The sequence below is a fragment of the Panthera pardus genome, unplaced genomic scaffold, assembly GCF_024362965.1.
Source record: "Panthera pardus isolate Hobbes unplaced genomic scaffold, ASM2436296v1 HiC_scaffold_10, whole genome shotgun sequence".
Lineage (NCBI taxonomy): Eukaryota > Metazoa > Chordata > Mammalia > Carnivora > Felidae > Panthera > Panthera pardus.
The window spans coordinates 6,477,341-6,528,835 of NW_026526655.1; the positions used below are offsets into that span (position 1 = coordinate 6,477,341).

The following is a 51,495-nucleotide window of genomic DNA, read 5'->3' on the forward strand; positions in this document are numbered from 1 at the left end:
GGCAGTGGAATAAATATAAAACAGTCCAGCTTTCGGTGGCTTGGGAATTCTAGTGGAATTGTACTGAAATCATTTCCCTTGTCACTTTTTTTTTTCTTTTTCTAAAGGAAAGAACAACACGTCTTTCAAGATGGAAGAGAAAAGTGATTTTGTATTAGAAAAATTCAAAGCTGGAGAAGTATATAGCCAACTTCTTTTAGACTTTTGTCCCTCTTCTCCTTTACTCTACGTGTGTGAGTTTTTTGTTTTTGTTTTAATCCTCAAGAATATGTGAGACTTGGATTCACTTCCCTGCCCTTCAAAGCAAATTTCCGTGAAATTGGTCCCATTGAAATGACTCTGAGTTCTCGGTATCGAAATTATTTGAATAAAGTTGCTCAATTAAAAGTTTTCGTGTGATCCTTTATAGGCCTGTTTTTCTCATGTGTTCTTTTTAAACTGGAGACATGTCCTGAGAATGCTCTTTATTCCCTGTAGGTAGAGAGCAGCGTTTGCCCCGATACCTGTGTGAGCCCTGGAGACGATGGCCCTCGCGGAAAGAGCTGCCACGGTTTAGGTTCAGAACCAGGGACCTGCTCTCTCCCGTATTAGGAGGGAGCAAGTTGAAAGTAACTCACCCATGACAGGCCATTCCTAACCTCTTCATGTCTTTAGCCGAAAACGTGCTGTTCTCAGACAGTCTCGGGATTCTTGCCGCCACAGGGCTCCCCTCGTGGCTCGTGGTTCTCGTTGCCACTGCTTATAATAGGGTACCACGGTGACTTTTTAAATAAAATATTTCACACATTCAGAAAACAGTGACAGCCAGTGTGCCAGCCCACGTATTGCCGTGTGTTGTGGATTTCTTGCTTTAACTACAGAGTCAGAGGGGCGCCTGGGTGGCTCAGTCAGTGAAGCGTCCCACTTCGGCTCAGGTCATGATCTCATGGTCCGTGAGTTCGAGCCCCGCGTCAGGCTCTGTGCTGACAGCTCGGAGCCTGGAGCCTGCTTCGGATTCTGTGTCTCCCTCTCTCTCTGCCCCTTCCCCCCCACACTCTCCCTCTCTGTCTCTGAAAAATGAATAAGCCTTAAAAAATTTTTTTTAAATAGAAAGTCAGAAATGTTAAATTTTGCACACCTTTCCTTCCCATCCCCTTCTCCTGATACTGATATGTGCCCCTTTCCGCCTACACCTTCATGCTGGGACCACATTACCCGAGCGTAGGAATTAGCTCAGGCCGCCTTAACAGAATCCCACTGACCAGGGACCTTACACAGCAGAAACTTACTTCCCACGGTTCTGGAGGCTGGGAGTCAGAGATCCGGGACCCGGACAGTCTGCTCTGCTGAGGGCCCTCGGCCCGGTGTCTCTTCTTAAAAGGGCACTAATCCCTTCGTGCAGGCCCCACCCTGGTGACCTCCTCTAAACCGAATCACCTCCCGGAGGCCCCACCTCGGATTCCATCACACTGGGGTTAGGACCTCCATATGTGGATTTGGGGGTTCACGTTCGGTCCAGAGCCGTGGGAACCAGAAGGGCTGTGCCGCTCGCAGCGGAGAACATTCCGAGAGCCTTACCCCTCACGGGCAGCTCACTCTTCTCAGCACAGGCTGGCAAGGGGCTGCTGGCCCAGGCACGAACAAGGCTGGGGTGGCCCCTGCAGTTCCAGACCTTTCCCTTGTGTTCCTAAGAAGAGCACAACCCGGTCTCTGCTCTTTGTCGAGAAAAAATACCCTTAGCCAAAACGTGCCTTGCCCGTACCACCGCCCCCTCCAAGCCCCGCCCCCCCACGCCTCCCGCCTCATCCCTAGTAGGCCTGTGCTGTTGTCTCTGGCCAGGCCAGGCCCGGCTGCCGCAGAGACTGGGAAACGGGGGGTTTGATTATCATCTACAGGAAGAAGGCAAGGGGGAAGAGATTGGGCATGGGTCTTAGCTAATTATTACTATTTTTTTTTTGAGAGAGAGAGAATCTCAAGCAGGTTCCATGCCCAGCACAGAGCCCGACACGGGGCTCGATCTCACGAACCATGAGATCACGACCTAAGCCGAAGTCAAGAGTTGGACGCTTAATCGACTGAGCCACCCGGGTGCCAGGGGTCTTAGCTAATTTATGGGATCCGCCAATGAAGGACCCCATAGGCTATATGTGGGGTGGTCTGTGTCTTCAACGTGCACACAGTTTAGTACTGCTCACATTCTGCAACTTGGTTTCACGAGAGGTGTTTGCACTTGACGGGAGGTGATGGGCGCAGGTGTCTCATATCTCAAGAGTTCAGGTGGCTGGTTTCCCCCCCACCCCGTCCTGCTGGATGTCTAAGGACACACGCACAGCCGTGATGCGTGCGTGCGTGGGCTCACCTGTGGCTTACGTCTAGAGGTCGTGGACAGGTGTTTTCAGCTTCCCTAATTATTGCCAAATCGCTTTCCCAAACGGTTATTTCAGTTTGCGCTCTGGCGATAGGAGAGGTCCCACCTCCCACATTATTGCCACCAGTCAGTGCCACTCGGGGGGTGTGAGACGTATCGCAGTTTGCATTTCAGGGGTCCTGGCTTTTCAAGCGACCCCTCAGGCCTCTCTTGTTAACTGGCTTTGTTTCTTACCGATGTAGGATATGTTCTGGATGCCCGTCCAATTATATGAACCAATCTCGTTTATATAAACTGCAAGTGATTTGTCATTTAACACAAATCTGTGATTTGTCATTTAACTTTATGGCATTTTATTGCCCAGAAGTTACATGTTAACAGAATCGGATAGCTTAATCCTTTATTTTTTTCTGGCCTTTGCTGTTACCTTTTAAAGAAAACCTACTCTCAGGATAAAAAATACTCTATCGGTGGGGCACTGGCTGGTACAGTCAGTGGAGCATGTGACTCTTGATCTCAGGGTTGTGAGTTCGAGCCCCACATTGGGTGTAGAGTTTACTTAAAAATAAAATCCTTTGGGGGCGCCTGGGTGGCTCAGTCGGTTAGGCGTCCGACTTCAGCTCAGGTCATGATCTCGCGGTTCGTGAGTTCAAGCCCTGCATCAGGCTCTGTGCTGACAGCTCGGAGCCTGGAGCCTGCTTCCGATTCTGTGTCTCCTCTCTCTGCTCCTCCCCCACTCACACTCTGTCTCTCTCAAAAATAAAACATTAAAAAAAAATTTTTTTTAAGAAAATATTTTTAAAAAACACTCTATTAAAAAAAAAAAAACACCACTCTATTGTCTTGCGTCTTTGCTTTCCAAATTTAGGCCTATAAGCCGTCTGGAAATGTTCTGCACAGGCATGAAGGGGATTGAAGACTGTTGTCCACACCTGTGGCCCTTTCCTCCGTGCCTGTAGTGAATGGCTTGTCTGTTCCCGCCTGTGTCTGAAAATACCCTCACTATCCCACGGGAGCCACAAAACAGTGGGGAAACCAGTGGGGTCCCGGGAAGCCTGTGGCGCAGTGACGATGATGCTTTGCGCTGTCCAGCAGCCCCCTCCCACCGAGGGGCCCGGGGTGGCGACTGCCTTTGAGAGTCCCGCCGTTACCTGCTCAGGAGGCAACCACAGACTACTCTGTTGACGGCCTAAGTGCAGGGAACCTTCCCTGCCCGCCTCCCCTGTCCCCTGCCTGTTGCTTGGACATGACCTTCATTTATTTCCCCTTCTTGCCCCTCAACCGGGTTCTGTTCCAGGCTTTGCCGGGTCCCTGCCCCAGCCTGTCCCATCCGGCCCCACGATGGGAAGAGTGAGGACAGGCCTGGTGTTGTGTCGCTTCCTGGAGACATCCCCCATCGTCCCCAGGCTGGTGGGCACTCCCCCCTCCCACCCACCCCTGCGCCACTGGGGCACTTCCACCCTCCTTCTTCGGATGTGTATCACAGTCCCCGGCAGAGATGCCTCTTTTCCCTTCAAGGGTGGGGTCCTGGGGGGCAGGGGCCAGACGGCCGCCTGCCTCCCCTCACTTCCCGGCACAGCGACTGGCAGGGGACACACCATCAGCGTGGGGGGCACAAACGTGGATTCAGACCCTCACACGATCCGGGGAAAGCGGAAGTAAAACGACCCCATTGGAAGTAAATCCTCCCTTTGCCCCACTGCCTGGGCTCGGGGACGTTGTCAGCTTCCAAGTCAGGAATCCGTACTCCAAACGGCAATGGAGGCTTATTTTCCAAGGGAAGGAAAGAAAGGGACACCGATTATTTTAGAACGATGCTTTTCGTACAAACTAAATTAAAAAGTGGCTTGCACGGCTGTGGTTCGGCACTCTGAAGAGGCAGCCTGCGCTTTGCGTTCGGACCATCTAGCAAATTCCTTCGGGAGAAGCCAAAAGCTGGTGCTGACAGCAAGTATCCAAGACTTTGAGGGTCTCCAGGGCTGCCCTCCGGACCCCAGGATCCAAGTCCAACTGCAGCTCCTGGAGAGCTGAGAGTGGGCACAAACAGGAGAGTCGGGACCCCGCTCGGCCGTGCCCTCTGCCACGGGCAGTGGAGCTGGTAGGAGGTCCCAAAGCTGCTTGTGCGGCTAGGGGCTCACACAGGCTGCAGAAGCAGAACCCTTTGTACTTGAAATCAGAAGACGGCAGGGGAGCTGCGTCTACACACACACACACACACACACACCCCATCTCAGCCTTCTGTTACTTCTCTGGGACAGAAAGATCGCCCACAGAACTCGCATGCGGTGTAGACCAGTTGAGAGATTCAGGGTGGAAACATCTCGTAGACATTCGTGATGGGGAGGCAGGCAGAAGGCCCAACGAACGAGCGAAAGGCCTCCCGGGTCAAATCGTTTTCTTCCAGAAAGCCCCCTGCAGGCTCGTCCATCTCTGTGCACCCTGATTGCACACCCCCGTCCCTCAACCCCGCCAAAACGCCAAAAACAAAAACAAAAAAAAGAAAAGAAAAGAAAAAAACAAAAAGACAACAAAGGGTGTGCTGGCTCTTCCCCAGGCGCTTTCTCTAAATTCCCCGAATGAGGTCGAGGACTCCGTAGAATTGGGTCTTCTCTACTTACAATTCCGTAGTGCCGGAAAGTCCAGTTTCTTCAGGTGATGTGCAGGCATCTGCTGCATAATAATCCCTAAAACGAGAGCCAGCGAGATGCTCATCACACAAATATTAGGCCAGTGGGAGATTCCGTTTGACCTTAGGAGGTATCTGTTTAGGATTCCGCTGAAGATGCCTAGCTGAGAATCAGGCAGGTGTGCAGCTGGGTGTGACAGGACACGTGCCGGGGGGCTTCCGCCTGAGTCTGGCCCCTCCTCGGCCACCTCCCGCTCCAGGCCTGGGTGTGGCCCTCAAGGTCCCTCCTGCATCCGGAGACACCTGCTCGCTCACCTGCCAGGTCGCACGCAGCAGTTCTGATCCTGGGCAAGTTACTATTAACGTAGGTCATCGTTTCTAGCAAGAAGCTATAGAGAACAGCAGGCTTTTTCTGAGTCTGCAAATAGACACAGGATGGACAGAGCCATGGAGGATGAGGCCTTAGAGATGGGCTGCTCACAGAGCGGGTTCCCATCTGTCTGATGCGGGAGGGTCTGCCCAGAGAGGGCAAGTGCACATCCCAGCATCGCACAGCGAATTATTAGCTGGGCAACTTAGGGACTTTCAGCCCCCTGTTACCTTCTGTCTGACCCAGAGAGGAGATCACATTGGTCTTTAGACTCTGTGGCTGTCCCATACCATAGCCACTGGCCACACGTGGCCCTTGAGCACTTGAAACGTGACTGGTCTGAATTAAGTGCCAGGTGCCTCCTGCATTTTGAAGACCGTACCCCCAAACTGGAACATACCCCGTTAATAATTGGCACATCGATTGCATGTTGACATGACAATGGTTTGGATCTATGGGGTCAGATAAAATCTATGATTGTTTGGTTTCCCCTCTTTCTCTTCTCTTAACATGGCTACTAGAAAACATGGGGGCATGCGGCTTGCGTTCTCTCTCTGTCGGACCGCGCTGGCCTTGACGCTTCACGCCCGGAAGGTGAGCACATGGTCACGGGAGAGAGGTCTATGGCAGCCGTGACCCAGAGCCCCAGGCCCCGGGCGGCCCTCCGACAGGCCCACGCCCTCAGCCTCCTCACCGGGATGGAGCACAGCATCATCTGGAAAACAGTCATCTCCTCGGCCGCACTGGTGTTACTTCGGCCCGGGCTGTTCTCCAGGGCCTTCCAGCCCCAGAAGTGCACACACTGAAACATGGTGGTCTTGCAGGCCTGGAGGGGCACAGGGCGGGGGATGGCAGGGAGGGCGCCAGGCAGACCGAGGGGGTTCCCACGGTCTAGGGGTAGGGGTGGGGATGGCAGGGCTGGCGTTCCGTCGAGAAGCCAGGGGCCAGCCCTGGGGAAGTGTACCTGCGACCGGAGCCCCGCCAGCTACGCAGCCCTCTTGTCCCTCAGTCAGCAACCTCCGTGCCCTCAGCAGCCCTGCCCAGGACCTGCCCCTCTGGGAGATTGGGGTCAGGGGCCTGGCAGGGACAGATAGGACCGGGGTGAGCTTTCTCATTCCCAGACCTTCCCTGAGCACTGCAGCAACCGGGCCCCCCGGCCTCCGGCCTCCGGCCTCCGGCAGGGTTAGTTCACGGGAGGATAGGCTAGGAGACTGGGCAGGGGAGTGTGGAGAGGGGTTGGGGTACCTATTCGCCAGGGACATGCGTGGCAACCGTGTGCCTCCCCAGCCCCCACCCCTCTTTGCCGTTCTTTCATTAAACCCTCTCGGCCGCCTTCCCAGGCGTTCCTTCCCTGAGGCTCACCCCGCGGGACAGCTGCTGATACAAGGTGAAAGAACAGCGGGAGCCACTGATGGATTTGTGAGGAGAGAGTCTCTGAGGGCTGAGAACTCATGGGCTGGGTCACCAGAGTCCCCGAGGCCGAGCAGGAGTCAGGAGTGCCCCACAGGATGCCCCTCAGCAACCCATAGGTGCCGCCAGCCCACCCCACCCCGCGTGGACACCCGCAACGCTCACCAGGGCGGGACCCCCGGGCCCCCGGAACTGGAGACTGAGGCAGTAGTGGAGCGTGAGCTGCTGAGTGCCCCACAGCTCTCGGGGAGGGGACAGAACTGCCCCTAATCTCAGCCCCCTCTCCCTGGCCCCCTGCCCCAGTCCACACAGGAAGACGTGTGGAGAGAGAAGGCAGAGGTCAGGGTCACGGGCCTGCACGGGGTGAGGGGAGGCGGTCGGACAGGCAGGAGCTGTGGGTCTCCCCTGCCCTCCCCACGCCCGAACTGGCGGAAGAACCGGGCCCCCCGAGAGGGAGGGGAAACGGGCCACTGAGGAGGGATTTAAGGCAAGTCTGGAGCGTGAGCGGGTCATAACACCCAAGGGTGATGATGGCAAGCTGTGGAATCCGCTGGAAGGAAAAGGAGGCTGGGCAGAGGGTGCCTGCAGGCCGTGACTGGGGGAGAAGACCGCCGGGCCGTGTTCCCCACAGCGCCGAGATGCCTCAGTAGGCCGGTTGGCGGGTCAGCCGCCGGACCCCCTCCCCAGCCCCGCGTGAGGAACGGGGCCCACCAAGAGGGACGTGGGCAGAGGCTGAGCCCGCAGACCCGCCTACGTTCTCCTTCGGGGACCAGAGGTCCCCACACTCTGGGCCACAAAGAGGAGGGCGCGTCTCACCTGGGCTGCCTCGGAGCAGGGGTCCCGGCAGTGCAGCATGAGGGGAATCCAGGCTTTTTTCACTTCCTCCTTGAAGAAGTGTTTCTTAGAGATCCTGACCAGCTTTGCCAGCTTCCCAAACAGGACGAAGGCTTTTAAACGCAGCAGCTCACTCTCCTGTGGTCGACATGTACAGACGAGTCCTGAAATTCAGGACACAAGAAGCCCAACGAAACCCCAGCCACCTGCCTCTCCGTGGACCCTTTGGGCTGCCTCGGCCCCCGCAAAGGCTTCTGGATCATTCCCTCAGGATGGAGGCCCTCCGCCCGCCACCACCCAGGTGCCCAGAGAGCTTCTGCAGGCTGCGAGGCATTAGGAGGAGAGGCTCACACCCTACACGCAGGGGAGGGGTCCCACGAGTCCTAGAACAAGAGGTTTTGTTTTCCTTTTGTGGGACCCCAGGATCGGCTAACAGATGCATGGGCACCAAGTCAGACCTGAGGCCCCTCCTGTCCCAGAGCACGTCTTTTGTCCTTTCTTACGGGGATAAGAGGTGCTCGCCCGTGTGTGTGGGCACGTGGGAAGCCCCCAGCGAGGGCCGGGACCGAGTAAGGCCACGATCTAGACTCACGTTGTCGAAGAAGGCCCTGCACCGCTCGGAGATGATGCCGAACGAGGACCCCACGTCGCCCTCCCGGAGCTCAGCCAGGATCTTGGCCAGGGCCTCCATGCCCTCGGAGGTCACGCTGGTGACCACGGGCTCCCGCAGGGAGCCCAGGAACTTCTCCAGTAACAGCTTCCGGTACTGCCTCACCTGGGGTGCGGGTGGGGGAGGGGGCCACGGGGAGCTTCAGTCCCCACCTGGTTCACCTCCCCCATCGGCCAGAACATGCCAGCCCCGGGCCCTCAGCCCCCCCCCAGGCCCTGCACCCTGGGCCCCTGAGCTCAGAGTCGGGCGCAGGACCTTCTTGGGGGCACCCAGGGCCATGTTGCCCAGGGCACGCAGGGAGAGCACCCTCAAGGCCTCGTCCTCCTGGTCCACGCCCTTCTCCAGCATCAACACCGTGGGCTTCAGCAGCTTCTCCTGGTACAGAACTGGGTCGCCCATGAACTAGAAGAGAGAACTTTCTACAGTCACCGCCCATATAGGCCCCTTTCTCAGCCTCGGGATGGGACGTGTGATTAGACCCAGTGCACAGAATGGTCTCTGCGAAGAGGAGAGGATTCGGAGCCCCAGCTCCCCCGGACCAGCTCTGGGCTCCTCCGCCGGCCGGCTGGGGCCCCCGGCAAGTCACTTAACTCCTCTGAGCCTCCGTGGCCTCGCCTGTAAGAAGGGGCTGACACCAGTACCTGCCTCACAGGATGGTCGGGAGGCTTCATGGAGAAATACACGGGAAAAACCTCGTACGTTGTGACCTTACGTTCATTCAGTTACCCTGACAAAGCAGCCACCGTGTCCAAGAGCCGTGCCTGCTGGGCCTGGACAGGAGTGCACGAGGAGCGTGAACTTCACTCATCCGGGACTCCGAGAGTCACAAGGGGCCCAGCGCTCAAAATGCCAGGACTCCGGCCAACGGGGACCCCTCTGACGTGTGTGTGCACACGCACACGTACGCACACATGAATGTGTTTTCGATAAACCTAAAGGGGCGCCTGGGTGGTTTAGTCGGTTTAGCGTCCAACTGCGGCTCAGGTCATGATCTCAGGGTTCGTGAGGTCAAGCCCCACGTCGGGCTCCGTGCTGACGGCTCGGAGCCCGGAGCCTGCTTCGGGTTCTGTGTCTCCCTCTCGCTCTGCCCCTCCCCCACCTCTCAAAAATAAACACTAAAAAATTTTTTAAAAATAAACCTAAAGAAAACGAAACACCGAATTGGTGACTCCAAAATGGGAAATGTGCTATCCAGCCTTTTACAGAAAAAGGTTGCCAGTGCTGCCCTAGGTGATGTTGGGCTCCTAAAAGCATGTTGGGCATCATGCAGCCAACACAATTTCTCCTAAAAGTTTTCTGGCCAATTCCCTCAGGCCCCCGAAAGTGCCCCAACTGCACAGAAGGGGAACTGGGCCCCAGCGGCCATCCCACCCTTCCCCGGTCTTCCTGCCTGGCAAAGCCCCGCTGACCCCTCGAGACCTTCCTGCGAGGCCTCCCCCAGCACCATCGACCCTGGCGAGAGCCGAGGTGCCCTCATCCGGGCCCCTGGGTGTTGCCGGCGCTCAGCACAGCACGCCTCACTTAGATGCGCACCCCGGACCGTGTGACGAACCGGTGAACGAACACATCCCCTGCGGGGTGGGGCAGTCTCCGCCCCCTGACTCAGATGCCCCTCAGAGCCTGGGCTCTTGCCCCAGAGAGGAGCTGGGGGGGCACCCCCCAGCCCCCACCCCAGCCCACCCAGCCCTCCGCGCCCTGAGCCTCACTTCCACGCAGACCGCCGTGCTGCTGATGCGACAGCTGAGGACATCCGAGTCCATGCCCCTGAGCACCAGCTCTGACAGCCGCTGCCTGTAGCCCTCCATGTTCCGCATGCAGAACCTGCAGGGGGGACAGGGCCAGGGGGCCGGGAGGGCTGCTCGGCCGCTGCCCTGTGGAGCTGGTCCCACTGCCCGGCACGGGGAGCCCGGATGCCCACCTGGCCAGCAGGCCCGCGCCCTGCAGGAACGTGGAGCTAGTCTCCAGGAGGCTCCACACGCCCTGCTCCTCTAGCGTGCGGACCAGCTGCTCGCTGCTGAGTCTTCTGAACAGAAGCTGCATGGACTTGATCGTGATCCTGGAGGAAGGCGGGGTTACGTCTCGACAAAGCTTCCCCCGGGCGCCCCCAGGCACTGAACCCGGCTCAGAGAAGAGGGCGTCCCCCTGTCCGCCGGGCCGAGCTCAAGGGGCTAAGGGCGATCACGTGGCAGAGTGGGTCCTCGAACAGCGAAAACCACACCGTGCCGGACTCGTGTGAGGGAGGGTTGTGGGATCTGCTTCCGGAAGCTTCTCCCCATCAGGAGAGGACAACGAGGCCTCTTGGTGGAGGTGACTCTTGGGATCCGTGACTTCCCAGAGGCGGCGTCCAGCTCGGGCCCACGGCTTTGCCCGCCATACCCACCCACCCCCGCCCTCGAGAGCACCTCTGCAGATTGATCTCCTCGGGCAGGGTCCCCATGTGGACGAGTCTCCACGTCTTGAGGACGGGCGACACAGCCTCTGGCCCCTGGCTGCCGCTGAGCTGCAGCAGGAGGGTGTAGATGAGGTCGGGGAAGAGGTCCAGGACCCTGTCGTCCATATCCATCTTCTGGATGAGGAGGTGAATGGTGCACAGGGTCTGCAGAGACAAGGGCTGAGGCGTCAGGGCTCCTACTCTGAGCCCCCACGGAGCCCCGGGTCCCGCCCCTGTGACTCACCATCAGAGGGTCCACCGCGGCCAGGCGCCAGATGTCAGCTTTGGAGGTGGCATTGGCCCTGGGGGTGAACCTCGCCTGCAGCCGGCCCATCAGCCCATGGAGCATCGTTCGGGCAAAGGGCACGTTCTCGGCCACGGCCAGCCACACCTCCGTCAGGTGGCTAACCAAAGACAAGAGACGAGGACTGTGGGTCTCCCGCCTCGTACCCTGGCAGCTAAGAGCCCCTTTGGACCCTCAGGCGAGCCCCTGAGTAGGGGTTAGACTCCGGAGGCTGAACATCAGGGAGGTGGAGTGAGCTGCCTAAAGGTTGCATAACTAGAACCCAGGTCCGTGACTCCACACGCTGCTATCTTTCTCTGCCACGCCCTCCCCCTCGCCCCGGGAAACTGCGGCCCCACCACTAGGTGACCTTAGAGGCACCTGCCAGGCCTCCTCTCCGATGATTTTATAGGTACGTCCAGCAACAGCTGCCAAGGACCCAATCTGTCGGGTCCTAAGCAGCTTGCAGATAGCACGGTGCGTCCTGCTCCCAACACGCCTTTGAGGACGATGTTTTCATCTCTGTAGCACACAGAAGGGGGCAGGAGGCCTGCAGAGGCCAAGTAGCCTGCCAGACTGCATTTGAAGCAGCTCCCGGCCCCCCAAGCCCAAGCCTGTGGCTCTGCCGAGAAGGGAAGGTCCCCAGGATAGTGTTAACGGGTCAGGTGTGCACAGGTTCAGGGGAGCGAGGGCCTGGGGGGGCTCTAAAAGGGCTAAAGCGGCAAGTCCGCCAAGATCCAACGGAACGAGGAGAGGCGGACACGGCCCGTGTGAATCCACAAAGCCAATCACACGCGTGCGGGAGGTGGACTTGGGAGGGCACACGACCCGGTGCCCGGTGGCGGGAACAGAACGGAGGCGTGGGCACGTGGGCTCATCAGCAACCACTTCTCATAAAGGAGACATCGGGGTGTAAGGAGACAAGAAAGCAGGACCTCAGCCTGCGACGGCAAGAAACAACCGCGTGAGCCTGAGGGACGACCTGGGTTCCGGAAAATCTCAGCCTGGCCGCCACCCCGTGAGACCCTGAACACAGTCCCCAGCTCTGCCATCCCCAGATTCTTGACCGTGGAAACTGAGATAATAACAGGGGTTGTTCTGAGCTTCCAAGGTGGGGACAGTTTGTTACACAGCAATAGCTCACCAGTATAGTGAAAGCCAGCGTGACCCGGGCCGCCGAGATCGCCAGCCCGACGGAGGCCACACAGGGGCCTGCACTGCACGCCCCCCGCACTCGGCACTGCTCCGAAAGCCACAGCCCCCATCAAATCAAGCAATCCGCACTGCCCTCCGCCCACAGCACAACCAGGCCTGCCTTTCGCCCGGGCCAGCCCTTGAGGTTCTGGATCTGAGGCCTCTCTGTTCATGTGACAGCTTGCTGGGTGACACCTGTCCCCTCTCCCTCCACCAACGGTCTCCAGGCCTGTCTTTGCTCTGTAGCCTTGGCTGCTCTGGGGGCAGCGCCCACCCCTTTCTGGGTTGTGCCCAGGGAACCCCGGTACCATCGCAAACACACGCCCCCGGTCGGGTGAGACGCTGCCAGCTGCCTGTGTGACACAGTGACAGAGACACGGGGACTCAGCAGTCCATGAGGATAACACCGGGAAGCAGGGGGTCACGAGGCCACCTGAGGGGCATGAGGTCCTGCCGGGTCATCCGTTGGGCACCTGGACATCCCCTCTCAGGGCAGCACTTGGAAGGACAGAGGGACAGGGTGGAGCTCCTCTGAGGCCCGCCTGGGCCTTGGTGGCCACGTCCTCAGGTGTGTCCTAGAGCGGCCCAAACTCAGAGGGCGCCCAGAGTTCTGTTCTCCACAGAGAAGGAAAGGGCTGCCGTGGGCAGGGTCCAGAGGGGACGCCTGAGAAACTGCGGGGTCTGGACTCCAGCTCCGTAGGACAGACCTGTAACCCTGGGGCCCTAAGTCCATGGTCCTCAGAGGCCACGCCTCCCGCAGGAGGGGCAGGGAGAGCGTCTGACCCAGCCCAGGGTCAGACATGGCACCACTCAAGGCCCCGTCCTGAGATACGTCGGTGGTGGCGAGGCGGGCATGGCCCGGGGGCTGTGGCTCCCTGTCCGGGGCGCCCACCTCTCCATGGGCAGGGGCTGCCTCAGGAGCGATGTGAGGACCGTCTCCTGGTGGTAGTGCGCCAGCAGGAGGATGCCCTCGATGAGGAGACGCCGCACTTCCGGGTGGTCCACCACGGGCAGGTGGACCAAGATGGCACCCAGGATCTCAGCCACCTGGGGAGGGGCGGGGCATCACCGGCACATCCTGGGCCCCCCCGGCGTCTGCCCTCCCCCACCGCACACCCCTCCTCCAGGGACTCTCGCCCAACTGGACAGCGGGCTGGTCAAACCACCAGCTCATCTTTTGGTCTCTTCCTGGAATTTATCGTGTCTTCTATGTAGGGGTCAGTATGCTCGGGGAGAAAGAGCCACGGGCGTCTGGCCCACTGGCCCCTTATTAACCGGGCTACCTTCAGCATGTCTCTTTCTCATTCTAGAACTCTACTGTCTCCTCCTCTTTACAACCAAGGGTTTGGGGAGGCCTTCTCAGAGAGTGCGGCCGGGCCCTTACGTGTCCCTCTAGCCTAGGCGCCCCGGGCAGCCCCAGGCCTCAGGTGGCCCAGCCACAGCTCCGCTACCTTGTCCTCTAGCTCCTTGGTCCGCCTCTGGAGGAAGGTGCCTATCCAGGTGACGGAGGCCTTGTCATGCCACAGGTCCATGGCCCCGATGTTCTCACAAAGCTTCTGGATGAGCGAGACCACCTCGTCACAGTTAAAGTGCATGCAAACCACCTAGGACCAGAGCACAGCCCTCCTGGGGTTCAACAACCAAGTTTCAGGCCAACGTCCTGCCCCCACTTGTCATCGCCGACACCCCCCTCTTCCCCCCCCCCGACACCGCAGCCCCAGCCCAGGCCCCGGCCATCTCTCAAAACATCGCCAGGGCCTCCTACCCGTCTCCCTGCCCGGCATCTCACCGGCCCCCTCACCAGCCCGCTCGGGATGTTACTCCCCCACCTCAAAGATTCACAGCTCAGCCCAGCTTTCACAGGCTTCTTCTGGCAGGTTCCCCAACCTCTCCCACACCTCACCTAGCCGACGCCGCCCACCCCACCCGAACTCTGCTCAGGAAGCTTCACCCGAATGTTGCCCATGTTTCCTTCCCTCAAGCTGTGCACTGAGCCCTGGCGCCCCGTGACTTCATCCTGCCTCCCCCCACAGGCCCCCTGCTCCAGAAAGCCACCTCGGCCCCCTGAGGTGGAAGTGACCCCGCCCCTCTGCAGCTCTGAGAGTTTGGGGGTCTAGTGTGCCCATGGGCCAACACCGCTGTGCGGGATCCCGAGTTTAATTCTTCCTGGGGCCCCTCCACCCTCAGTGCAGCACATCATAGGCATGGAGACGAGGTAGGTGGGGACTGTGGGACTGTTAAGTACCTATCACGTGCCAGGCATCACAGCGGGGAACTTACATATCGCACACCGTTTAGATACAGAGGGCGTGGGTTGGACCAAAAGCCATGGGGACTGTGATCCCCCGGAGGAGGATGAAGCCTGTGTGGCCAGGCTGAGCAAGGTCCCAGGCCTCAGACATGGTCCGGGCACTGGAGTCCAGCCCAGGAGCCCACACGACCCTCCCAGCGTGTCACCTTGGCGATTCTGGAAGATGCACTGAAAATCTCCTCCATGTCCAAGCCCTGGAGATCCTCCTTACATTTTGCAAGCTTCAGTTCCTCGGAAGGGCCCCACAAAGAGCAGGTCTGGCTTGCTGCCGGGAACACAATTTTAGACACGATCGGAAGGACAAAGGACCCACCCACAGGCCACGTCAAAATGGCTTCCTGCCCTGGCCCATGGGGTTGGGGTTAGGGGCTCCCTGGCTCTGAGGGCCTGGACCACCGTCCGGCATCTGAACATCCCATCTCTTCTTGCCTTTGCTTTCATTGCCCTGTCTCCCCACACCGCCTCTGCACACAGCTCAAATGCCTGCTTTCTGGGAGGCCACCAGCTAGTGAGCCAGAGGCAGAGTCTTCCCCTCTGAAGGTCACCACCCCGCATGTGCCCCTGAGGTCATGTCTGGCCGCTTCTGCTGTGTCCTTGGTATCTTTGAGCTGTCGTTTTCCCAGTGAGGCCCCTTAATACCCAGGACATGCCCTCGGTGAGTTGTGCCAAACCAGGGAGCCTCTCCCTCCAGAAACTTCCATGGCCTCTCAGCAAGCTCTGCATCCCCTCCATTACCTCTGCTGGTCACCCTTGTTTGTCTATACAGAGAGGCCATGCTCCCCTAGGATAGCCCCACAGCTGACACCCCTCCCAGCCTCGATGTCCTCATGTCTCCATATACCATGAAGATCCAGCAGGCTGGACAGGACATCCATCGAGGCCATGCGGGTTCTTGTGTGTGAGTCACAGGTGCGAGGGGCAACGAGTCCAACCAGCGTGCCAAACTGCCCCAGCTTCAGGGGGATCTGAGGGACAGGAGACCTCAAGGCTCACACCCTCTGTCCATCCATGCACACCAGGGGCTCCCCAGGGGCGGCATAACAGGCAACCAGAGAGGGTGAGCCCTGCTCGAAGGTACCCCAGCGGGGCCCCTGGAGGCAGAGCAGCCAGGATGTGAGGGTTCTGGCTCAGGACCTGCCCCTCCGGCTGCAGGCCCAGGCTCTATATCAGGGCACTTGCCTTGTTCCTGTAACTGAAACCTGGGTTCAAATGTGAACTCCCCCCCCCCCCCCCCCGCCCCACCAACCTAGCTGTGTGGCCTGGGCAGGCTGCTTAGCCTGGTGCCCTCGTGTTCCTCGTCTAATGGAGCCTCCCGTTTCAGGGGATGTTGTGAGAATTATGTCAGAAAATCCAAGCGATGCCTTCTGCACAGCGTGTGGCCTCAAACCTAGCATGAGGGTAGGCCCCGGCCTTGCTTTCGCAAGTTCGAGCCCGGCGTCAGGCTCCATGCTGACAGTGCAGAGCCTGCTTGGGATTCTCCCTCTCCCTCTCTCTCTCTCTCTCTCTGCCCCTCCTGCACTCTCTCTGTCTCTCTCAAAATAAATAAATAAACTTAAAAAATGAAGTGTTCCCTCTCCTCAGGGATCGAGACGGGAACTTTGCTGTGGGTGCCAGAGCAGCAGGCTGGGGGATCAGTGCCCCGGGACTCACGCAGACACCGACGCTCTGCACGTGGATCTGCAGGAGATGGAGATGGAGGTTCATGGCCTTCTCCCGCTCCCCTTCTCTCTCCGACAAGATCCACTTTTCCAGGAGCTGTGGGTAGAGCCCAGAACACAGAAGGGGACATTAAAATCCCAAGGCCAGCCTTTCCCAGCTGGCTATTGCCCGCCTCGTCTCTCCCACTCAAGACTCTGACTTCCAGAGGTGTTGGGCGGTTCTGGATACTTCTGCCTCTCCTTCCGGGCACCCCTGCAAGGGAGATGCGGCCGTGGACAGAGAGTCCACAGTCCCCAGGTATCCTCACCAAGATGGCGCCCGGCTGATGTGTTCGGCCTCGTTCCAAATGTTTGCCTGCAGGTGAAGGAGGCGGGATCGTCGCCCACCTTGCACCCCAGGGACTTAATGTTCACACATGCAGTAGCAGTGGCAGTGCATGAGGCCAAACTACTACAACTCGGAGGAGAAATACGTCGATGGTGAGATTCAGAGACCTCAGTACCTCTTTCCTAGAAACTGAGGAACAAGAAGATGGAAAATCGGGAAGGAAAGAGAAAACTTGAACAACACTACCAACCAGCTTGGTCTAACTGATGTTTAGGAACACTCCACCCAACACAATATACAGGTGCACACAGAGCCCTCACCAAGATAGACCATACTGTGCAACAAAATAAGTCTCGGTTGATTTAAAAGGATTTGGGGCACCTGGATGGCTCCGTGGGTGGAGCAACTGACTTCGGCTCAGGTCATGATCTCGCAGTCAGTGGGTTCGAGTCCCGCCTCTGGCTCTGTGCTGACAGCTCAGAGCCTGGAGCCTGCCTCGGATTCTGTGTCTCCCTCTCTCTCTGACCCTGCCCCACTCACCCTCTGTCTCTCTCTCTCTCTCTCTCAAAAATAAATAAACATTAAAAAAAAATTTTAAAGGATTCAAATTATACAAAGTATGTCTTCAGACCACAGCGGATTTAAATTAGGAATCAAAAACAGGAAGATCTCTGGAAAGTCTTCCAACATTTGGGAAGTTCTAAATAACCCATGGGTCAAAGAAAAAATTAAAAGAGAAATTAAAATGTATTTTTAACTGAAACAAATGGGAACACAACGTATGAATATTTGTAAAATGCAGCAACAAAGAACAAAGTCAGTGCCTCATACTATCTGATCTTGGTCATAAGACTTATTATAACTAACATTACAGTAATCAAGATAGGATGACATTGGTGTAAAGACAGACAAATACATCAATGGAGCAGAACAGGTACCAGATACAGACCCACACATACATGGCCAATTGATTTTTGACAAAGATGCAAAGATAATTCAATGGACAAAAGTCTTTCCAACAAATGGTTCTGGAACAACTGGTTATCTGTGTGTAAGCAAGCAAACAAACAATTTTTTTAATGTTTATTTACTTGTTTTTAGAAAGAGCACGCATGCACGTGAGCGCAAGCAGGGGAGGGACAGAGAGAGACGGGGAGAGAGAGAGAGAGACAGAGAGACAGACAGAGAGAGAGAGAGAGAGAGAGAGAGAGAGAATCCCAAGCAGGCTCCATGCAGAGTTTGACTTGGGGCTTGATCTCACAATGCCATGAGATCATGACCTGAGCTGAAATCAAGAGTCAGACACTTAGCCGACTGAGCCACCCAGAGGCCCCCAAACAAATTTTGATCCATACCTCACACCATATACAAAACCTAACTCCAGGGGCGCCTGGGTGGCGCAGTCGGTTAAGCGTCCGACTTCAGCCAGGTCACGATCTCGCGGCCCGTGAGTTCGAGCCCCGCGTCAGGCTCTGGGCTGATGGCTCGGAGCCTGGAGCCTGTTTCCGATTCTGTGTCTCCCTCTCTCTCTGCCCCTCCCCCGTTCATGCTCTGTCTCTCTCTGTCCCAAAAATAAATAAAAAACGTTGAAAAAAAAAAATTTTAAAAACCTAACTCCAAATGTTTCATAGACTTAATTATAAAACTGGAAACTACAAACTTCTAAAAGAAAGTCTTTGTGAGCTTAGGTTAGGCACAGACTTCTTAGATATAACACCAAAACCATGATCCATTAAAGAAAACAAATGATAAATTAGATTTCATCAACATTTTAAAGCTTCTGTTCTTCAAAAGACACTATGAAATCAATGAACAATACATCACAGACTGGGGGGAAATATGTGTAAATCACATATCTTATAAGGACTTGCTTTCAGAATATATAAAACCTCTGAAAACTCAATAAGAAAGCAAACAACCCAATTTAAAAAAAAACAAGCCAATGCCCTTCAAAAATGCCAATATTACGAAAGATAAAGAAAGACTGAGGAATTTTTCCAGATTAAAGGAGATTAAAGAGACATGGCAGCTAAACACATTGGGTAATCTCGCTTAGAGCCTAGATGGGGGAAACACCTATTGGGGATACTATTGGGACAATTTGTGAAATTTCAGTATTGGCCATCGATTAGAATACAGCATGGTATCATCAACATCAAACCTCATGATTTTTATCATTGTACCATTGTTATATAAGAGGGCATTCTTGTCCTTGATGTTTGCAAGTAACTCTCCATGGTTCAAAAAGTGTGTGTGTGTGTGTGTGTGTGTGTGTGTGTACAACAAGAAAGATAAGGGAAGAGAGAGATAAAGAAAATGTGACAACTGTTAAGAACTGTGAATCAAGGTGTGAAGGGTATACAGTTCTTTGTACTGTTTTTGCAACTTTTCAGCAAATCTGAAATTTTATCAAAATACAGTTACCGAAACAATTTTTAACACATACCCCTGTTTTCCATAGAACCTAGCCCTCAGACCAGCTTTCTGGGGGGTGTGGCCATCCCTGGCTCTTGGCCCTCCACCAAGGAACTCACGTGCACCATTTCCTGCAGCCCTTTAGGGTCCAGCTGCCTCTGCATGAGGCCCTCCATCAGGTGTCCCAGGGCCTGAAGTGCATTTGCGTACAGGGTCTATGGCCAAGAGAGGAGAGCACTGGGCAGCAATGAGGGAGTGTGCACAGCCACCCACCAGGACTCTGCAAGGACCTGTGCCAGGGCTGGGAAGTATGAAATGATCTGAAAACCACCCCTTTACCTCTGCTTAGACTGGGTTCTTTACACCCAAATTCTCATGTAACACACAAGACCACCTCTGAAGAGGAACCCATTTTCCAAAGGAGGAAACTGAACTCCCAGAATCCAGTTCTTCTGACTCCCCATCCAGGACCAGGACTTTGAGGCAGAAATGGCTACCTGTCCACAAAAGATTTGTCCTCCTTCTCCACCTTGTTGCTGGGAAACAGCCATCCAGTCAGGAACTACATTTCCCAGCACCCCTTGCATCTAGGCATAGCCATGTGACTGAGTTCTGGCCAATGAGAAGCGGGCAGAGTGGCTCATACATCCTCGACACCCTTTCTCGTTCTCTCTTCCTCTACCGGATGTCAGTACCCACGGAGACCTTGGGCCACGCATGGAAGAGAGTGGGGCCTCTGCCAGCCTCGGTTCCTGAATAACTGCACACAGCAGCTCCCTCTCCACCCCCACTGCCGGCTGGACTTGACTTGAGTGTGAAATAAATCTTCTTGTTAAATCATGGAGACTTCAGGGTTTAGCTGTTACAGCAGCTAGCGTTACTTTATACTAACTAATAGAGCCTACTGCACTTTGCTGCACTCACAGGTGGTTGAGGATGGTGGGCTCTCGGCACTGCCCAAGTTATTGGAAACTTCTAAGACCTGACCCAGAAAATGAGGTGGCCCAGAGGGACCTACCTGAATGGACTCATTGTCCTCTAGTGGGGGTTGAAGAGAAATGACAGAGTGAATACTGATATCCATCAGTTCATTGTTTTCCTCTGTGGAGTAGAAAGGCTTCAGACTGCTAAGGGAAGAAGAAGTGGACAAGAGGGGTGGTCAGAGGGGGACTGAGACCCAGCCACCCCACTGCTCAGTCCAGGGCGCAGAGGCATGTCACAGAATGAGGGAGAGACCAGCTTCCTCGGTTGAGGGCGCAGGCATGCGTCCCTCCCCAGGTGCCCTGGCTTCACCCGGTCGCCAGTATCCAGTGACTGTGTCTGCGATCGATGGGGAGACCCGGGGACCCAAGGCCAGCTCTCTTTCTTGTTGCCTGCTCTCAGCCTCTCCCTCTCCTGCTCAGAAATATTCCACTGCTACTCCCTGGCCTTGACCATGGACTCTGCCTCAGAGGCTGGCCCTGGCCCAAGGGCTTTCAAGCGGAATACCTGCACCGGCAGCAGAAACATTACCTTGGTGCTTCTTAGAAATGCAAATTCTCTGGCCCTACCCCAGAGCTACTGAATCAAAAACTCTGGAGAGGAGCCCAGCCGGCTGAGCTTTAGTGAATTCTCAGGGGTGGTAGCTGGCTGCCCGATGGGCGCCCTTCTCCTACCCCTTCATCAATAGTTCCCAAGCCTAGGTGCTCACTAGCATTACTTGGAGAAGCTCTGAGGTACCCAAGGGCCACAACCAGGCTCTAGGGATCCTTATGTAAAGGTCTGAGGTGGGGCCAGGATATCGGTATTGTTCACAGGTCCCCAGCTGGCTCTATTGTGCCTCCCTGGTTGGGAGCCGCCATGCCATTTTAACTTTAAACTACTGCCCCCCAAAGGGGTCCTATATTTCACCCTGCCGGGACCTCCAGCTCCTACCCAGATCGTCTTCTTTTGTGTAAGCCCAGGTCAAAAGCCAGATGCCAATGCCTTCTGATCTCCCCTGTTGTATCAACAGAATTGCATCCTGTTCATAGCCCTTTCTTCTTCTGGCTTCAGATTTTTGTTGTTGTTGTTGTTGTTATTGCTGTTCACCCACAAATACTCAGCTCTGACCCATGATTCCTTCTGCATGTGTTCATCTTACCTCCGAGTCCCCAAAGACATGTGTGTGAAATTTATTTCAAATCTGCCTACGTGCTGCCACTTCAGGCAACAGGTGGTTATGAGACTAAACAGTGCATCTGCCCCGACGGGTGCAGAATTCCCAGAGACCACCGGCCACTCTAACCACTGATGTTCCATAACTTCTTCCTCTTCCCTACTTCCCCACCAGTGAATGGACGGCTCCAGGAGGCAAACCTCAGGTATTATATTACTTTGTATTAACTGCATCAGTACCGTATCAGTAAATGAATTCCTTGACCCCACCCAACCCAACCAGATGGCCCAGCGCCCCAGGGCTGCTGCCCGAGACCCCTGCTGCAGAGGCAGGGAGGCAAAGTGGGTGTGGCCCCCCAAGGAACACTGAGGGGTGGTCTTGGACTTTGCCTCTCCCCACGGAGACACCCGGGCCGGAACAGGGGCCCAGCTCACCTCAGGTGCGAGAGGGCCTCTATCGCCATGGTCCGCACAGGAGAAACCAGGCTGTCGGTGGGTTCCGCCTTGATGGTGGCCTGCCCGGCACAGCAGGGCGGTGAATGAGCCACCCAGAGCCCACCAGAGAGGACAGTGAGTGTGGGGGGCTAGTGTCCAAGGCCTGGCACTTTGTGGGGTGTGGACACCCATACCACGTTGGCTCTTTTCAGGATCACGTGGCCTTTTAGCATTTTCGGGGAGGCAGCAAAATCTGGTGTGAGAAGCAGGGGGGCTCCAGACAGACCGGAGCTTCTCGCTCAGGCCCGCCACCTGCTCGCCGTGCGTCCCTGGGCAAACTGCTTCCCCCGCCTGAGCCGTCACGTGTAAAACAGTGCCCGGCTAGCGTGAAATGACACACGGACCGCTGCCGGCCCAGAGCGGGAGCACGCGTGCTCATTTCCTTCTCGGGGCCTCCTGTTCCACCCCACGTCACTTCCCTCGGGCACAGCTTCCAAAGCAGCTGCGGTGCTTTCCAGGGGCCCAGGGCATCGTGAGGGAGTGGGGAGGTCTGGGGCTGAAGGGCTGTGGCTCCCACAACTCTATCAGCCTCTGTCGCGGCTTCTTGCCTTTAGGCAGTTGACATTTTCTAGATCTTACTGAAGTTCTGTGCAAAAAAAAGAGCTTTAAGACCTGCCTGCGGCCGAATCTAGGTCCCCCCTGTGGAGAAACACACGGGGCCACCACGGGGCAGACCCGGGGGCCCTCTGTCTCCCGGCCTTGAACCAGCCGCTTCCGGGCACCACAGGCTCCCTGGCCATCAAACCCTTTGTCAGATAGACAGATATTGTACTCGGAACTCCTACGGTTGGCTGGGAGCGGAACTGAGACGGGGAGGGGCTTCAGTGACCCCCACGGCCCCCTTGTCCCTCAGATGCCCCTGGGGACCCTGAAAACCTCTGAGCGAGGAGAAGCCGGTCAGCAGTCAGACCCCAAAACCACCCGGGAGCAAGGACGCCTCTCACCCGACTTACTATTATAATGCCAGTGAGGCTCATCTTTTGGGCAAATTCAAAGTCCTCCAGCTCCTTGATGTTCCCGATGGCATCGGTGACCTGCACCACACTCTTCAGGAAGGCCATTTTGAGACAGATGTCCTGCGCCCAGACCAAGAAGAAGGAAAGGAGGTAGCACGTCGGGAGTGAGCCCAAAGACTCAGGCTGCCCAAGCCACAGCTCTCATAAGGACCCCGCCACGGCATGAGGGCACTCCTTCCTCTGCGCCAAGTAAGAGGCAGAGTCAAGGGCACCCCGAGAGATGGCAGGCCTCGTTCTGTCCCTCGGCCGCCTTGCCCGAGCTTCTGCCACAAGGCCAGGGTGCCAGCCAGGTGCCGGACAAGGCACAGCGTTCTGAAAACGCCACCTCCCTCAACCCCCCTAAGAACAGCAATGCCGGTCAGCTCACACCATTCACCGGCCAGGGGCACCGTGCCCCGCGTGTCGCCCAAGAGACAGCGTAAGTTGAGATAAAAATCGTTTTCGCCTTTACGGCATGGGCGAGCCTTGAGGACCTGAGGCTGAGTGAGATAAGCCAGCCACAAAAAGGCAACCTGTGTGTGAGATCCCAGTCAAACGCGACGCTTGTGGGTGTCACTTCAGAGAGACGGAGAGTGGGACGGGCGTTGCCAGGGGCTGGGGAGAGGGGACGTGGGCACGTGTTCAGCGGGCCCAGAGTGGCCGTTTTACGGGACAAAGAACTCTGGAGAGGGCTGGTGGACTCGGCTGCACAATGATGTGAATGTACTTAACGCCCCCCAACTGCACACCTTAAAAATGATGACGATGGCAAATTGTCTGTTATGCGTATCTTGCCACAACTTCAGAAACAATAACGAAATAGCTTTTGCTCCCTTCTGTGCTTCCCCCTCCTTGCCATTCCAAGAAAGTAGCGAGCCTCTCTACATCCCTGAAGACCCCACTCCTTGTCTTGGGTCAGATGCCGGGAGGGGAGGGGGCAGAGGCGAGGGCTGAGGGAGAGAGCGAGGCCGGGAAGAGGGGGCACCTGTCCCGTGACTTCCGGGACCCATAACTACCCACTTGGCACTGCGGTGGGGAAGGCTGTCCCCCACCTCCCCCTGGAGCCGAGAACACCCAGTTTGAAAAAATGAGCTTCCCCAAAGCTGGGTGTCAGGTGAGACTCCTGGTGCCTACTTGGGGTGGGGGGCGGGGTGCTCGGATTACAAGGCAGGTGGCTCTCTGCCAGCCCAGCTCTGGGTGGGGGGTGCGGCCTCCCGGGGTTACCTGGCAGCTGCTGGAGAAGTGGTGAATGATCTTAGCGGTGATGGGGGTGTCCACGTGGGTGAGGAGCATCTGGGGATGGCAGTACGAGGCCACGCAGCTGTACATGACCATGAGGGCGCCCTTCACCGTCTCCCGCCTCCAGGGATGGTCCTTCTGCGAGCCCAGCCAGAAGAGGAAGAACACCGGCGGGGGGGGGGGGGGGGGGAGGGGAGGAGAGGGGGTGTCGGGGTTCAGTGGCCACCCCAGCTGCATGTGGACAGTCTCCAGTCACATGACCAAAGGAGCCACTGAGTCAGCAGAAGGCGCTTCCACTGATATCTTGAACCGCTCATTCATTCACTCATCCGTTCAACACACCTTACTGAGCTCCTACTCCTTGCCAGGCCCCGCTCTGGGCCAGGGGCTGTCGTGATGCCGGGATGAGGTGCTACAGGCCACCGAACCCACCACGGAGGGCGCGCAGGGCTGCCCGTGCCCTGCCAGGCCTCAGATACGAATCCACATCTCAGATCCCGCTTTGTGGAGAAGCTGGGGCAGGAGCCTGGGATGCTCCTGATTGTCTCCATCCAAACTACCAGACGCCCGGGGCGAGGGTCCTGGGTCAAGGCCAAAGCCTGAGGCATCGGTGACTCTGGATGGTAGCCCACTGGGGCCTCAGCCAACCTGTGACCCTGCGGCAGAGGGGCCCCCTCGAGCGGTCGGCCCATAGGCTCCCTTGGCCTGGCTCCTGGCTTCTCGGCTCAGTGGCCGTCTGCATGCTTTTGGACAAGCTTCAGTGCTCTCTCCTATATGACGGCGGGCATGATCGCCCTGCACCCCGGTGCCATTGACCCGTGGAAAGTACCTACACTGAGTGCTACCTGAGCAGCCTCTTCAGGTCCAGTGGGTGTGGGTGAGGCCTGGGACTCTGAATTCCCATCAGCACCCAGTGCTGCTCTGCGGAGCCCACGGTGGGCTAGCGCTCCTTTGTAATATCTGGGCCCTGAAAGGACGCACCCTGAAAAGCTTTGTTGGGGGGAGGCCTCCGGATCTCAGTCATTTCGGGGACAGGTGATACCGGGGGGAGTTTGCTACTGAGATCTAGCAGGTACCTTGGCTGGTGCTGAAAGCACTGGTCTATGCGACCCCCAGAGACTTGACTGTGGAGCGAGGGTGTCTTACCCGCCAAGCCCCGATCTGCCAGGACTGTTCCGACTCCTGGATCCTCTCCTCAAAGTCATGGAGCACATTCAGCACTGTCTTCACCTGGCCACGGGCACACAGGCCAAAGCACAGAATCACGCCCTGCGGGCAGACACAGCCAGCGGGGATGAGGGCAGCGGGCAGCGGCCAGAGGAGGAGCCCCCCACACGTACACACACACACAAGCACACGCATGGACGCCCCTATGCACACACAGACACACACACACACACACACACACACACACACACCAGTACACATATGCATGCATGCTCATGCACACACAAGCTTTCACGCATGTGCGCATATCCCCGAGGGACCAGAGGGGTCTGGTGGATGGGAGTGGGGCCGCAGGGCACCCTCACCTCCCTGTCAAAGTCGTTGCCATAGTCTGTCTTGTACAGCAGCTCCAGCAGCAATGTCTCTACCTTGTCGGCCTCCAGGCCTGTGGCCAGTGTGAAACCCAGGGCCCGATACAGAAAGCCCTGGAAAGGCACAGGAACAGAGGGAGCTTCGAGCCTCTCTACTCCACCCTCCAGGGGTTACTGCCGTGGAGAGCTCCCTACGTAACACTCTAGATTTCTTTCCCTAATGCACAGATATCTATGCATTTCGTACGTTCTTTGAAATAAACATCGAGGTTATCCTGGAGCGTCGGACTGTTTGCGGGCAAGCGTATTACAAATAGTGGGGACCAAATTTCCCTCCTATGGAAGTCGAACCGGTTTCAACTCACACTAACCAATCTAAGAACACCGATTTCCCCACATCCCTCTGTCACACAGGACGTTACCAGTGAGAGGCAGACCATCCACGTTTTCTTGCATTTCTTTGATTATTAGCCGTGCTGATCACCTTTGCACATTCTCACGATCCAGTCCCTGAATCCCTGTCTGTATTCTTTCCCCCTGTCTTGGTGGCTCATTTCTCCTGTTTTCTCTTGTATTTGTAAGAGTTTTGTGTGTGTGCTTGGAAAAATAACAAAAACAAACACGCATTATTTCATTTAACCCACACAGCATCTCTAGACTGTAAATGCAGTTGCTGTTCGGGGAGATGAAAAACCAGGTGGGGAGGGGTACAACCAGGATATAAAATCAAGCCTGGTCTGGGGCGTCTGGGGCACTCAGTCGGTTAAGCATCTGAATTCGGCTCAGGTCATGATCTCGCAGTCCGTGGGTTCGAGCCCCGGCTTGGGCTCTGTGCCGACAGCTCAGAGCCTGAAGCCTGCGTCAGATTCTGTGTCTCCCTCTCGCTCTGCCCCTCCCCCACTCATGCTCTGTCTATCTCTCTCAAAAATAAATAAACATTAAAAAAATTTTTTAATAAAAAGGATATCTGCCCTTAAATTGACATCAGATAAGACCTTACACCTGCAAATTTATGTTTAGCTATAGAAGACTATCTGTAAGATACACTTGTTTTTTGTTATTTTACATACGCCCCTACAAAGGCTATTTGGATAAACATAATTTTTGGCTGACACCTGTAAAACCTTTTCTCAGACATCTTCATTGAGATATAATCCACATACCATAAAATCAACCCATTTAAGGTTTACAAATTTAACAGTACATTCACAAAGTTGGGTAACTATCATCACAATCTAAATTTAGAACATTTTTGTCACCCCCCCCCCCAAAGAAAATCCCTTGCCCATTAGCATCGCTGGACATTCCCTGCAGCTTCTGGAAACCACAGATCTACTTTCCATCCCTAAAAAGATGCCTATTCTGGACATTTCAAGTAAACAGGATCATATAATATGTGGTCACTTGCATTCCTTTGCATCTGGCTTCTGTCACTTAGCATAATGTCTTCAAGGGTCATCCTTTCTGTACCATAAATCAGTACTTCATTCCTTTTAATAGATGAACAACATTCCATTGTATGGATAGACCATGTTTTGTTTTTTCTTTCACCCACTAGTGGACATTTGGGTTGCTTCTGTGGTTGGCTGTATGAATCACACTATGAACATTTATGTATAGTTTTTGTGCGCATGTATGTTTCCACTTCTCCTGAGCATGTACAACTAGGAGTAGAATTCCTAGGTCATATGGTAACCCTATATTTAACATTTCAAGGAAATGACAGACAGGTTTTCAGAGCCGCTGCCCCATTTTCCATTCATACCAACAATATTTGAGTGTTCAAATCTCTCCACATTCTTACCAATGCTTCTTGTTGTCTGTCTTTTTTCTTATAGTCATCCGAGTGGGTGTGAAGTAGTATGTCCTTATGGTTTTGACTTGTGTTTTCCCTAATGGGAATAATCTCGAGCATTTTTTCACATACTTATTCACTCTGCATGTACCTTCTTTGAAGACATGTCTGTTCATATCATTCGCCCATTTCTAAACTGGCCTGTCTTTTTGTTATTGAGTTATAAGAGTTCTTTATATATCCTAGATACAAATCCCTTATTAAGAACTTAATCTGAAAATATTTTCTTTCATTCTTGGGGCTGTCTTTGCACTTTCTTGATGGTTTGATTTTCAACATAAGAGTTTTTAGTTCTGATGATGTCCGACTTAATCTATTTTTCTGTCATCACTTGGGCCTTTAGTGTATCTATCTAAGAAGGCCGTGCCCAAAATCAGTTGACAGTAAATAAGGTTTATTTCTACACTCTCGATTCTATTACCTCACTCTGTCTGCCCATCCTTATGCCAGCACTGCATTGTCTTGTTCACTGCAGTGGTGTGTAAGAAGTGTTGAAATTGCAACATTTGAGCCCTCCAGCTTTTGTCTTTCTTTTAATCATAATTATGTTGGCTATTCTGGGCCCCCTGTATTCCCACATGACTTTTAGGAGTAGCTTGTCAATCTCTGAAGAAAGAAAGAAGAAGGAAAGAAGGAAAGAAAGAAAGAAAGAAAGAAAGAAAGAAAGAAAGAAAGAAGAAAGAAAAGAAAAAAGAAAAAGAAAGAAAGAAAAGAGAAAAGAAGAGAAAAGTAAAAGAAAAGAAAAGAGAAGAGAAGAGAAGAAAAGAAAGGAAAAGAAAAGAAAAGAAAAGAAAAGAAAAGAAAAGAAAAGAAAAGAAAAGAAAAAAGAAAAGCCAGCTGGGTTTATGACAGGAATCACAATGAACATGTAGATAGATTTGGGGAGTGTGCCATCTTAACTATCTCATCTTCCAGGCCATGAACACGGGATCCTCTCTGTTGATTGAGACCTTCTCTGATTTCTCTCAACTATGTTCACAGTTTTGTAAAAACCTTTTTACAACAAAATACACATACATGGTCATGAGCCAGTAGCTGGATGAGTCGGATGTGTGGAATAACATCCGGCAATCTACCAGTGGGGGTGGGGACAGTTGTGAGTCCAGCTCTAAACCCAGCCTGCCCACTCTTTCTTCCTTTGTCCCCCTCCCGGCCTCATCTTCTTCACAGCCGAGCTAGAATTCAGCCACCCCTTTAGCCTTCCGTGGCTCAATGTCACCCTCACCATTTTCACTATTTCCCAAAACCTGCTCACACATCTCAGCCCTTGCCTGTTGGACTCTGCTAGGAGACCCCTTCAGGTGGAAAGTGAAATGAAGGGTGGGGAAGATGGCGACTGGAGAGGAGGCCCCAGCTTCAGCAATGCAGGCTTTTAAAGAAAAACAACACACAGCAAGAAACAAAAACCCACTGACTTAAGCCACCCACCTCTCCTCCCAGAACCCTGTGGACAGCTGCAGGGACAGCTGGGCTCACCCACAGGGCGGGACTCCATCCCACTGTCCCTGGTGTCCCCTCCCTGTCTGAACTGTCTTGATGCTGTGAGGACAAACCTTCTCCAGGGAGGGGCTGTCAAAACTTTCGATCTGGTTGTTCAGCTCTTTGCTCAGACGCAAGCTCCAGTTGGAACCTCGAGTCTTCTTAAGGGAGTTTCTCAGAAACTGAGGAGACAGAAGATGTAGGTGGGCGGTGCCCAAGGACCCCAGTCCTGTCCTCTCCCAGGCTGCGGGAGGGCTGTGTGACCTTGAGTGGTGACTCACCCTCTCTGGCCCCCTTCCCCAATCTCCAGACTGCTCGACCCTTCAAACCCTGATCCCGTGAGCCTGGGGAACAGCTGTGGCTTTGATGCTGGAGGGAGGAGGGTCACCCCGTGCTGCTTTCCTGAACACACGGTTCCCCAAGTTGGAAGGCTCTCTGTTCTCCCCTGCTTGCAGACACAGCCTTGGACGTGCCTGGTGCTCCCCAAGTCTTCTCGGACAGAAGGAGAATGTGTCCTCCAAGGACTCCTAAACTCCCCATGCCGACCCCACCGAGGGCCCTCCCGTGCACCCTTCCCCTTTCTCCCGGCTCGACCTCAGCAAGCTGGATCATGTCCTCACCTGAATTAGCTTGTCCTCCCAGGTCTTCTGATTCCAAGTAAACTCAGTATGTTCTGCAGAAAGAAGGCCCACCTGTGCTACTTTCTCCCGCTGCTTCCTTCTGGGGACCCCTTCGTGGGTCAGGCACTCGAAGCCCTCCACGGATGGGCTCAGCACATGCTGTCGTCCCCTCCCCACTTCAAGCCAGGTGATTAGTACGCCAGCAGGCACGCGGGGAGGGGGCCCCCGGACGCCTCACCTTCCAGGTACTTGACCAGCAGCGGGATCTCCAGCTCCCACATGTCAGCCATGGCGGGCGCGATGCTCCGGCTCAGGGTCCTTAGGAGGTTGAGCATGGCTATCCCACGGCCCTCCCCCTTGTAGGGGGATGACATCAGCACCTGGGTGGGGGACGCCCAGATGCCAGTGGGGCAGGGCAGCCCCCCACCCAGGCACTTTGTTCCCAGAAAGAAGAGGGGCGAGATCATGGGCTTTCTCCCCACCCCAGGATTCTGCAGAGCGTGGATTAATGCCCAGAGTCAACATAAGGAGCAGAACGCGTGCGTGCAAGGCCCCCAGGGGCAGGTGGGCCCTTGGCAGTGTCCTGGGGATGTGCTGGGGCTGCTCAGAGGCTGAGCAGAGGAATGTGGGAGCACGTTCCCACCAGGTTCCTGGGCATCCGAGCACACAGCCCCTGCCACATGTACCCAAGAGGAATCAAAGGGACCCGGAAAGCTCTGTCCTGCCAAGTGTCTAGCTCCCTCCTCCCTTGGGGGGGCTTTCAAGAGAGAGATGCCACGGGCCCTGGCCTCAGTCTGCCCAGGGCACAGCCTGGGTGAGCCACTCACCAGGAGACGGGCTAGCAGTTTCTGGGGCGCGGGCAGATCCACTGAGGAAGAAGGAGATGTGACCCTGCTGAAGCTGCCCGGCTGATACTGGGACACACCCCATGCTCCCATGCCCCTGTGCCCCTGAGAAGGGCTTTGCCCTAGAAGGTACTTTCCTGAACCTTCCCATTGCCCCCAGAACAGAGGATGGGTTGGCACAGGGACCAGTGATAGGTCCATAAATAACATCATTTTAATTGGTTGATCCTAGGAAGAAGGGAGAATTGCGCTTTGCGCTGGGGCTTAGAAGACATCGGGGGCGGGGGCAACTAGTCCAGAGCCCAGGGGAGGTCATGAAGAAGACCCTTCACCATTTGCCATCCCTGGCTCCTAAAGGGCTCCTAAAATCACACCCACCACCAGCAACGCCCATCCAGCAAAGCCCCAGCCCCACGAGAACAGCCCCCTTGGAAGAGCAGTGTCACTCCACCCTTAGGTGGGGCCAGTCACTTCTTGGAGAGTCTGACATGGACAGTGCTGCACTGGGGTTACAGACGACTCCCATGGGACCCAGACAAGTCACATGTGGAGAAAGCCTGAGCCTCCATGGGTGAGGTCCTGGGAGGGGTGCAGGGGGAAGGGATGTGAGGAATGACCCGCCAAAGGAAGCTGGCTCCATTTCAACCCCTCCTCAGATATGCTAAGGGCCTCCGGCCTGGCTGTTTGGACTCCTAGACGCTTCCTGGAAAACGGGGAGAGGACACACTCGGAGACACGGAGTGACCGGCCCGCCCAAGCCCCCCAGCCAGCGCAGGGACGCTGCCCACCGTGCCTGCTCTTGCTGGCCACGCTGGCCTCCACATCCTTGGTGTGCGGCTGGCGTTCCGCCAGGTTTGTGAGACTGATGCAGATGGGAGTCAAGGCCTCGGTGTGATCTGTCTCCATGATGTAGCACAGGAGCCGCAGCCAGAACTCCTGGGTTGGGGGCAGAGGGGCAGGATCGGCGGCGGCATCCGTGGCCACACGAGATCCGTCAGGCCCGCCCCACGGTGCCGGCCTGTGAGTCCAGGACTGGCTCTAAGCAGGTGCTCCCTGGGCTGTAGCCACCATGAATCTTCTCACTCTCTCTGTTATTCAGATAAGCTGCCCCCGGCCAGGGAGCGTCCAGCCCAGAGTCTCACGGAGTGGACAAGGATTCCCTCCTGATGCTATCATGGTAAATTTTTTCCTACTTTTTGCCAAATCACACTGTATCGCAATGAAAAGTTGACACCCTTGTTTCCCTCTTAAGCTTGTGACCTCCTTGGGGTTACACGGAGCCCTCGCAGTATAAGCCTTCGTGTCTTCACGTGCTAGGAACTCACTGGATGCTTGTGCAATTAAACAATTAAAATCATATCTACACACACACACACACACACACACACACACGAACACCAGGGCTGCAGGGGCTTTAAGGTGATAGACACATTTCTGGCAATAAGCCAATGGATACCTATTGAGGCCCTCTGGGTGCCAAGCACTGCCTTAGTGTCTGGGGGGCTAAGCTCCCACCAAGGACCCAGCTCTGGAACTGGACCTTCAAGGACAAGAGCTCGGGTGGTGGGAAGATGGAGGCCCTCCGGGCCCCCCAGGCAGCGGGACTGGGAGAAGAAACAACAGAGAGCTCTGGGCATGCGTCATTGCCCTGTCCGCCCCCTCCACTCCGAGCCTGGTGTGGGACCCACACAAGTCAAGCTGTCGGCTGCAGGGTGCACACTCACATTGGTCATCCCACTGACGGAAGAGGTTATGATCCGCACGGTGTCCATGGTGACTTTGTGGACCATCTTCTCCTCCAGGTCCCTCTGATAAAAGCTCTCCCGGCGATTTGTCTGGAAGGCAGAACCGAGGGGTCCCTGCTCGCGGGCGGGTGCCCTGTAGACTTCGGTGTGGCCTCCTCACCCCCGTGAGGCTCCACGCCCCGGAACCGGGTCTCCAGGGTTTTCTGGATTCCCTGCCTGGCGTGACTGCTCACACCTTTACCTACGGCTCACTGCGTCTCTGTGCCTGTGTCATGAACGCAGACTCACGCAGGTTCGAGCACAGATACACGGGGTGGATTCTTGCCTCGGTGCTTCGGCAGACGCTTCCAAGGCCCGGCTGCGCCATGGTCTACATATCAGGGCCACTCACCAGTTTATAGGTGGATAGAGTCAGCTGCACAGACACGTACTTCAGGCCCCAGCCTCTGATCCTGTCCTGGTAGCCAGACAGAGCCAACTGGCCGATGATGCGGAGAATAGCCATCCTTACCTGTGGGGACGGGCAGCAGACAAGCCGGGGACTGGGATGGGCTCCGAGGGAGAAGGGCTCAGCATCTGACGCCGAATCCCGTGATCTGAGACGGCCAGGAATTGGGGGTGCTCTGGGCAGGAAGGAGCCTCAGGGGCTACCACCCACTCTGCCCCCCACCCCCTGCCTCGTCCAGGGGCGCCCATCTGTAGCAGGCCCACCCAGGAGCCCTATCTGAGCCTCCCAGAGACAGGGAACACACTCCCTTCTAGACAGGCTACTCCCTTCTCGGGCAGCCCTGGAGGGGACAGCCTGACTCTTATCCTGGGCCCGCCCAGGCTTGGGCTCACATTCGCAAATCCCTACGTGGGGGCAGCACAGAACAAACCTGTTCTCTCTTCCCTTGATGGCCTCCACATTTTGAGAACAGCGCGGCCTAAATCTCCAGCCCAAATCCCACCCCACCCCCCCCAGGCCCTCTAGACCCTCGCCCTCCTGGACCCACGACCAGAACTGAAGCTATATTCCAAGGTGGCCGTGGCTACAGTGGAGACCGGACTGTGGGGTTTTGGGGGCCTGTATCTGGAGGGTGCAAGCTGTGTGTCTTTCGAATTTCAAGTTGCTTTCTTCAAATGCAGTAAAGGCTACACAAAACCCTCAGGCGGCCACGCAGCTCTGGATGACGCAGGATTCACCCAGCCTCTCCTCTGTCCAGGGTGCTGGCTGGGCCCCTTCATCAGGCAACTCCAGGTCCTTGAGGAGAGCTGTGGTCCTGCTCCCGTGGGCCTCATACTCCTCCAGCCCTACTCGGTGCTGGCCAGGAAGCTAGGTTTTCCATCAAAGGGCCTCCAGCAGGCCGCCCTCCCCACAGAGCTGGAGAGGAGCGAAGGCCGCCCACCGGACTTCCCTCCGCCGCCCCCTCAGAGTGCCCCGAGCCCCATCCCCTTCCGGGTGTCTGCCCCCGTTACCTTGAAGCGGGTGTCAGAGAGGGTGGTCTTGACCACCCGGATGGCCAGGTAGATGGTCCTGACATTCATTCTGGGCTCTGAAAGAGGAACACCAGCCTGGAGGGCCACCGGCCTCAGAGCTGGGCTCTGAGGAGATGCCCGGGACTCCCAGCGAGGCCCCCAGAGCAGCAGGCCTGCCCCCCACCTTCTACCAGGAGCCAGGCATCAGCTGGCTCGTCCACGTCACGCCTCCTGAGAGCCTCCGACTCCCACCGCGGCTCGGGGCCGCCTCCCTCAGAGGCCTCGCTGGCCACCTCCCTGTCCTCTCAATGTCTGTCCCACCCCACCCGGTGCCAGGGGAGAGCATGGCTTTTATGCCTCACAGCTTGGCCTCTGCTTTGTGATTCTCATGGAACCCAGCCGGACCCTCCTTGAGGTGAGAGCCCCACCTACTATCACTTTAGCACCTTCAGGTGGGCACATGGAGGGCTGGGCACACGGTGGGCACGCATCGACCATTAAGCACAGCAGGGCAGAGCCCGGGCTCTGGTACCAGGCTGCCTGGGTTCAGACCCTGTGTCTGCCACAACGTAGCTATGTGACCGCAGGTGAATTCCTCAGCCCCCTGTGCCTCAGTTTCCCTACCTTTAAAATGTGGATAACAACAGTACGTCTCTCACAGAGCTTCTGTGAGCAGTAATGACAGCGCTCGGCACACAAGAAGTGCTTTGGAAGGGTTTGTTAGTCATAGAGTTGCGGACAGCCGATTGGGGGAGAAGGAAGATTGACAGAGGTAAGAAAGAGGGGCGCCTGGGTGCCTCAGTTGGTTAAGCATCTGACTCTTCACACCGGCTCAGGCCGTGATCTCGCTGTCGTGGGATCGAGCCCCGCAGTGAGCTCTGTGCGGACAGCACGGAGCCTGCTTGGGATTCTCTCTCTCCCTCTCTCTCTGCCCCTCCCCCTGCCAAAATAAATAAATCAACTTAAACAAAAGAGAGAGAGAGAGAGAGAGAGAGAGAGAGGTAAGAGAGCCGTGAGAAGATTCCGGAGAGGTCCAGTGTGGACAGAATTGCAGTCGGGTGCTCGGGCTCACGGTACACACAAGGCTACATGTTACTACAAGCCAATGCTGGTGGACAAGTAGCGGGCAACCAGGCACTAAGAGAGCAGGTTCCAATTTTGAGTTTTTATCTGCAAAATAGAAACTTTTTTTCTGATTTTAAGAATAATGTGTGTTCATTGCGAAATTAAACTAAAAGGTAACCGCTCAACAGTTTGTGTCCTTCTACACTCACTCAGGCAAAGCTAAGCATATAGATTTCTTGCAAGTAATCAAGATCATGTAACACCCTACCCCCCACACCATACTATCACCCTTAATACAGAGAGGGCTTCTTTCCCATGAAAAAATACAGATTGACTATATCCCTTAAGGTTGAGTAATATTCCACTATGTGTATATACTATTCTTCATTCCAGAAATTCCCTATAGAAAAACATTTAGGTTGTTTCTAATGTTTTGCTTGTATGCACGACGTGGTAATGAACGTCATTGTCCAGTTACCTTCGGGCAATTATATCCTTCAGACAATTGTCAAGAAGCTGGACTGTTGAGCCCAAGTTTTGGTCCCTAACCAACTGAACATCCAGAATGCTTTATCAACTTACACAAGAAGCTAGTTTCTTTTTTTTTTTTTTCTAGCACAGGGATTAGCAAAGTATAACCCGCAGGCTAAATCCAGGTCAAAGCCCATTTTTGTAAATAAAGTTTTATTGGAACATAGCCCCACTGTGCAGTTTATGACTGCTTTTACACAGCTGAGTAACTGTCACAGAGACCATATGGCCTACAAAGCTGAAAGTATTTTTACTATCAGGCCTTTTACAAAAAAATGGTGAGGCCAACTCTAGTCATTATTATCTCTGTCCATCAGATAAATCTGCATTTTTTTTTAAGAGGAAGTTTCACTGTCAGCAGAACGTGCTTCATATAAAGTTGCCCAGTCTGTGCACTGCACAGGGCACTCAGCTGAAGGACTGAACAGGAGTGGCCATGCTCTTCTCACCAAATCATGAACCTGCCGGGCCACGTGCTCCCAGCAAGGGATGTCTTGTCCCAGTTCACACAGAGGCACTGTCTGAGCTGCTGCCTCAGCTGGGGAGATTATTTCCCTTTTGATAACAGGGCCAGGGTTCTAGTTTGGGCTTAGGGATTCAGAATCAGGAGTTTCGACTATGATTGGGCATTGGGACAGTGGGGCTTTAGGGCTATGCCTACATGACATAACTAGGCCTTACATAAAGCCTTTGATTTAGTTTTGGGGGGGGTAGTTCTAAGATTCAGATTAAAAGTTGGAGGGGTGCCTGGGTGGCTCAGTCGGTTAGTTAAGCATCCGACTTCGGCTCAGGTCATGATCTCACGGTCCGTGAGTTCGAGCCCCGTGTCGGGCTCTGTGCTGTGCTGACAGCTCGGAGCCCAGAGCCTGCTTCTCTCTGCCCCTCCCCCACTCACGCTCTGTCTATCAAGAAATGAATAAACGTTAAAAAAAAAAAAAGTTGGAAATTCAGACTCAGGTGGAAGCCGGGATTCAGGGTTTGCGGACACAGCTGGGGGTGGGGGTCACGGTGCTGGTTAGGTTCAAGCACAGAAAATGCGAGGCAACAGACAGCCATGACCCCTTGGCCCAGCCAGCGATGTCAACAAAAGAGGAAATGACCGAGTTCCAGATATGTGTGAGACCCGCTTCCCCTGACTCCCGCCCCACCTCCTGGTCCTGCTCACCAGCTGCGCTCACTACTGCCCTAATCAGGGTCAATGTCCCCACGCGGATGGCCTCTTGGCTCATCTCCATCTGACCGAGGAAGAATTTCATCAGCTCCTTGGGGTAGGACCGGGCTGCACGGGGGAAGGCTGCCTTAGTCATACGCCCCCTGGGCCAGACAGATGGAGCCAGAGGAGGCAGCCCTGGGGGGCGGGGACTCCCGGGGGGGGCAGGGACTCCCCCCCCCCAATCAGGCTCACAGAGGACCTGGGGGAGCCTCACCGAGGGCTATGAAGCAGTGTACGATCTCCGCCAGGTTTTGGCTGCTGTACTGCTGCTGGGCAGGAGCCTTGGCACACACCTGGGGAGGGGGCGTGCAGGGAGGGTGGTGAGACGACAAGCAGAGGCGGGATGCAAGTACGGGGCGGCCCGGCCGTGGCAGAGCTGCGTGGGCACCCAACGCCTCCCAGCCCCCGTGGGATACGGGAGCCAGATGAACGAGATGGGGGCTCCACAGCCACACCACCCGCCACCGCCCACTCCCCACGGCAGCACCCCGAGAATGCTGGTGCCCCGCCAAGCTCGCGGCCTCACCTGGATGTGCAGTTCCGTGAAAATGGTGTGTAGTTGCATTTGGGGGACGGGGGTGTTGGTGGTGACGGACGTTTCCAGGATCTGCCTCAAGACCTGCAATGAACGGGCCGATGATTCAGGGTCAGTGAACTCTGGACTCTTGTGGCTCAGAGGGGCCCATCAGCCGGCGGTATCAGCATCCCCCCTGGGAGCTGGCGAGAAACGCAGAGGATGTGGAGAAACGGGGACCCTCTTGTACCATTGGTGGGAATGCAAACTGGTGCAGCCGCTCTGGAAAACAGTGTGGAGGTTCCTCAAAAAATTAAAAATAGACCTACCCCATGACCCAGCAGTAGCACTGCTAGGAATTTCCCCAAGAGATACAGGAGTGCTGATGCATAGGGGCACGTGTACCCCAATGTCTATAGCAGCACTTTCAACAATAGCCAAATTATGGAAAGAGCCTAAAAGTCCATCAACTGATGAACGGATAAAGAAATTGTGGTTTATATACACAATGGAATACTACGTGGCAATGAGAAAGAATGAAATCTGGCCTTTTGTAGCAACGTGGATGGAACTGGAGAGTGTGATGCTAAGTGAAATAAGCCATACAGAGAAAGACAGATACCATATGGTTTCACTCTTATGTGGATCCTGAGAAACTTAACAGAAGACCATGGGGAGGGGAAGGGCGAAAAAAAGTTACAGAGGGGGAAGGAGGCAAACCATAAGAGACTCTTAAATACTGAGAACAAACTGAGGGTTGATGGGGGGCGGGTGATGGGCATTGAGGAGGGCACCTGTTGGGATGAGCACTGGGTATTGTATGGAAACCAATTCGACAATAAATTTCATGAAAAGAAAAAAGAAAGAAAAAGAAAGAAATGCAGTCTCTCAGGCTGCATTTGATGCAGCCTGAGATTTGATGAATCCGATCCTGCATTGTCAACAAGCCCCCAAGCTATTCCCAGGCACAGTGATGCTTGGAAAGTGCTGTGCTAAGCCCCTGAGCATGGCATTCAAGGCCCTCTTCCCCTTTCTCCCCTATCCACCTGGCAGCGAATCTCATTCTTCAGCCAGAGTGATCGAAGGACGGCCCCCTAAATCTATCGTATTAATTTCTGCTCTTTGCTTTTGTAGCTGAGGACCACGCCTCTGCTGCAGGTGAGTGACACAGCCCAGGTCACGCCTTCACTCAGAACCCTGCCAAGGCTCCATCCCACACAGGTTACGGGCTTTTGTGGGTTAAAGGGTCTCCCGAAAATTCATGTGCACCCGGAGCCTCAGAATGTGACTTTATTTGAAAATGAGGCTTTCCAGGGGCACCTGGGTGGCTCAGGCGGTCAAGGGTCCAGCTTCGGCTCAGGTCATGATCTCACGGTTTGTGAGTTCGAGCCCCGCGTCGGGCTCTGTGCCGACAGCCGGGAGCCTGGAGCCTGCTTCAGATTCTGCGTCTCCCTCTCTCTCTCTCTGTCTGTCCCCCGCTCGTGCTCTGTCTGTGTCTCCCAAAAGTAAACATTAACAACATTAAAAGAAAAAAGAAAATGAGGCTTTCCAGATGTCATGAGGCAAGGGCCTCAGATGAAATGCACCGTCCTGGAGTTAAGATGGGTCTGAAGTCCAACAACTGGCGTCCTTATAAGAAGAGGGGAGGACATGGACAAGAGAGCACGTGAAGAGAGGGGGACGACGGAAGGCTGCAGCCAGCAGCCGAGCAACGCGGGGGGCCCCCGGAAGCCGGAAGAGGCAGCCAAAGGATTCCTCTCCAGGGCCTTCGGGAGGAGCGCCCCCGGAACGTGAGGCTGCCTTTCTGTGACTTGGAGACGCCCGCCCTGTGGTTCTCCCACGGCAGCCCCAGGAAACTGACACGCAGCCTCACCGCAGCCTCCAAGACCCTTCGGGACCTCGTCCCTTCCACCTGGAACAGCAGTGTTTGTTTCTCAAAAATCCAGTGAGCGCGGAGCCCCGGCTTCTACTCAGGTGACACTTCCCCTGCCGACGCGGGACCCAGAGGAGCCAAGCCTGCAGCCTCTCACCTGCGTGATGAACAGGGCCTCCAGGCCGCCCCGGTATTCCGCCAGCAGCAGGGGGATGTAGTCGTACAACTGATTCCGAAGGTCGTCGTGGGGCAGGAGGAGGGTCAGCATGGGCTTCAGGGACTTGATGACCCCCAGCTTCACCTACCACAGGAGCCCAGGAGCCCCAGCGAGGCCCAGTGAGGTCACCCCATCCGGAGAGTCCAGGGCACGTGACAGAGAGGGCCTTGGGAGTAGCCGGGGCCCCACCCGAGACCCCACGGGCAGGCGACGAGCCCGGACTGTCCCTGCGAGTCCCGGCTCTGTCACTTGGGAGAACCCGTCTGAGCGCCTGAGTTTCCTTGTTTGTAAACCGGTCCTATGGCACAGCCCCTCTAGGTAAAACGCACCGTAACAGGGACCCTCCTCCAGCAACTCCTGGGGTCTTTCTCAAGCCAGGCCCCCCGGGGCCCCAGGGCCCGTGCAGGTCAGCTCCTGCTGACCTCAGGTCACCGTCTCTCCGGGTTCTGAGAACGAGGCTGGACCCAGTGGTCTCTCAGCCCTCCTTAGCCACACAGGCTGGGGAGCCAGGACCTGGGGGGGGGACCACAGGACCCCCTTGAGAGGGGTGCTTCTCACCTCAGGGTTGTGGTTCCTTAGCCACACGGTCACGAAATAGCGATACATCGGGAAGAGCTTCATGGCAAACTGATCTTCCGTCATCACAGGGTACACACTGTCCTCCAGATGCCGCAGGTAAAACTGGACCGTCTCACAGAAGGTCTCCATGGCTATGGAGCAGGGTGGGGGCGGTGAGCCCTGAGGGGCAGCAGCGGACGAGGTCTCCCCGGGCCACCTCCCTCCAGAAGCGTTGGCACACTTCTGTAACCAGCAGGTGAGCGAGATGGCCTCAGACAGCCTAGAAAATGCCTCTCTTCAGCCCGTGCTCTCTGCCTTCCAATTTTTATCAGCTTTCTACCTGTGTGTGAGGGGGGTTGTTAAGCCTACGGGTGTGTCCAGACCCCAGTCCTTGAGATTCACATACAGGGGTCAAGGGTAGGATATGACTCCTTACTCACAGCCCGAGGATTGTCCCACAGAGGGCAGTGAGCACATTTTGTCTTATTCTTCTCAGGTATCAGGGATTTGGGACCCCCCGAAACACTTAAGAAATCAAAACCTGGGGCAAGGAGATCAGACCATAAAAAGCATCCGAGACCAGCCCTGGTCGGGCCCAACATAGAGCCATGTTCCCTGGTTCCCTCTCCTGTGAAATCCCGTCGTCCTCCTGAAACGCTCGAAACAGAACCGGGTAAACCGAGTCACAGAGACAACTTCCTCCCGCTAAGCCGTGTTCCCTTGAAAGCACCGGCCACAGTTCCACCGCCTGTGTCCCCCCACCCCCCAGAGAGCCGATCGGGGCCACACGAAGCAGGAGATTGGACAAATGCTCGGGAATAAGTGAACAACCTACCTCCTGTTCAGCAAACCCCTCCAACCGCTTGCCCGGGGCCCTCGTCCAGCCCCCTGGCCGGGCCCCACCGGCGGGCCCCACCGGCGGGCCCCACCAGGCACGTACCACTGCAGATCACCTGGCACATCTTGGCTTCATTGGTGAGCCTCAGCATCGTGAATATGGTGGCCAGGGTGATGCCCATGTATGGCATGAATTCAAACACTGTGCAGCGGGACGAGAGGTGGCAGGGAGTCGGGGGCGGGTCAGCAGGGACAGGGCAGAGGACAAGCCCGCTTCCTGCCACCTCCCGCCCCCACGGGGCCCGGCGTGCGGCTGAGGCCACAGGATAAAGTGTGGAAGTCAGTGGGAGGTGAAAGGAACAAACCGGAAACAAGCGAAGGGGGAGGAAGCAGGAAAGGAAGGAGACAGGGGACAGGGAGACAGAAGGAGGAGGAGGAGGAGGAGGGGGAGACAGAACCATAGGGAGGAGCGGGCAGAGCAGAAAGTCAGGGAGGGGAGACTGAGCGTGGCTCCTGGATAGATGCCTGGCTCTTTACGTGTCCCACCAAGGTCCTTGGATGAACAAAGACACAGGGAGACAGGCAGCAAGAAAGAGAGACCAGAAGAAGGCAACAGGCGGGCAGAGAAAGGAAGGAAACCGAGGGACGCTGGGGGCAGAGAAGAGGCATTGTTGGGGGAAAGGGAACAGGTGACAGAGCCACCCTCCCCTCCAAGCCTGGCCCCTCCAGCGGCCGTCTCAGAGCAGCTAGTCCCCTGTCCCCCGCCCCACTCTCTCCACCCACCCGGCCCCATCTGACCAGAGCCCCTGCAAAACGGGACACGCTGGCCCCCGGGCCCTTCCTGAGCCACCGCCCTTCTCGCAGGTTCCACACCACCCCCACCCTGTCCCCGTCTCCCTGCCAACTCTCTTCCTGACGTCGGGTTTCTCCGAGCTGGGTTCTGCCCGCCTCCTCTCCTCTGTCTGCATCTGTGGGCGTGGACAGCTTTGAGCACCACCCACACGCCAAAGACCCTGGGAGGAAGGCCCCCCACACCTGCCCTCGGACCCGACTCTGCATCCACGCATCAGCTGGCCACCTGACCCCGCCCCTCGAAAGTCCCACAGGAATGTGAACTCAGTGCACCTGCCCGGCAGCCAGCTGCTCACGCCTGAAGCTCGGAGTCTTCCTTGGCTCCTCTTTTTTTTCCTTCACCTCCAGCACAGAACTCATCAGCAAGTGCCATCAGTCGGAGCCTCATTCATCTCTCCCGTCTGCGCACCCCTCACCAGCTTGGCCCCAGCCTCAGCCACCATCGCCTCTCACGTACACACCTCTCATCCCTTCTCCACCCACACAACAGCTAGAATGTTCCTCCTGGAACCTGCGTGTCACAAGGCAACCCTGCAGCTTTCCAGGGCTCTCAAGTAAGGTCCAGACTCTACCACACCCACCAGGCCCTGCCAGTCTCTCCAACCCTACTTTCCACCATCTGCCCTCCCCCTAACGACAGCCACAGTGACCTCTCAGTCCTTCAGAGAAGCTGAGCCTTTCCCTGCCTCAGGGCCTTTGCACGTGACGTTCTCCGTGCAGAACGCCCTCCCGCATCTGGTTCTTCACCATCGTCTCGTCCTTTCGGGCCACAGCTGAAATGTCGCTACCCCAGTGAGGGCCCCACAGAGGTGAGGGCCCCTCCCTCCTGATCTCAAACAGCCACCAGGCTGTTCTCGTCACACCACATGTCATCTCATATGATGATGGCCGATTTTCTTGTTTACTTGTTTACCGTCCTTTATGGAGGCGGGACCGAGCGCATTGTACTCACTGCCACTGTGCAGTGGGAGCTCAGCACCTGCTTGTGGAATGGGGGGGGGGGGAGGGGATAAGAAGGAAAAGAGAGGCGAACACGAGAGAACGGGGCCCGAGAGGGAGAGCGGTCTGGAGAAAGAACGGCAGAGGAATGAAGAGACAGAAATGAGAGGCAGGAACACGGAATCTCGACAGCTGAGGGAGACGCGGAGACGGAAAGAAGGAATGCCAGAGGAAGGTAAGGTAAGAGGGGGGATGGTTGAAGCGGGAGACAGGGATGAAGGAGAGCTTGTGTCGGGATGAGCACTGGGCGATGCATGGAATCGTCAGGTGACTGGATGACCCTCCTGAAACTGATATTACGCTGGACTCAAAAGGAAAACTTAAAAAAATGTAAAAACTAGAAAAGAGAGAAATGGGGCTGGTCAGAGAAGAGAGAGGCAGTGACCGGGAGGGAGCGCCAGGCCGGCCTGCGGGGCCAGACACCCCCCACCCCCCACCCCGCCGCCGCCCCGGGCTGAGGACCCACGTGCGCCTACCGTTGCCATTGGCCAGTTTCGCCAAGGTGACGATGACGAATTCGTCCGTGAGGTTGAGAGGCTTGAGGTGGTGCTGCAGCTCATACATGACCAAGTTGAAGTGGTTGCGGGACAAAGCCACCAGGGTGTCACTGGCCACCTCTGCCTTCATGTAGCCCTCCACCTGCAGGGGACGGGGGAGGGACGTGTGTCTCCACCACCCGCTGGGCTGCCATGAAAACCCTCCTGCCCCACACCTGCTCCAGCTCAGGCTCCGCCTCTTCTTGCCCCCCCCGCCCCCCGAGGTCACTGGACCAGAGAAGCCAAGCCTCTCCCTGCCTCAGGGCCTTTGCACATGATGTTCTCCGTGCAGAACTAAATCCTGCATCCACCCCAGGCCACCAACATCTCAGCCCCTGGGCTGGCAGGGGAGGCGGGCAGGCCACCGATGGACCCAGGGCTTCACTACCTCCAGGCTCTCCCTCATCTCCTTGGAGGCGATGGCGACCAGCCTCTGGACGCCCTGATCCTCTAGCTCCCCCTCCTGCTGGATGATCTCCTGGAGGATGTTGTAAATGTTGACTTTGCGCTGGGTGGAAATCTGGGAAACGATTACGGGCGGGCGGGAAGATCCTGGACTAGGTTGTGGCGCCTGGGATGGACCCAGCCCTGCCCCCAACACAGCCCACCATCTTCTCCCTCCACTGGCCCTCCTCCCATATACCCGTGATTGGCAAGATATGTGTATTTGATCTTTGTCCCCTTTCTGGTTTCTGGTACAGAGCTCCTAAAACCCTTGGGAGTTCCCTAAGTGATGAGAGCCCTGAAAGAGTCCTTTGTTGCCTTAATGAGGTGACTTGGAAAGCACGTAAGGATGGGGGCTGGTTGCCAGGAGAACCATCCCTTTCATTAGAGGGTCGTAACTTTCAGTCTTGGAGTGGGGGAGGGGCCGGAATCCTAATGCATTGACCACAGCCAATGATTCAATCAGCGGTGCCTCTGTAATGGGGCCTCCGTAGATCGCAGATCAGGGCTCAGCGAGCTTCCGGGCTGGCAAACACATGGGGATTCTGGGAGAGCGGTGCACCCCAAGAAAGCACAGAACCTCCGCACCCGTTCCCCGTGGCTTCCCCTCTGCATCACCTCCATCTGGCCATTCCTGAGTTCGATCCTTTTATAATAGACTAGTAATCCAGCGAGCGGTCTGTTCCTCTGAGTTGTGTGACCCACCCTAGCAAATCAATCAAACCCAGGGAGGGAGTTCGACAGCCAGTCGGTCAGAGGCACGGGGGACAAGCGGGGGCGGGGGCAGCTTTGTGGGACTGAGCCCTTAACCTATGGGATCCGATGCTGTCTCCAGGTGGGTAGGTCAGAACTGAGCTGAACTGTGGGACACCCCACTGGTGTTTGAGAACCGCTCGGTGGTGGAGGGGGGTGGGGAACCCCACACGCATTGCAACTGGTTCCAGAATGAGTCATACCCCACCTGGCGGTTGTCCTCAAGCCGCCCAAGAGGCAGGCCCTACCGTGTTCTACCCTCAACACCGTTCTCCGCCCTCCCCCCGTCCGACTCATCCAACTGGCCCTGGCGGTGTGGCCCGCAAATCTGTTCTCTTTTCCCTGTTCTCGGTCCGGCAGAGTCAGCAAGACAAGAGTCACATGGTCAGCGCCCCAGATTCTCCACACACTTGTCACCGGCCCACTTGAAAGCCCAAGAACGCAGTCCGCCCTGGTGGGGGAGCACTCGATGCCAAGAAATGTGCCTCTCACTCCCTTTTGATTCCTAGATAGCCTTATCGCCATCTTAAATGACCCCGTTTAAGGTAGAATTGGACAAAGAGACCGTATTCCCAGACCATGGCGATTAAAATAGCCCTTACTGAATCAGGCTTGACCAGCTGCTCTTGCAGAATGAGTGTGGGCCGTTGACATGGGGGCCATGGCCCGCAAAGCCCTTGGAAAGGGGCCTCCTCTCTGTTGGGAGGGTGGCCACTTCCCAGCAGCCCCAGAGGCCTTGGAAAAGGCACCTCAAGAAGGAAGAAATTCACTCAAACTTATATGTTCACCTAGTGAAATCTGCTCCAGAGAGTCGTGGCCTTGTTTGCCTGGTGTCGCCCTAGCGAATAACCGAGGCTTCTAAACTCCAACCAGAGATTCCTCATGAAAATCCCTGGAAGTAAGAAAACTGGGGGGCCTTGGCCGTTCGGTACTGCCTGGCCCTGAACCAGTGTCCCTCAGTCTTTTTTTAGATCGTTCCCTAAAGAGCCTTCTTAGACATTTTTTCCTGATTGCACCCCTACGCATGAAGCCTTAATTCCCCGAGTATATGGCGTATCTGTTTATGTGCCTCTCTGTACTTGATACATAAAGAAGTAAGGTTTTCTTCAGCGAATCCATTTTAGCCGGGGGTAGGGGGAACAGTATCACCCCCGTGGAGAATGCATGCTCTAGATTTTCAAAGAGAACTCAAGGACACCTGTAGGCTTCATTAACACTCCTGCAGGACCTGTATAAACAGCCAGGTAAATTTTAATAAGACCAGCCTCCTCTGTGATCAAGAGGCATCTCTGGAGAATATTTATGGTCGCATGGCAAAAACTGTCAAAGACTTGAAAACTGACCTAAAGACAGGCACCAGAGGAGGTCTTGGGGCTGTCTGCAGCCGCTCAAAGATTATGGGGCCTCAAGCGGGGGGCACTCTTGATCCCCCGTGATTGTCTAGGCTACGTTATCTGGGGACAGAAGCTCAGTCCTAGGAAACTGATACGAATGCAAATGCTTCCTCCCTAGCAACAAAAATCATTGCCGTTCCTGGCAATGTCAATGACTTTTGTCTGGTTTAACAGATTTTGACATTCTGCTGGCTCCTTCACTATTCAATGAAGAACGGAAATCTCCGAAACAGGTTAATTTCGAATGTGCCTACGTGTTTAGAGTCTATGTATTGCCACTGATTATTGACGAGGGAGCATGGGGCGAGCTGAAGACAAAGTACAGGCTGACAGCACCCTCCCCCCACCCCCGCCAGGTGGGATACGTGTGATATTCCCCCCCAGACACTCCTGGCTGCCCAAGAAGAGGGGAAAGGAAAGAAAGCAAATGGTTGACTGATGGAGATCGAGGTCACGTAGGATGGGAGTCTCCTTCAGTTTACGGATGACTTAGTAACGGCAAGAAAAAGGCAATCTTATCCAGAACCTAATCTCCAGAAACCTATAGACTCCGTTTCCTGGAGCCCTCATATCACCCTCATCAAGATGTAAGGGGGTTTAAGTGCTTGCCGTGGTGATGTGGGAAACAAAGGCAAATGAAAAATTAGATTCCCGTACTGCCTACAGCCCAGTGACGAGTCCTTGAAACAGACAGAGTGACCTCCCTCTAGGAGCTCAGCTGCCTCGATGATGACACTTTGTTAAGGGTAAAAGGGAATCTTGGCTTCACGTTATCCTGAGCCCCAGGATCCTGTAAGTCTGCTTTAACATATAAAAATTCCTTTATCTCAACTCCCCAAGATACATGCAGGCAATCATACTCCAAGCTTATGGCCCCCTGATATACATCTGAAGGGTCTCATGACTGAGGTTTTACTAAACAGTAGTAAATGGCGTTTTCCTAACAGCAGCCAGCCCCTCAAGGACCTGGAAACCTTGCTTCAAAATTCCTTAGAGACTTACGCTGTCCCCAACCCCCTCCCAACCTGAGGTATATAATGAGTTATCTGTCACAACCCAACGCAGCTCTTTCTGCCCACAGGTCCTGTCCCTGTGCTTTAATAAAATCACCTTTCTGCACCAAAGACGTCTTGAAGAATTCTTTCTTGGCCATCGGCTCTGAACCCCCCATCACCCCAAAACCCCATCAATTATGGCCTGGGTGTTAACCATGCTCTTAAATGTTTTATATCTCCCGACACCTCGGGGCCTCGATGACCCTGGAGAGCCCACCCCTCCCAGGCTTAGCCAGTTACTACCAAGAGCAAACAGCTCCCCAGGGAGCATGCTTTTCAAATGCAAACCAGCCAGTCCAAAGCTGGTACCATCCACCTGCTCTCCCACTGGGAGCCACTATCCACCTGCCCCTAATGACCCCAGGGCCACATGCCAGACAACCAGGGACAGCCCCGATACCCAGAGCCCGCTGAAATTGTTCACACTAGCCCATCTTCAGCCTGCTCACCCCGCCTGTCCCATCCCCCCTCCCCCCACCAGAGACCACAATATAGACTCTTGCCCCCATTCCCTCCTCGCTCCCTCTGTTTCCTGGCCAACCCTGGTGCTTGCTCATGTGGCCCTGCATGATATGGCCTGTCCCCTCCCCCCCACCCCCCCCTGCACCTCCTAATAAACCCACATTTTAAAAGTCTATTACAAAACCCTTTGCCTGTCTTTGCTCCTCACAGCTGCCACCCATCTTTCTACAAAATCAAGCTTTCTCTAAAGAATTCCTACAAAGATCTCCCGCACTTCCCAGACCCAAAGGCTACAGGACAGTCTAAACTCCAGCAGTTCTCAAAGTGTGGTCTCCAGACCAGCAGCCTCAGCATCACCTGGGAAGGTGTTAGAAATGCTGATTCTCAGGCCAGCCCCACAGTCCTACTGAATCAGTAACTCCCAGGGCGGGGCCCAACAATCTGGGTCTTAACGAGCTCTCCAGGGGACCCTGATGCTCTGCCCCAAACTCTGCCCTGTCTTGCCCACCGCGATTTCCCATCACACCGCCCATCACTCCCTCCTATGCCCTCCACCCCACTCCTGTCCCTGGCTAAGCAGTCTCCGGGCTGGCCCAGCACCACTTTGCACCCGGTTCTGCTACGTCTTGGCTGCCCCAGGTCTACCTGCTTCACTCCTTCAACATCTTTGTGGCTACGTTCGTGAGCCCTAGGACAAGGGCTCCCCAACCCACCGTGTCAGAATAAGGCAACTTTTTAAAAATTACCAAAGCCCCAGGCTCCCATGGGTCCTGTGAGTCAGAGCCTCACCATCTTGCCAGTGTCTGTGCCCCAGCACCCAGCCCTGTGCCTGCGATGGTCAGTAATGTGTGCTGACCCACGGGTGGCTGGGCTCCGAGGTGGGGCCGGAGGCCAGCGGGCCCTACCTCGGGCACCTGCAGGCAACGGATGAGAGCGTTGATCACCGCGGAGGGCTCCGTGGTGGCCTTCTCCGTGATTATCACCGAGGCCAGCATCTTCCGCATGTCAGGACCTGCCCCCCCAGCAGTGTCCGTCTTTGCTGACCCGCTGTCCATGATGTTGAGGAGGTTTGTGACTTGTTGGAAAGTACCTGAGACAAGGTGGTGCAGGGGTGCCCGCTGAGGTGGCCGTCACGGGAAGTGCTCCCGCGCCCAGGCCCTCCCGACGCGGCCGGGGAAGCCATGCTCTTGCCACGATTGGGCGGGGCCTCCCTGTCCTCCTGCAGACAGAGAAACCGAGACCTAGGCTGGGACACGCCCTCAAGGAGTCAATGGCCAGGACTGGACCGGACAGGAATGCAGGGGTGGGGCCGACTTTCTTACCTCCGTCGTCGTCTGGCTCCAGGGGTTCCGGGTCCTCCGTTTCCTCTGCTGGGCCCTCGTCTGAGCCTACCACTGCTTCCGTCATCTCCTCCACAAGCTCTTCGGAGACAAGATTTGTAAAATCGTTGGTGTATCAACACAACCCAAGAGACCACCCCCCCGCCAAGAGTCACACCCTGCATAACCCTCTCCCCTTCGGTGTGGGCAGAACCAGGACTTGGCTAGACCCGTGTTCTAACCAGTAGACCGAGGCCAAGGTGACAGGAAGCCACTCCCAGGGTCGTGTGCTCTCATAGCAGCCTCTGTGTCCTAGGGATGGGAGAGGGAGTCTCACGCTAGCCTTGAAGTTAACGGCGTGGCCTAAACTGCCTGTGGAAGGGACCCTGTGGCAAGAAGCTGAGGACATCAGTCCTCCAACCCCATAAGCTTGGAAGAGAACTAAGCTCCGGAAAGGATGTGTCTGCGCCAACATGAAGGCAGCCTGTGAGACCCCCCCGACTCCGGATCCCCGGAAACCGTGCGATGATAGACGGGTGTTGTTTTAAGCCACTGAGTTGATGCCATTTATCACACAGCAGTGACTAACTTGGTTAAGAAGGGCCCTTCCTCTCTCTTCTCTCCACACCGAACACTAACGATTAATGAGAAACCCACCTCCGCCGTCCTCGTTGCTCCTCTCAAGGAGCTCTCGTGACATCAGCAGCTTCTCAAGGGTTGACCAACAACACAGATGTCAAAATGGAGGACTGAAGGCTCCCAGATCCGTTCGCCCCGTGACCAGAGTTCCCCAAGCCTGAAACTCCACGGGCTCTTCACCGTCCTGAGCTCTTTCCCTCCTGGGAATCTGTTGAAGAGCTACTCTGGGACTTAACTACTGACCTTTCCTCGGAGTCCCCTCCTGGTTGGGACAAAAATGCACCACAAGGAGAGGATGCCTAATACACATCAAAGGTAATGTGGACAAGGGCAGGTGGGTCGTCAAGGAAGTGGGACGGTTGGCTTCTCAGCCGTAATGTGGATGAGGAAGAGGTCTCCTGGCAGGGTGGGAGGGTTTCACTAGAACCATCACCGTTAGGTCGCAGACCCTTGGAACTCTGAGATCTAACTGCCTTCCTGAGTCTTGATCAACTGAGGGCTTCAAGGGGTGCGCAGGGCCCTGTATTAAAACGCCGCATTATGTTGTCATTAGACGTTTCTTTTATCCATATGTGCGGTGGAATACGGTGGTCTGTTTGGGAAAGGGGCATAGCGGGAGCGGGCGTTATCAACTACCACATCCCCTGGGGATGCCCTGTTGGTTTTTAAGCTCCACAGAAGCTTCCAGGGTGAAATCTGAAACTGGCCTCTGTACTCAGAGGGTGGGGAGAGACTGAAGAAGCCACTCCATGTTGGCAGGTGGCAGTTTTCATAAGCAGGAGAACTTACACAGGAGTTTCATCTTGGGCAGCATCAGGACAAGTGAATCTCTGCACCCGCCAACCACATCTTACAAGTTTATACAGAGGTCTTAACCAGGTTCAGTCACCTGTACCATCAAGATGGCCTCAACACCATCTCAGTATCCCAAAACGATCTCCTTGGATCATCCTCTGGGAGTGGGAAAGGCAAGCAGAACCCACATTCCAAGGACATGAGAGGGGATGCGAAGCCTCCGATTTCCCAGGTCCAGATCACAGGTCAGCTGGCAGTCATGTCTTCTCATTGACCTCTTCACTTCCACCCTGTGGTCATAGGACCTCCGGGTGGGAAGATGTGGTCAGGACAGCTGGGGTGGGATGGGTGACAGAGGGGTCCTGGGAAGAGGACTCTTCCTCCCCAAGGACTGGGTGGCTTACAGGATGGGGCAGGGGGTTCCCCCTGACAGGTAAGAGAGCAGGTATCCCATTTCCTGAACCAAAAGTGGAGCCCAAGATTTTCTCGTCAGTTGTAGCTATAACAGGCCAGATCAAAAGTTTGAGCAACGAAATATTGGCCTTTGGAAACTTGCTACGCATTACAGAGCAATAGAACAAGACTCAGAGCCACGTAGGTCCACGACGGCTTAGTGAAAATTCCCACTCAAAGTTTGCCCATGCGGCCAAGAGGCCTGCTCCTCAGTCTCTGATAGCGGGATGCTTTTTGCCCTTTGCAGCCCATTTCTACTTCGTTGAAGCCAGATGGTTGGAAAATGAGCTTCGCAGGCATGGTGCTAAACCCTTCTTCCCCGTAAAATTCCTGCGTTGTTCCTCACTCTGCCCTTTGGAGACATACTGACCAATATGGAAGAGACACAAGAAGACGGTTATCACATGCCTCGCTTTCGTGGCTACCTCTCCCACTCTCCTCTGGGCCTGCTCTTTTCCTTCAAAGATCATTCAAATGACACGGCTCCCATTCCGTTCCACAGACCCTACCCGCCTGCCCGCTGCGAGCAGCTAAGCACAGCTCTCCGTGTAGAAGTGGATATAGAAGTGGGTAGGACGTGCCTGTATCCTCTGACAGTCTAAAGACCCAACCCATGGAAGATCGTGGGTTTAGGGCCAGCACTGAATGTATCAGTTAGCCATTGCTGTGTAACAAACTGCCTCAGAGCTTAAGGACAGAAAACAACCATTTACTGTTGTTCATAAATCTGTGGGTCAGCTGGGTAGATCTGTTGCTCTGAGCCATCTCTAGCCATGGAGTTGCTCGTACATCTGCAGTCCGCTGGTGGGCTGGGTGAGGGCTGGCTGGTCTAGGACAGCCTCCCACAGGGACCTGGCAGTTGGCTAGCTATCGGCTGAAGAGGCTAGCGTGATTGGAACACATGTCTGTCACACAGTAGGGCTCACCCAGGCTGTTTTTACAGTAGGTAAGTGGGCTTCAGGAACAGGAAGGCCTCCTGACGCCTAGACCCAGAAGTGGTACCCACCCACTCTGTCACATGCCACCAAAGCAGGTCACAGTCCAGCCGGGACTTGAGGGGTGGGGAAATAGATCCTCCTCTCGATGGGAAGAGCTGCAAAGCCACATTGTGAAGGGCCTGGCTATCAGGAGGGGTGCAGAAAGGGGCCGCTTTTTTGTCGCACATATGATGAGTACAGAAGCCATGGAAAAAGTGAGATGCCCCTGCACATACTATCCAGAGAAGATACTAAAGCGATGAGATCAAGGACAAAGAAGAGGGCTGTACTTGGTTTTCTGAAATGAAAATGTTTTTTGGGTTTTTTTCAGGGTAGGGCAATAACATTTGACTCCCGTATAATCCATTCATGAAATCGGCCACTCTCGTGTGCTGTCGCTCTACCGGGCTTCCTACCTCTGCTTCTACAGGAACTAAGTTGAAAATAAGTATCTGTAGAAACACGTGACTTTAAATGCACGAGAAGCACCAAGGCAGGATGTGGGGAAAACGGACACAACATAAACGTGTAGTGGACACATCCGGGAGCCTGTCCCCGGCTCACTAGCTCCCTCTCCCCTGACCACCGGGGTCAGTCATGGCTTCTGGTGGCCATGTTTTCCCTGTGCAACCCCTCCCTCCACATTCCTGATCGGACGACCAAAAGTTCTGTCATACTGGTGTATTATTTGCGGAATTAGCACGTGTAGCGTAACAGCAAATAAATA

General features: G+C 55.5%; 2 protein-coding genes and 1 long non-coding RNA gene across 5 annotated transcripts in view; 2 read left to right on the top strand and 1 right to left on the bottom strand.

Annotated features, from left to right (window-relative positions):
* Nucleotides 1-387, top strand: part of HJURP (Holliday junction recognition protein) — a 16,225-nt gene extending 15,838 nt beyond the window's left edge. The window contains exon 9 of the mRNA XM_019445241.2: nucleotides 108-387. Coding sequence (XP_019300786.2) covers nucleotides 108-147 — 40 coding nt within the window. The 3' untranslated portion in view covers nucleotides 148-387. The remainder of the gene's footprint in view (nucleotides 1-107) is intronic.
* A 3,761-nt stretch (nucleotides 388-4,148) lies between these two features.
* MROH2A (maestro heat like repeat family member 2A) lies at nucleotides 4,149-49,075 on the bottom strand. 3 transcript variants are annotated; one of them, XM_053903501.1, is made up of 42 exons: nucleotides 48,562-49,075; nucleotides 47,908-48,006; nucleotides 47,491-47,675; nucleotides 42,866-42,997; nucleotides 42,418-42,580; nucleotides 40,194-40,292; nucleotides 39,254-39,405; nucleotides 38,636-38,779; nucleotides 36,618-36,710; nucleotides 36,306-36,384; nucleotides 36,044-36,157; nucleotides 33,283-33,359; nucleotides 32,216-32,335; nucleotides 31,804-31,914; nucleotides 30,868-31,015; nucleotides 30,062-30,102; nucleotides 29,473-29,614; nucleotides 29,235-29,287; nucleotides 28,689-28,796; nucleotides 25,275-25,394; nucleotides 24,889-25,011; nucleotides 23,728-23,880; nucleotides 22,462-22,584; nucleotides 21,449-21,528; nucleotides 19,896-20,001; nucleotides 18,997-19,092; nucleotides 16,127-16,231; nucleotides 15,318-15,441; nucleotides 14,623-14,741; nucleotides 13,617-13,769; nucleotides 13,058-13,212; nucleotides 10,933-11,092; nucleotides 10,660-10,853; nucleotides 10,176-10,313; nucleotides 9,964-10,078; nucleotides 8,513-8,659; nucleotides 8,180-8,362; nucleotides 7,570-7,725; nucleotides 6,038-6,169; nucleotides 5,289-5,391; nucleotides 4,966-5,031; nucleotides 4,149-4,374 (listed from the first exon to the last, which is right to left on the bottom strand). In XM_053903501.1, the coding sequence occupies exons 1-42, from the start codon at nucleotides 48,602-48,604 to the stop codon at nucleotides 4,253-4,255; spliced, it is 5,076 nt and encodes a 1,691-aa protein (XP_053759476.1). In that variant the 5' UTR covers nucleotides 48,605-49,075; the 3' UTR covers nucleotides 4,149-4,252. The 3 variants fall into 3 exon arrangements, with proteins under 3 accessions (XP_053759476.1, XP_053759467.1, XP_053759478.1); XM_053903492.1 differs by having other exon boundaries at nucleotides 19,896-20,004; nucleotides 48,562-49,071; XM_053903503.1 differs by lacking the exon at nucleotides 5,289-5,391 and having other exon boundaries at nucleotides 4,264-4,374; nucleotides 19,896-20,004; nucleotides 48,562-49,072.
* On the top strand, nucleotides 40,173-41,844 carry LOC109264876 (uncharacterized). The gene is made up of 3 exons (XR_002078907.2): nucleotides 40,173-40,228; nucleotides 40,641-40,779; nucleotides 41,291-41,844. It is a non-coding gene; the product is annotated as an uncharacterized LOC109264876 (long non-coding RNA).
* Nucleotides 49,076-51,495: the final 2,420 nt, after the last annotated feature.

Excerpts from the sequence above, each read along its gene's own strand:
- MROH2A (XM_053903492.1), bottom strand. The coding sequence starts at position 48,604 with ATGTCACGAGAGCTCCTTGAGAGGAGCAACGAGGACGGCGGAG. Across the intron at positions 28,797-29,234 it reads GGGAGGACAAGCTAATTCAG|TTTCTGAGAAACTCCCTTAA; the intron begins GTGAGGACATGA and ends CTGTCTCCTCAG. Across the intron at positions 23,881-24,888 it reads GGCAGATCGGGGCTTGGCGG|AAGGACCATCCCTGGAGGCG; the intron begins GTAAGACACCCT and ends CTGGGCTCGCAG.